Below are 67,535 nucleotides of genomic sequence, written 5' to 3'. Positions count from 1 at the left end.
CTCAACTTCACAGTCACAGACGTTACCACTAAGCTATTCGAACCGCCTTCATTTGATCCATTTCAATCAAACTCTTAATGATAACTCAATTTCATTCTAGTTCACCCTTGATCTTTACATGTAAACAATGAACCATTTGTGTAATCATTATTCACATACACACACACTAACACACACACACACTTGTCAAGTGATACACACATATGATATTAGATAGATCAATCAACATTATTGAATCAATTGAGATCAATATTACTCTCTTTATCATCATTCATCAAATGGAATCATATACATGTTACTTAATCAATTCACATGAAAAACATCATTACAATTAGTTACTAAGTCAACTAAATTTACATAGCAACCAATTACACACCTATTCATCTATCTATCTATACATGTACATGTAGATAAAGTAAATGGATTACACTTACATCATATTGATCATCATTATAATTATGGATTAAAGTGTATTACATTTATCATTCATCTTATCTATCTATCTATGTATCTATCTATTACTGATCTGATGTGACTTATCTCTCTCTAGATTTTATATAGTCATGAGTCAATCATGAGTCCATTGAAGCTAGACCACAATGGAAAACCTGGAAGCACTGCATGGCCGTTTCGTCTTATTGTGAGACTCCTCTGCAGTGAGAATCCACGATCCCGAATCACGAGATTCTAACCCAGGACCTACTTGTCTTGAGTGCGAGCGCTTAACCACTAGATCATTGAACTTGCCGGCATCCAACAGTGTTGATATCTAACTTCAACCAATCTACAAAATTGAGCAATCATTCGCCAATTGTCTTCAGTCAGTTGATATCTCACAACAGACTTGGTTGAACTCAACTGGTCACTGCTTCTCACTAGAACTGCAGGAAATACCTCATCTATTACTGATCTGATGTTAATTATCTCTCTCTCTCTCTCTCTCTCTCTCTGTAGATTACTTCATTAACAATCTTACATATTTGAATAGATTGAATAATATTACTTAAAAGGTGTTAAAGTATCTGTTATATCTCGAACTTGGATTCTTAGTATGTCGTGTAACACTTGAGTACTCTAATGCTAGAACCATCCCAAGTCGCAAAAACAGAACATAGAAGACTAGTAAGTAGGAATGTAGTTCCCAACACAGTATCAAATATAGTACAAAAATCTCATATATTTAGAGTTTTTGGCTAAAAGTAAATCATCATTTCGGACAGTCAATAGACACATAGTGGATCCTTCTTATTCATTCAATAGGGAAGCTATACGTCGACATTCTAGAATATTCCGCTAGCGGTGATTGGCTGGAATGTCTTCGTCTCTTTCTGGGCTTCTTGAGACTTCCTTGAGTTTGCCAATGAGCCATCCTCACAGTATCCAATAGATTAATAATGAAAAATCTTTATAAAAATGAGTTTGAATTGAAAATTAGTTTTTATTCATGAATTAACATCAATTGATTTCATATTAAAAGATTAGTGATCAATGGTGTCTATATTATATCAGTTTTTTATTTTAGTAATACCATCAAGACTGATTAGCTAAGTAGATAATGCGATGACGTTTGAAGTGAACGATACTGGGTTCAAGTTCCAGAGTGAACATCAACTCTGATATGTAGGTATATTCAGCTGACGAGTCCCAAATAGGACGAAGTGTCGCGCGTCCTGGATCTTCAAATACAATACAGAGAACACTAACCAAATCAAACTTGATGGAGAAACTCTGGAAGAGGTGGAAAGACTTACCTATATGGTCAGCATCATTAATAAACAAGTAGGATCTGATACAGATGTGAGGATACTGATTAGCAATGCAAGGACAGCATTCCTGCAACTGAACAACATATGGAACTCAAATCAACTGTCAGTCAATATCAAAGTCAAAATATTCAATTACGAACATCAACACATTTAGTTCTATTGTACGGCGGTGAAATGTATAGAACTACCACAAACATCATCAATAATGTTCAGGTATTTATAAGCAGTTGTGTATACGAGATGTTCCATATGCACTATTGAAAGACCATGAGAAACAATTGGATGTGGTAGATAACAAAACATGTATCTGTAGAAGAGGAAGTTATGCAAAGATATTGGAGGTGGGTAGAATACATATTGAGGAAATGATTCGACTATATCACAAGGACAACTATAATTTGTAGATTGGGTTCGAGTCCCAGAGTGAACATCAACAAGTCTGAGATGCAGGTACATCCAGCTGACGAGTCCCAAATAGGACGAAACGCGCGTCCTGGATTCCACTGCTAGCCACTGTCCATCTCTGCTTACAATGCTTGTGAATTAAGGCTATATCGAGGCTATACGCACAGTATGCACATATGCCAATTAGAGACTGACCAGTTGCAGTCCTAACACATCGATGGGAAGATTCAAACAAACAATACTGAATGAATTTAAACTTCACCCTATCGCACAAGCAAGTGGCTATCAGGACTCAGTGGCCAAGTGGATAATACGATGGCGTTTGAAGCGAGGGTACTGGGTTCGAGTCGCAGAGTGAACATCAACAAGTCTGAGATGCAGGTACATCCAGCTGACGAGTCCTGGATTCCACTGCTAGCCACTATCCATCTCTGCTTACTATAATTTGTCATGTTCAAATTAAAATCGGTAGAAACCGACAGAAGAAAATATCGTATCTGAAAGTGTCTCAAAACAAAGGTCATCTAGAAATCTCTCATTACATTAACATTCTATTGACTTCTGTAGATATAATGATGTAACATTTTATTTTGTTATTTATTACTCTTAAAGATAAATTTGTAAACAATTTTTAGATACTAAATAAAGATGGATAGTAGTTAGCAATGGGATCCAGGACTTGTGTCACTTCGTCGTATTTGAGACTCGTCATCTGGATGTACCTACATATCCGAGTTGATGTTCACTCTGGAACTTGAACCCAGTACTGTCCATTTCAAACGTCAACATATTATTCACTTAGCTAATCAGTCTTGATGGTATTACTAAAATAAAAAAAACTGATATAATATAGACACCATTGATCATTAGTGTTTGAATATGAAATCAATTGATGTTAATTCTGTTATATCCCGTGGAGAATTATGAATGGTAACTATTGAGAACTATCTATGCAACAATATGATATGTATATTTCCTATTGTGTAATTGTTAAGTAACTAAACTACTTATATTCATGTTCCTTTCATTGTGAGCTTCATTTTGACCTATAGACTATTATTATACGATTTACCATTCTTGAGTTATCCCCAGTCTATTAATCACTGTTCCCCCTATTCACAGCCATATTTGGCTAAATGTTGTACAAATGTTATTTTCTATTTTATGGTATGATGTGGTCAGTTTATTTGGTAATATAAACCCAATATGTTTGTGAATAATGATTCATATTGCAGAGGCTATTATTGGTATTCTGGACTTAACTGGCTGAACTAGGAGAGAAGCAGAACCGATAAGTACTCAAGACTGTTCATACGGTTTTCGTTTATCATCGGATCCGATCGATAAAATCACTGCTCTCTGATAGGTGGTCTCATCACATCATATATTAAACAGAGCACTTATTCAATCGATATAACAAATTCATCATTATTAATCTATTGAATACTTTAACACATCTTTTAAGTAATATTATTCAATCTATTCAAATATGTAAGATTGTTAATGAAGTAATCTACAGAGAGAGAGAGAGAGATAATTAACATCAGATCAGTAATAGATGAGGTATTTCCTGCAGTTCTAGTGAGAAGCAGTGACCAGTTGAGTTCAACCAAGTCTGTTGTGAGATATCAACTGACTGAAGACAATTGGCGAATGATTGCTCAATTTTGTAGATTGGTTGAAGTTAGATATCAACACTGTTGGATGCCGGCAAGTTCAATGATCTAGTGGTTAAGCGCTCGCACTCAAGACAAGTAGGTCCTGGGTTAGAATCTCGTGATTCGGGATCGTGGATTCTCACTGCAGAGGAGTCTCACAATAAGACGAAACGGCCATGCAGTGCTTCCAGGTTTTCCATTGTGGTCTAGCTTCAATGGACTCATGATTGACTCATGACTATATAAAATCTAGAGAGAGATAAGTCACATCAGATCAGTAATAGATAGATACATAGATAGATAGATAAGATGAATGATAAATGTAATACACTTTAATCCATAATTATAATGATGATCAATATGATGTAAGTGTAATCCATTTACTTTATCTACATGTACATGTATAGATAGATAGATGAATAGGTGTGTAATTGGTTGCTATGTAAATTTAGTTGACTTAGTAACTAATTGTAATGATGTTTTTCATGTGAATTGATTAAGTAACATGTATATGATTCCATTTGATGAATGATGATAAAGAGAGTAATATTGATCTCAATTGATTCAATAATGTTGATTGATCTATCTAATATCATATGTGTGTATCACTTGACAAGTGTGTGTGTGTGTTAGTGTGTGTGTATGTGAATAATGATTACACAAATGGTTCATTGTTTACATGTAAAGATCAAGGGTGAACTAGAATGAAATTGAGTTATCATTAAGAGTTTGATTGAAATGGATCAAATGAAGGCGGTTCGAATAGCTTAGTGGTAACGTCTGTGACTGTGAAGTTGAGTGACACGGGATCGAATCTGTCAGGGAGCATCGGTTCCCTCAAGATTGCAGGTACACCTTGCTGACGAGTTCCAAGTAACACGAAACTCCGGTCCAGGGTTTCCTGTTGACCACCTCCAACCACCATGTTAAAGGTGTTGTGTTGTTTAATATGAAACTATTAAGCTAATAAAGAATAATAATACTACTGATAATCTGAAAACCATCTAACAACTGAACATTGATTTAGTTGAATGTGGGATTCGATCGTTGGATTTACTTGTTTATCCAGGTTGTTGTTCATCCTTAGAATTGTTTTGATTACCCGATTGATAGATAGATTGATTAGAACACTATGGAGTTATTATTTCGGTTATTGAATTATGTTGGGTATAGAATGATCCGACTATTGTGATCATTATGCAAGTAGTGAAAACATGGATGCATTGGTTACACGTTTTATATCTTAGTGTATTAGAGCACATTTACGATCTCCAGAGAGAGAGATTGATGGAAGTGTGAGTGTTTAATCTACATACTCCCTTCACATTGGCGTTGACTATGTGAGTTTGTGTATTGTAGTGAGAAGTAGAGTGTAATTACATTATGAAGGAGACACTTATCCACTTACATCATCGCATGGTAATCACCGGATATTGTGGCTGACTGATGTTGTAAATGTGATTCATTGAGTGTTAACTCAGTGATTTGAGGTGTGATTGATCTGAGTGAGGAATGAAGTGAATGTCGTGATTTTGATGTGTGTTTATGACGTGTGTGTGTGTGTGTGAATGTTTAATGAATTTCATAGAATGACGAAATAGCTGTATGATGATTTGTATTTTCACATGTTTGTGTGAGATCACTTCATGATGTGAAGTATTGAAGTTGAGAATCTGTGGAAGTACTTGTATCTCCTTGATGTTGATATTCATCGTTGAATTGAAGTAGTCTGTAAATGAGAACATAGGTTGTTCAAATTGATATTTGAACAGTGTTTGGATTATCGAGTTTTTCAAGACTAATCAAGACTGATCCACTTTTCTTGAAGTGCGTACGATGCCAATGAATATGAAATCGCATAGAGAAGTAGATTATGCTTTATTATGTGTGGATATTTGTTGACTATGTGGACTTTCGGAAATGGTTTCTATTTGGAGATTAACATTAACTGAATATTCATTGAATAGAATGAATGATTAGAGATGTAGTTTGGAAATTCACGTTGGCTTCTGTTGGATACTTTATATACCAAGCTTTTGGTTGTTGTGAATCTATCGTTCAACTCACAGTATTCTACTCTTCATCAGATTATCGAGTATAATTTGTTTGGAGCATCAATGTAAATGGCTTCCTAGTTGTAATGAGGAACACTGTGTCATCATCCAGTCAGTAGGTGATTCGGTCTATATGGCAAAACAATAGTTTAAGCAATAGTGTTATAAACGATTGAAATTTTGTGAAATTGCGATTAGTGAGATAATGGTAAACAGTTTATGAGGAATCCCTCTATGTTCGATATTCATATTGAAGATACCATCAGTATTGCAGTTTGACAACTCTTTACTGGTAACACCTTCGATAATCGAATCACGTCCACCCAGCTAAAATCTGAATTCAGAAGTAAGGAGGTTGGAAGATATATTTGATGGGTTATTATTATATCGAGAAGTGACTGATCTAATCTGGATAATGATCATAGGAGATGTTCTCCATGCCGTTCTTTAACGTGATCTGTTAGAGATGGATGACCGAGCGTCTTCAGCTAAACGAGTTCACTTAAACGAATGTGGTCATCATCCAATGTTGAACACTTACAGAGCTATTGATTTTAGGGAATTATTTACAGCTACAATATAAACTACTTAATAATAATAGTGAGTAGATTATTCTCTCAACAGAAAAATCTAATGTGTTGTGTGTAAGTCAGTATCCTATTTTGTAGTTAGGAAACATTGTTGATGAAAATCACTCTACATTTCATTGATTCAATGATTCAATGAATCGTTTGATGTGTGGCATTTGAACGAAATGATTTCATTGATAAATGAATAAATGGAAGTAATCATGAGAAGCTGGTGTATGAATGAGTGTTTAATGGGAGAGAAATAATCTGTCGACTGGTAAGTTAATTGAAATGTTTTGAGTTATAGATGAAGTCAGGTGTATAAGTTGAACAGGAACAACCTACTGTTGGAGAGTTAAGAAGCTTCTAGTTCAATAGTACATTTGGAAATAACTATGGAAATATACAGAGCACACAGTGAGGTGATTGTTAAACTGCATCATGAATCAATCGCTGATTTGTAATGCTGAATTGAAACGGAAAAGTGGAAGATCGAGGAACACATTGGGTTGAGAATTGGAAGTATACATGAAAACGATGAATTGCAAGTGTCAACAACTGTAAATCACTGTTTAGAACAGAATTGTATGTAAAGTGCTTTTGGATGTCCTATGTTCTTCCACTATGTTTAACATTAATTATATAATTGACTGAAGTTAAAATATTAACCATTGAATCCCAGCTCAGTGATCTGAAGGTTGAGTATCTGACTGCAAGACCTAAAATTTCTGCATTCCAACGCTAGTGTTTTCGTTACTCCCCATTGCTGAGGAATCTTATTCCGTTAATAAATATTTTATTCCATGCTCCATGGTTTTCAACGGCTCCCGTATTACAATCAATTCGTAATGTGAACTACGAAATCCCATAACTGGGCACTTCACTTAAATACTCGTTAAACCCGACTGTATTAACCATAGAATAAACTAACGAACAGTCATAAACCACAGACTTTTTATATTTTATATTTTGATATTCTAATTATTGTTGTTCAGGTCTTAATGGAGAGTAACCTACCATTTAGAGACTAGATTAAAACATTTTTTAATATTAGTAACACATTTTAATCTTGTTAGAAGTCTCTAAACTAAAGGTCATTCTTATTTCATATGTGTTTTCCAGGCAAAATTACTTCAGAATAGAAATAAAAGCTGATTGTATGTATTATGTATAATGAACCTAGGAGCTTCGGTTCGAATCCCGTGAATAGGATTATGGATGCGCACTGCAAAGGAGTCCCATGCTAGGACAAAAACGGCTGTCCAGTGCCTTCAGACTTTCTATAGTGGTCTAGCTTTAACTGACTCATGAACTCAACTATTAAATTACTACAATCTTCACATAACTTCTTTCTGATAAACATTTCTAGTTAATTCTCAAAATATGCTATACTACTGATACTTTATTAAGTAATATTCAAGTATTCGAAGAATATATTCCATGTCACTATAACTCCACCACCAGATTCCAATTCATAGCGAAGTTTCATGAAAGAATAATAAAAAGTCTCCTAAAGTTTGTGATATCACTAGATGTAATTTAGACAGTCTGAACTAAAAATTGATTTCTCCTATATATAAATCTGTATAGTATTTGATAAATCATTGGCTAAAAATAAACGCTTTATGGATGTTCCTTAATTAATATAATTCAAAGGAAGGGGTTGCCAAATAGAAATCAGTCAGTCAATACGATCAATCTTCTTATCCTTCTTGGGACATGGGTCGGTAACTAAGAATTTCCAAACAACTGTATGATGTATTAACAGTTGATTGATCATTAGTTAGTGTCAGGTCCATTTTTAGTGTAGATCGAATGTTATTGATCAAGTTCTAATGTAGCTACTGATCTAAGCAACTTGATATAGCATGCACCACGTTTAGACATAAGGTGGTGGTTGGAGGTAGTCTACAGAGACTCCTAGACCTAGGTCTCGTGTTATTTGGCACTTGTCACCCAGGTGTATCGTTGGTCTACTTTACTACTTTTGACCTGAACATTACAAATTACAGTTGTTCTTGTGATGTGGTCTGATAAGTTCCTCAATATGTGTTCTACCCACCTCCAATAACTTTTCGTAACTTCTTCCTCAACAAATACCTGATTTGTTATTTAATATAGTCTATTAATCGTCATGGTCTTTCAACAGTGCATGTGGAACATCTCGTGATGTTTGTGATAGTTCTACACATTTCACTACCTTACAATAGAACTAACTATGTTGACATTCGTATTGAATATTGTGACTTTGATGTTGACTGACAGTTGATTTGAGTTCCATATGTTGTACAATTGTAGAAATACTGTCCTTGCATTGCTAATCAGTGTCCTCACATCTTCATCAGATCCTTCTTATTTATCAATGATGGTGACCATGTAGGTAAGTCTTTCCACCATTTCCATAGTTTATCCAAGAAGTGTGATGTTTTTGGTTTCATCCGTGTTGTATTTCAGGGTCTTACCTTTTCCTCGTGTATGTTGGGGGCTACTGCTTCAGAAGCTGTTGCTACACTGACTATCTTCACTTGAGTTTGTTCATGTGTATAAGATAAAAGAACTGGTTCATCTGCAATGGCGAAATTGTCTAGTTTCATTTAAGCTGTCCATTGTATTCCGTGACATGATATCTCTGATTGAGCCTTTTTTAACTTGTACAACGAAAGGTTGCACACTTTTGTGAAACGCACCTAAATCGTTTGTGAGATTAATAGCCATAATGATGTAATAAAACAAACAAAGAGCAGGTATGTTGTTGAAATATCTAGATGTCAGGAACAGGTAACCCAGATGTTCAAGCAGGCTGCCTGTTAGACTTCAGTTTGTCAAAATCTTCATAATAATAATAGTTGACAGTGTGGACCGGAGAACATTATGGAAACTTCTTCGACACTATGGTGTACCTGAGAAGATTGTCAACATTATCCGGAATTCATCCGACGGACTACATTACAGAGTCGTGCATGGAGGACAGCTGACAGATGCATTTCCAGTAGGGACCGGAGTTTAGAAAGACTTTCTACTCTCCCCCTTCCTCTTTCTTCTGGTGATCGACTGGATTATGAAGACTTCGACATCTGAGGGGAATCACGGAATACAATGGACATCTCAGAACCAATGAGACGATCTAGACTTCGCAGATGACCTAGCCCTCCTATCTAATACACACGAACAAATACAGACGAAGACAGCAAATGTAGCAGTAGTCTCCGCATCAATAGGCCTCAACATACACAAAGGGAAAAGCAAGATTCTCAAATACAACACTGAGGACATCAACCCAGTCACACTTGATGGAGAAACTGTGGAAGAGGTAGAAACATTCACCTAACTGGAAAGCATCATTGATGAGCAAGGAGGATCTGATGCAGGTGTAAAGGCGAGGATTGGCAAAGCAACGAAAGCATTACTACAATTGGAGAACATATGGAAATCAAAACAATTCTCAACCGACATCAAAGTCACAATCCTCAATAAGAACGTTAAGACAGTTAGTCCTATAGTAGGGACCTGAAACGTGGAGAACTACTACAACCATCATCAAGAAGGTACAAGTATTTATAAACAGTTGTTTACGCAAAATACTCAACATTCATTGACCAGATACTATCAGCAACAGCGTTTTATGGGAGAGAACAAACAAGCTTCCAGCTGAGAAGGAAATTAGGAAAAGATGTTGGAAGTGGATCGGACATACATTGAGGAAATCACCAAACTGCATCACTAGGCAATCCCTAACTTGGAATCCTGAAGAGAAACAGAAAAGAGGAAGGTCAAAGAACACATTACGTCGGAAAATAGAAGCATATATGAAAAAGATGGATAGTAACTGAAAAGAACTGGAACGTATTGGCCAGGATGGAGTTGGATGAAGAGTTCTGGTTGGTGGTCTATGCTCCTCCACGAGGGGTAACAGGCGTAAGTAACTCAGCAATTCATATTGAAAATTAAGTAGTAAAGATCCTTCAACATATTAATATACACTAATTTTGGCGGTATTCAATTTTCATATAAAGAACTTAATTAAAACAAAAGCAAAATTAAGTTTCAATATTTAGAAATTATTGAATAAAGATTACTTATTGAAAATCTATTTGAGTAGTATATAATACACAAGTCAATGATTTTCATGGTTGAAATCATCAGTCAATTGAAGCTAGACCACCATCGAAAACCTGGAAGCACTGGACGGTCATTTCGTCCTATTGTGGGACTCCTCAGCAGTACACATCCACGACCTCGCCTCGCGAGATTCGAACCCAGGACCTATGAGTCTCGCGCCAGAGCACTTAACCGATAGACCACTGAACTTGCCGGCATCCAGTGGTGTTTATGTCTAACTTCAACCAATCCACGATGTTTGAACAACCGTTCACCAATTGTCTTCAGTGAGTTGATATCTATACAACAGATGTGGTTTGAACTCCACTGGTCACTGCTTCTCACTAGAACTCAAAGAAACATCCCTTGGAGTCAGTCACTAGTGAGCAAATGATTATAGATCAGAAGGGGTTTTTGTGAAAATTTCAGTATTTTCATAGTTGAAATCATGAATTAATTGAAGCTAGACCACCATGGAAAACCTGGAAGCATTGGACGGCCGTTTCGTCCTATTATGGAACTTCTCAACAATGTGCATCTTAAATCTCGAGATTGCGGTATCGTCCAGTACTTCCAGGTTTTCTATGATGGTCTAGCTTTAATGAATTCATGATTTCAACTATGAAAAATACTGAAATTTCTACAAAAACCCTTTCTAATCTTTAATGATTTTCATTATAAACACTTGAACAATATTGTTCAATATTCAATAAATGAATGAATGAATCACTATGTGTATACACCACAGTAAAGAAAGTATATCAGTTTAGAATGCTTTCAGGACAATTAACCTAAAGATTAGGTGTGGTATAATTATGTATATCATGTGTGCTCTTTCTTTCTTTCTTTTCTTTGGATATGATTGTTTAAAGTAAGAAATGATTGATTTTTTAAAATTTATTTTAAAGAGTGACACCAATGAGAATTGTATTGATTTAAAACAAGATAGAGATATATAGGTATACCGCCAATTAATGATTAAATGGAAATGTTCATGATTAAAAACAAACAAACAAAGATGGATAGTAACTAGGAGTAGAATTCAGGATGAGCGTCACTTCGTCTCATTTGGGACTCGTCAGCTGGATGTATCTACATTCAAGAGTTGATAATCACCCTAGGACACGAACCCAGTACAGTTCGCTTCAGGACACAGTAGCTAATTGGATAAAGCAATGGAGTTTGAAGAGAATGGTACTGGGTTCAAGTCCTAGAGTTCGCTTCAAACGCTATCACTTTATCCACTTAGCTATTGAGTCCTGATAGTCACTTGCATGTGCAATGGGGTAAAGTTTAAATTCACACATAGATCGAATGATTTGTGTAGGGCATATGTATTCGGTGCCCTTTTGTACCAATATTTTTGTGTTCAAATAAATAAATAAATTGTCAATTAGAACAAAATATATAAGCGAACAATATTGTTTAAGGTTAGATCCTCTTAAGGTCAATGTAGAGGCAGTGAAATTTCACTGAGCCCTAGCCAAATCATCCAGGAGTTGGGTCACTGAATATTGAACAGATCATCGGTCCCTGTTAAAGTCAAGGACAAAAAACGCACATCAGTTAATCATACGCCATGGATTTGCCCATGCGGTGGTGATTTCTCTACTCATTCTTACAAATGTATTTACGTAATCAAGCTCTTTGTGTTATACAGTCTTCAAAGCAGACATAGTACTTTAATACGTCGAATGAGATAATCCACGTTAGATGCTGACCGCGAGGTGTGACTTCGAAGTTAGCGCGTTCGTTACACCGTTCCCGTTTAACTCAAATAGGCGTCCAATCATTCGACATACATCATCAACGTTGATGGTCTACAACAATAATATTTGTATGCATATGTGAAATTATTTATAAACAAAGGGAAAAGCAAGACTCTCCGATACAATACAACAGACACCAATAGAATTACACTTGACGGAGAAGCTTTGGAGGATGTGGAAACCTTTACATATTTTGGGAGCATCATTGATGAACATGGTGGATCTGATGCAGATGTGAGGGCCAGGATCAGCAAAGGAAGAGCAGCATATTTACAAATGAAGAACATCTGGAACTCAAAATAATTGTCAACCAACACCATGATCAGAATTTTCAATACAAATGTCAAGACAGTTCTACTGTATGGAGCGGAAACTTGGAGAACTACGAAAGCCGTTGTCCAGAAGATACAAGTGTTTATCAACAGTTGTCTTCGCAAAATACTTCGGATGTGTTAGCCGGACACTATCAGTAACAACCTACTGTGGGAGGGAACAAATCAGATTAATGTGGAGGAATAAATCAGGAAGAAGCGCTGGAAGTGGATAGGACACACATTGAGGAAATCACCCAACTGAGTCACAAGATAAGCCCTCACATGGAATCCTGAAGGCCAAAGAAGAAGAGGAAGACCAACGAACACATTACACCGAGAAATGGAGACAGACATGAGAAGAATGAACAAAAACTGGATGGAACTAGAAAAGAAGGCCCAGGACAGAGTGGGTTGGAGAATGTTGGTCGGCGGCCTATGCTCCACTGGGAGTAACAGGCGAAAGTAAGTAAGTAAAATAATTTAATCAATCAAGGCAGTTTACGAGTAAGTGATAACAGTGGAACAGATTACATAATCGAACGAAGTATAAAGTACAAACCGACATTGTAACATAGATGTACTAGTTGTGATGAGAACAATGAAAGCTTGAATCCTCATGTTTTATAAAAGGACGTAGCTTAATGAATTGGAAAGATAGACAATGAACGTAACATCCATGAAAGAGTTATTGGTTTGAATTTTTCTGGTTAGCGTTTTTTTAGCGAGTTGGTTTTCTACGGGATGGGGTCGCTAACCCCATGCCTAACCCTCCTCCTTTACCCGGGCTTGTGACCGGCAGTAGTCTCCGGAGGAGCTACAGGCGGAATTAAGAAAGAGTTATTAGCTACGTGATAAGAAGTGTTCTTATAACTGGACAGTGAAGTGCATATTAAAAAAAAATGGGATGAAGAAAAATAAATGAACAAAGAGTATGGAAAATAATAATCAATAAAATCTTTTGTTAAGGCTAATTCGGTCAATGGAGAGATAAGGGTCTTACAAATTTCTTATGAACATAAAGACGTTAGTTGTTAGCTCGAATCGCTATGGTTTCTAGTATATATAAGAGATGAAATCGTACCCATAAGGAAAGGTAGTAGGTGTACGATAAATTACTCCAGATAGTTTATTTCTATCTACTACATGGCCATTATTAGTCAGTTGTGATAGAACGGAACTGAGTTTTGTTTTGATCATACCGTTTCCTAACCATTAAGGGAGGTTTCCACTAACTCATTGAGTCAGTCATCTGATTGTACACCCAATTTAGCTTTCAGTGCAAGGAAGGTGAATTTGTAGATATACATAGATGTGCCGAAACCGGATAACTTGGCATTCAGTTGAGGAACCGCCGCAGGTCAGCTAGAAAACGATAGAATGCGGTTAAATTCATTAAAGGTCCTCTTCACTGCTTTATTCTATCTCGTAGTAAGTCAATAGCTCTATCTACGTTAAAATTTAGCTTCAGGATGAGGAGTTCCGTACAAAGCGTCTATGTCATTACTTTCTTGTTCATTATATGCCAGTATTTCTTCAGAAAACGTTGTAACTCATTAAAAGCAGTGAATTATAAGCATAATCTAGTTGCTTATTCATGGTGTTATTTGAGCATATCTTCCTAGCTCTACTTGAAAGGTATCTACCTAGGTTTCTTTTGTAATGAATGGGTAAAAAGCTCAAAAAATATGTGTATTGGTTTGTCAAACAACTTATTCTATACACATTTCTAGTGTCGAGCCACCTAGACTAGTGGTCACATTGCAACTTGATCGATAGCGTTCGATCAGTACTAAGAAGGACTTGACACGCATGGCATTGATCCCCACCCAGTGATCAATCAATTGTAATTAAATCTCAGTCCTACAGAGGGTCGGTCGCGGCCCGAATAGCTCAGTGGTAACGTCTCTGACTGTGAAGCTGAGTTACACGGGATCGAATCCATCAGGGAGCACCAGTTCCCTCAGGATTACAGGTACACCTTGTTGACGAGTGCCAAGTAGCACGAAACCCGGCTTCAGGGTCGAAGAAATGCGATTTGTTATCAAGTCCCTCCACATATCTGAATCTAATTACTGAGTCTATATTGTTAATTCACCCTAAGAGTACTTATTCAATTTTCTTATCGATCATAATGAAATTATGTTCATTCTGACGGTAATGAAAGTTAAGGTTAACAATAACCTACTTGAGAAGTCTGTTTTCTACATTTGTAAGGACAAAGTCAGTTCGGATAGGACCTAGAGGTGAAGTCATCAATTTGTCTTTAATTTGTTATTAAAGACTAAAGAAATTCTAATGCAGATTTAGTTTTCAAGTAGTTGTTGACACATAGCCAATTATCTCAGTTAACGGTACATTCATAGACAAGAAAGCAGCACCTAGAAATATAACTTGCTTTTCATCAAAATTGCTATGTCGCACCTCGGAGATGAAGTCGTAAACGTCTATGACGCTTTTATCAACGACTAGTTCATGTGGAAGACTCAGGGTTCGAACTAGCCACTTTGCGGTTCTATGGTGTGGAGAGTTATGAATATTTAAAACTTCATAAAGGGGAAGTCCTGACTTATGAGCTTTGGCTAAACCATAAAGTCGTGGTGTGTCTGATACCATAGGTTAAAATGAATCATGATCGGTTGGAGTAGTTATCCTCCTGTTTCCAATTTCTTGAGTAAATTCGTCAGTAGTTTCCGTTCTCATATTCGCACTTAAAGTAGTTGACTTTGTGAAATTTGGTTAGATCATTCAAAACTGAGTTCATTTTGTCATCATAATCAGTTTTATGAATTAGAACTAGCACTCCGATACAAATTATTTATTTATTTAAATACATAAATATTGGTACAAAGGGGTACCAAATATATATGCGCCACACAAATCTCATTTGATTTGTGTGAGGGCTGTAATACTGCACAGGTGCCCAAACCGAAGCAGGTGGTTTTATTAGGGGGCTACACTCGAAGCCTTTGACCTAAGGATCTGATCTACAAGGCAGTGGAGCATCGTGAGGAGATGCAGTCCCATGGTAGCCGGTCACCAACGATTGATTCATATGCCATTTGTTCACTCAGGATACTGGAGCCTATGTGCACCATTGATTTGGAACCAGGGTTTTCCAACTCCCCTATGTGGACTTTCCGTGTCCACCAACCCGGTTGAAGAGCCGGGTATTCGCTTTTCGTCCTCTCAATTTCGTAGACAACACCGGTGGTGCGAGAAAGCAGTGAGTAGGACTTCCTTGACAGAGGCTATATACGCGTGGCCATATGAGAGCATTTGGAGAGGGAAAGCGTACTCTCCCCACTCTCGGCCATACCAGGGCATTTGGGGGCCCCAAAATGCCCTATACAAATTATTCTTTAACAGAAGCGTTAAAGACGCTTTCGATTTATCTCCATGGTAAAACAAGAATTTATACGAGGAGCGAATGATATCTGTAGGTGTTGGTTCCTTGTTTATTAGAATTTGTTCACGTTTAAACAAAATTATCAGAGATCCAGCATCGAAACTTACATTTGACACTGTATTCTTACATACTATCACTGAACAAATGATTTGAAGGTATGTTGATTCCAAATGAAAATGTTAGTATAACAGTATTCACTGAACGTATAAACGTCTAGGAAAGTGCAACTTATTGATACATAATTGGTTAAACAATCAACAATTTTATCTATTATCAGAATGGGTTTTTTGTGGAGATTTTAGTAGTTTTATAGTTGTATTCATTAGTCAATTGAAGCTGTTGTGAGATAGTCACTCACTGAAGACAATGGTGAATGTGCCGCGCAATTTTGTGCATCGGTTGAAGTTAGACATTAACATCATTGGATGCCGGTCGGCCCAGTGGTCTAGAGGTTAGGCATTCGTACGCTAGACTTACAGGTCCTTGGTTCGAATCCCGTGGGCGGGATCTTGGATGAGCACTGCTGAGGAGTCCCACGGTAGGACAAAACGGACACCCAGTGCTTCTAGGTTTTTGATGGTGGTCTAGCTTTACTTGACTCATGAATTCAACTATAAAATTTTATCTATAATCTAGGAGTTTCGACCAGTAATGAGTATAGTTAAGAATAATGAGTGCAGATCATATAAAAACGTATGGAGGTAGTTCTACAGTAACTACATTAATCGATAGAATTCATTCAGAACTAAATTAAAGAATTAGAAAAACATGACATTAATAATCAGGAAATTGTATACACCTCAGTCCTATAGGAAGTCAGCCGTGGTCAAAATAACTTAGTTATAAAATCTAATTGTGAAACTGAGAGATGCGGGTTCAAAATCCCTAGGGAACACAAGTTTCCTCAAGATTACAAGTATACTTTACTAGTATACGACCTAGATTCAGGGTTTCCTATCAACCACCCAATATATCAGTATAGTACATGCAATGTCGAGTCATTTAGATTAATGACCTTATTATAACTCAATCGATAGGATTCAATAAGCACCAATACACTAGACACTTTATCATCTAATGATTAACCAATGTTAGTACATTAATTTTAATTTCGATAGTGTAGTAATAAGAAGACGAAGATTATCAGAACTATGTGATAAGATATGAGCGCAATACATTTCGAACAATCTGATCACACCTATACGTGTTAAGAGCATTTATATCTGAAGAATAAACGGTCAACTAGACTGGAAATAGGGGAGGGGATAAAGGAGACCTGTACCATGAACTTTCCATCTATTTATAAGTTGAAGTAGATAACCATTCCCCATTTATGTCTTGTTTAACAACTTAACATCATCATCAATAGTATCATTTGTGCAAATACGATCAAGCCTGTTAAATAGGCGCCTTATCAAACCCCGTTTATATTGTACAGGACAATAACTATAATAACTAATATATTGGCCTGTCCACATTGGTTTCCTAAAAGTAGATCGTTTGATTGATGCATCTTATAGTCTACTTATAAGTATATCCAAGATGGGAAGGTGATCGTTCTTCTCCTCTTCACATGAGAGACTGATGTAGTTTTAAATAGTGGTAAGTTTATTCAATAAACAATTCATATCATCCTTTCTTTCACAGACAACTAAGATATCGTCCACATATCTCTTATAAAGTGACATGTTTTCGATTAGATGAAATAAAATCTGCTCTCACATGGCCACATGTATATAGCCTCTGTCATGGAAATCCTACTCACTGCCTTCTCGTACCACAGGTGTTGTTTACGAAATTGAGCGAATGTCTGGCGCTTTAACCGGGTTGGTGGACACGGAAAGTTCACCTAGGGGAGTTAGAAAACCATCGATGACATTCTGCAAACAGCTCTGATGGATGTAAGTAATGGCGGTGTGGATCTGTTGCCTGGAGAAAGACTTCTCGACCTTGAGTATGCAAATGATATTGTCTTACTATGCGATAATGCCCAAGTCATGCAATCCGCACTTAATCAGTTGGCAATCAGTGTCCGCAGGTGGTGCTTTGCACCTTCAAAGTGTAAAGTACTCCTACAAGACTAGTAGTATTCTAATCCTGTACTCACCCTGGATGGTGTACAGACTGAAGTAGTTGAGAAGTTCGTGTATCTAGGTAGCTACATAAGTGCTGATGGTAGCGTGAGTGATAAGATCGATGCATGTATAGTGAAAGCCAGAGCGGTTTATGCCAATCTGGACCATCTTTGGCGCCTTCGTGATGTTAGTCTGGCTGTAAAAGGTCGGATCTACAACGCGTCGGTGAGAGCAGTTTTACTCTATGCTTGTGAAACCTGGCTTCTCCGAGTTGAGGATGTTAGACGACTCTCTGTGTTCGATCATCGTTGTCTCCGAAGGATTGCTGACATCCAGTGGCAACACCATGTTAGTAATGCAGAGGTTCGGCATCGTGTGTTCGGGCGCCGAGACGACAATTCAATTGGTGTCACCATCTTAAAATATCGACTTCGGTGGCTTGGACATGTTCTACGAATGTCGTTCCAGCGAATTCCATGTCGTGCATTATTTGCCGACTCTGGGACTGGTTGGAAAAAGCGGAGAGGAGGTCAGTGTATGACATGGTGTCGTGGTATGAAAGAAAGCTGCAAAGGGATAGCTTCTGTTGGTCCTTCACAATTCCCTGGCTGGGGTTCGAGAGATCGATGCACGTATAGTGAAAGCCAGAGCAGCTTATGCCAACCTCCCTATCCTTTCTTCAAAACGTCAAATGAACACAATATCAGTTACTCATTAAACCATATATATATATTTTATTACATTGACAACTTATATTAATAAAATGTAATGAGAATATACTTAAAGGGAAACTGTTTGTGTTTGTTTTTTTGCTTGTTTGTTTTCGACATTAACACAGATATGTAATGATCAGATCATTATTATATAATAATGAATATACAGATTAGAATTATTGAATCAAATTAACTGACGAAATTCATTTGTTACTATGGTGGAAACAAAAAAACAACCCAGAAGAAGAACAGAAGAGGATAAACAAGGGGATAACATAACACCGGAGAATATATATATATATATCTATATACTTCCATTCAAACGTTCATAAATAGAGAGAGCGAGGAAAAAAAAGAGAAAAAAGAAAAATTGAAAAAGAGAAAAAAGTAAAGAAAAATTAGAGAGAAAAAGAAAAAATTAAGAGAGAGAAAAATTTTAAAGAGAAAGGAAAAATTAAAAAAGAAAAGGAAAATTAAAGATAGAAAAAAGAAAAATTAAAAGGAGAAAAAATCTAGAAACAGAAAAAAGAAAAGAAGAAAAATAAAAATCTAAAAACAGGAAAAAGAAAAATTAAAGAGAAAAAAAGAAAAGAAAAATTTAAAAAAGAAAAATTAAAAAAAAGAGAAAAACAACCATCTGAATAATGAAGTAAGTGAATAATTGAACCAATAACCATAAAAGAATAAACATTTAAAAAATGGAATGAAACTTTTTTAAAATTTTTTTTATGGAATTAAAAAATTTTTTTCTTTCATACATGAAAAAAAAATCAATTTTATAGCATAGAAACAAAAACCAAAAAAAAATTATAGATTTTCTATGGGAAAAAAAAGAAAACTAACCCGTAGAACAGAACATAAAGAAAAAGAAGAAGAAGACAGGGGTGAGTAGAGTGTTTTTTTGTTTGTTTTTTCTTTCTTTCTCTCTGTTGTAGTTGTCCTTTTAAGGAAAACCAAAAAAAATTACTGAACGAACTAATAGAGAAAACCAGTATAGAAAAACAAAACGACAAGGGAACCCGATGGATGAAGATATTCCTTATCTTATTCCTTGAAATGGAAGCACATATAAAGAGTAGTTAAGGAAAGCAGCAACAAAAACCAATGTGGTATTCATGATTTTTTTTTTTAGTGTAAAACTCCGATATCACTTCAAAACAAACCAACACAAACACACACACAAACAAACAACTAAGTATCATTATAATGATGATAAATAGGGTTATTGTAAAGTAGATAGGTCAAAATAAGCAAGACTATATGTTGGTGTGTGTGTGTGTGTGAGCGTGTGCTTAAAATGAAAATACAGATCCTATATTAATGAATATACACAACACATACAACTCTTTCTTTCTTTTTTTTACCGATTGAGATGACCAACTTGAAATGAAGAAATCAATAATTGTTTCCATAGATTTTTAAAGAAGTTTACGATGTAGAACACGTGCACCTTCACTATCATATTCTCTTTTAGATATCCACATACGTTTAAATGTATCTAATGAAGCTAGAATAGAACCACCAATCCATGTAGAATATAAACGTTCTTGTGGTGCAGATATACGTAAATGTGCATCTTTTGGTGCTAAACGTTTTAATTCTAAAACAAGACGATCACCAAAACCTAAAATAAAGGAAATATATAGAGAAGATTATGATAATGTAACAATTTCAAGTCATTGAACTGGATCATGTTCATAAGTGTAGACTACCTGTTTGAGGTCTGTGTGATTATCGCAACTAGTGATTAAAGACTCTAAATGACATGTGTTGTATCCCGTGGAGAATTATGAATGGTAACTTTTGAGGACTGTTTATGAACCAATATGATATGTATATTTCATATTGTATAACCTTAACCTGTCTAGTTGACCTTTTAATTTTCATATAAAAAATGTCTTAACAAGTATATGTGTGATCAGATTGTTCGAAATGTATTGCGCTAATATATCAATTTAAACCCCCTTTATGTGTTCAAAAACAATTTATTGTATAATTGTTAAGTAACTAACCTAATCATATTCGTCTTCCTCTTATCATGAGCTTTATTTTGATCTATAGACTATCGTTATACAATTTACCATTCTTGAGTTATTCCTAGTCTATTAATCGCTGCCTCCCACATTCACAGCCGTATTTGGCTGAATATTGTACACATGCTATTTCCTATTTTATGGTACGATGTGGTCTGTTTGATTGGTATATAAACCCAGGATGTTTGAGAATAATGATTCATATCACAGAGGCTGTTATTGGTGTTTTGGACTTAACTGGTTGGGTTAAGAAGAAGCAGGATCGATAAACACTCTAGACTGCTCGTACGGTTTTCGTGTGCCACTGTTTCAATCGATAATTTGCTGCTCTCCAATTGGCGGACTTATCACGTCATACATTAACTAGGCATCCACTCGGCCACAAGATATAACACATGACTCAAAATTATTTGCAATAGCCCAAGTGCATCTATTCTCTGTCATCTTTCAAATTCTAAGCCTTTGAATCGCATCTTCGATGGTTAATTTTTTTTCTACCACCATTCATACTGTTATAATCGCTACTATTTTGAGATTTGACCTGAAAACATCTCGTTGTGCTGATGGGGTATGGCAACTTGGACTGATGTACATACTTACCAGGTCCAACGTTACGACTAACTGACTGAGTGAGAAGTGATGGTGCCTAAAACACTAGACTTGAAACCATCAGGTTATTTATTTCTGTCTCGGATTGGAGTTTATATATTTATTTAAACACATAAATATTAGTACAAGGAGGCACCAAATATATATGCGCCACACAAATCTCATTTGATTTGTGTAAGGGCTGTGATACTGCCCAGGTGGTTTTATTAGGGGGCCACACCTGGAGCCTTTGACCTAAAGGTCTGATCTACAAGGCAGTGGAGCACTGTGAGGAAATGCAGTCACATGGTAACTGGTGACCAACAATTGATTCATACACCATTTCTTCCCTCAGGATACTGGAGCCCATGTGCACCATTGATTTGAAATCAGGGTTTTCCAACTCCCCTAGGTGGACCCTCCGTGTCCACCAACCTGGTTAAAGAGCCGGACATTCGCTTTTCGTCCTCTCAATTTCGTAAACAACACCCATGGTGCGAGAAGGCAGTGAGTAGGACTTCCCTGGCAGAGGCTATATACGCGTGGCCATGTGAGAGCATTTGGAGAGGGAGAGCGGACATTGTAGTTTTTATTTCTTGTTCTTTAAGTTGTTCACAAATATATTCTAGTCTCTCTAAGTGGGACATTTGTGAACAATGACGTTACGTCAAAGGACATTATCATTTGACCTTTCGTGTTTATGTTTTTGATCTTGTTGACGAACTGGAATACATTCTTAACACTATGCTTCACTAGGTGTTTGTGGAGTGGTTTTAAAACGGTTACTAACCACTTTGCTACAGTATGATGGGGGAGGCGTACATGTCCAAAATTGGTCCTAATGGGATATCCGGTTTGTGTATCTTCGGTAGTCCGTACAACCTAGGTAAATGGATATCTATCGGCCTAACTATTTCGTATGTTTGTAGGAATCATCCCTATGGAGATCATCAAAGAATTATTACTAAAATGCACTATGGATGTACATTTCAAATTCAATGGCGAAATGTATAGATAAATAGATGGTGTCGCAAAGGGTTCACCCCTAGGTCCCATATTGGCTGATATTTTTCTCTCTAAACTAGAAAACGGCCCACTGGCACAACAGATTGACAAATTTTCATTTTACTGACGATATATGGACGATACGTTTATCCTTTGTAATGATCATACTGACTTGACAGAAACACTTGAACGATTCAATACAATTCATCCATCCATGAAATTCACATGTGAGGAGGAAAATGGAGGTAGAATAGCCTTTGTAGATGCTCTACTTACAAGGAGAAAAGACGAGTCATTAAGAAGAAACATAAACAAGAAAACTACTTGGACGGGCCAATATACAAATTTTCTTAGTTTTGTTCCTCTACAATACAAAAGGAACCTAATCAAGACCATATGCTCTCTAGATGTGGTTGAAGAGGAAACAAAGGCATTGTACATGACTCTGAAAGAAAACGGATATCCGGAGAAATTTATAAATGAAAATATAACCAATAAAAGAGAGCATAAGGAATCCCTAACTGTGAACAATGTTTAGTGGATTTAATACGAAGAAACACATCACGGATACACCCGTTTAGTGTTATATAACCTCAACTCAGTAACCAATTATACAGTTTCCTCTACCTGATTTCCAACTACACGTTTTACGTGAAGCCTAGTAGTACAATCCTGGACTCGAACTTTCAACTAAACAGTTAAATATCTCCTGATACTGAATGAGATGTATCAAACTACGTTTTTGTTTTACGAAGAATATCCAAACTAAATATGCTGAAATTTGGTACTGCACAACATATTAAAAGCAATGCCTGCTCTACACACACGGTATGAAACATGAAAAAATCACTCACCTTTGAAAAGCGTCGAACCGCCTGAAAGTACAATATTCTCATACAACATACGTCTTAAATCCATATCGGATTTTTGAATGGCATAAGCTAATACCTGAAAGCAGAACATTATAGATTCATATATGTGCACATTGATACATTCATATAATATATTTCCAATAAATGAGCAACCTTATTGCAACCATGAACCGGTCTGGGTCAGACCGCCATTAAAAACTTGGAGGACTATCTCGTCCTAGTATTGGACCCCTTAGCGATGGGTATCCCCAGGGTGCGGGAATCAAAATCAGGACCTTTGGCTTCACGCGTGAACGCTTAACCTCTACACATTAGACATTAACACCGTTGGATGCCAACTCAGTGGTCTAGAGGTGAAGAATTCGCCCGTGAGACCGAAGGTCTTAGGTTCGAATCCATCCAATGGGGGGGACTGTAGACGTACACCGCTAAGGAGTCCCATACTGGGGCAAAACGGTCATCCAATGCTTCTAGGTTCCACCTGCTGGTCCAACATAGATCGTTTCATGATTTTAATGAAATCCAAGTTTCCACAACCCCTTACTGACATTTGAACAATCAATCATAATACTGATGAAATGAAACGATGTTCAGCTGAATAGTTGGTGCAACGAAGGTTGAAGATATGAAGAAATTAATGGAACTTGGTAGTAAAGTATAAGGTTTTTAATAATAATTACTGTATGAGACATAGCGATACTATCTGACTTTATGAACGGAATCAATATTCAGACCCATAACTTATAGATTGATTGCAAAGTGAACACAACGATTTCGCTTTTTTTTCGTTCGATAGATATTGTAATGTCAATTAATAACTTGGGTGTGAAAATCAGAAGTTAAGACAGAGAATAGTTGTTTGGGTGTTTAAAGAGAACGAATAACGGAGGATATTTTTGACCAGTTTTTCTTCAGTACAAACTTTATTGACGGCTATTGTTAATGTGTTTTTAAAGTCCTCCCTCTGAAACTTAAGCATAGGTTTAGATTGATCATATTGTAATGAATGCCTTCGAATGCCCTGGTACGGCCGAGAGTGGGAAGAGTACGCTCTCCCTCTCCAAATGCTCTCACATGGTCACGCGAATATATAGCCTCTGCCACACAAGTCCTACTCACTGCCTTCTCGCTTCAAGGGTGTTCTTTACGAAATTGAGAGGACGAAAAGTGAATGTCCGGCAATTTAACCAGGATGGTGGACACAGAAAGTTCACCTAGGGGAGTTGGAGAAGCCTTCATTCCAAACCAATGGTGTACATGGGCTCCATTATCCTGAGTGAACAAATGGCGTATGAATCAATCGTTGGTCACCGGCTACCATGTGACTGCATCTCCTCACGATGCTCCACTGCCTTGTGGATCAGATCTTCAGGTCAAAGGCTCTGGGTGTGGCTCCGTAAGCAAACCACCTGCTTCAGTTTGGGCACCTGTGCAGTATTACAGCCCTTACACAAATCAAATGAGATTTGTGAGGTGCATATTTATCTGGTGCTTCCTTGTACCAATATTTATATGTTTAAATAAATAAATAAATTGTAATGAATCACTGATGAGGTGAATGGGAACAGAACCACAGCTCTTTTTAAAATACCTATTGAAATTTCGATGAAGCCTTGGAATGTGCCAAACTCATACTACATTTCCATAGTCAGTAAATGAACATCGGTTACATTTGCAAAAAGCCATGAAAGTAGAGAGTGAAGTCTCATGTAGCTTCATGAAAACATTCAGCTCATAATCACTATAAATCTGTCAGCTTGAGAAAATACTTATGCCCTGGTACGGCCGAGAGTGGGAAGAGTACGCTCTCCCTTTCCAAATGCTCTCACATGGTCACGCGAATATATAGCCCCTGCCAGGGAAGTCCTACTCACTGCTTTCTCGCACCACCGGTGTTGTTCACAAAAGTGAGAGGACGAAAAGCGAATGTCCGGCGCTTTAACCGGGTTGGTGGACACGGAAAGTCCACATAGGGGAGTTGGGAAACCCTGATTCCAAATCAATAGTGAACATGGGCTCCATTATCCTGAGTGAACAAATGGCGTATGAATCAATCGTTGGTCACCGGCTACCATGTGACTGCATCTCCTCACAATGCTCTACTGACTTGTGGATCAGACCTTTATGTCAAAGGCTCCAGGTGAGGCCCCCTAAGAAAACTACCTGCTTCAGTTTGGGCATTTGGGCAGTATCACAGCCCTCACACAAATCAAATGAGATTCGTGTGGCTCATATGTATCTGGTGCTTCCTTGTACCAATATTTATGTGTTTAAATAAATAAAAAATAAATAAATAAAACACTTCAATAATATACACACCAACTAAACCATACTTTAGATTGATTTAGTATTGTTTGTTTGAATCTTCCCATCGATGTGTTAGGATTGCAACTGGCCAGTCTCTAATCGGCATATGTGCATACTGTGCGTATTGCCTCGATATAGCCTTAATTCACAAGCATGGTAAGCAAAGATGGATAGTGGCTAGCAGTGGAATAAAGGACGCGCGTTTCGTCCTATTTGGGGATCGTCAGCTGGATGTACCTGCATCTCAGAGTTGATGTTCGCTCTGGGATTAGAACCCAGTACCGTTCGCTTCAAACGCCATCGCTTTATCCACTCGGCCACTGAGTCCTGATAGCCACTTGTGAATTAAGGCTATATCGAGGCTATACGCACAGTATGCACATATGCCTATTAGAGACTGACCAGTTGCAGTCCTAACACATCGATGGGAAGATTCAAACAAACAATACCAAATGAATTCAAACTTCACCCCATCGCACAAGCAAGTGGCTATCAGGACTCAGTGGCCGAGTGGAAGAGACGCGCGTCCTGGATTCCATTGCTAGCCACTATCCATCTTTGCCTAAACTATACTTTAGGATATCAAAGTGCAAATCAGTTTTATACGACTGACTGGAAGATGTACCTGCATTTACTATTAGGGGTAAATCTTTAAAGATAGTTGACGTTTATATATTTATGTAAATCCTATGACAGATGAGATAATTCTATGTGTATCGTGAAAGTCATAGTTGTCATTCTGAAGTTAGTCTGGTTGTAAAAGATTTAAAGTACAATACATTAGTGAGAGCAGTTTCGTCATTAATGAATCAAATCTGGCTACATTGAGAAGAGAATATGAGGAGAGTTTCTGTGTTCAGTCAGTCACAACGTAGAACTTCGTATGTACGTACATCAGTTCGAGTTGCCATACCACATTAGCACAGAGATCCAGTTGTCGATTCAAATCCCATGGTGGTAGAAGTAGTAAGAGTATAAGCAGTAATCCGAAAGATTAGGGTTTGAAGATGTTATTGAAGGAGTATAATCCAATGAAATAAATTTGGAAAGAGAAAAAAGATAGGGACATGAAGAATTCAGAAGATTAGAATTTGACCACAGCCTAGTCTGGTCTAGATGACTTGATTGAGATGCTGCGGTGGGTTGTGCTCTAGTCGTGGCTTAATGACGATAGTTAATGACCTCTGTTATGAAGTATAGTGTTCAAGATCTGATACTAATGCACCATGTCATACGTGTTAACCTCCACCTCCTGACTGACTATTGAGCACGAAGACAAAAGTGGAGGGGAAAGTCTATCGTGGTACCAAATTATATATATACATTTCTCAAACAATGGAGTGTATTTGTTATTGAGGGAAAGTGACTTTTTTATTCTGCTACTTCTGATTGGTTCACTATATCAACCTCCTGAATGGAGACATCATTTAAATTGTTCGTAACACATAATCTAAATTTTACATCACGGAAGGTATTGAAACCATACATACCGATAAGAGTTTATACAATTAATCAATCATAACACTAAAATTATTATTATCAGGAGTTTTTGTGGAGATTTAGTATTTTCATAGTTGAAAGCGTGAGTCAATTGAAGAGATAGACCACTAGGGGGATAGGAATTCACTGAAGACAATTGGTGAACGGTTGCTCAACTTTGTGGATTGGTTGGAGTTAGACATAAAAATCATCGGATGCCGGCTCAGTGGTCTAGAGGTTAAGTGACCTGGCGCGAGACTGATAGGTCCTGGGTTCGAATCTCATGAGGCGAGGTCGTGGATACGCACTGCTGAGGAACCCTACAATAGGACGAAACGGCCGCCCGGTGCTTCCAGGTTTTCCTTGGTGGTCTAGCTTCAATTGACTCACTCTTGCAACTATAATAATACTCATACAAATTCTAAGTAAGAAACATGAAATGTTCGTGAAGAGTTAATTAAACTGATACCACCACCGATTATTTATTTATTTAAACACATAAATATTGGTACAAGGAAGCACCAGATATATATGCGCCACACAAATCATTTGATTTGTGTGAGGGCTGGAATACTGTCAGAGTGCTCAAACCGAAGCAGACGGTTTTCTTAGGGGGCCATACCCTGAGCCTTTGACCTAAAGGTCTGATCCACAAGGTAGTGGAGCATCGTGAGGAAATGCAGTCACATGGTAGACGGTGACCAACGATCGATTCATACGCCATTTGTCTCCTCAGGATACTGGAGCCCATGTGCACCATTGGTTTGGTGGACTTTCCGTGTCCACCAACCCGGTTAAAGCTCTGGACATTCGCTTTCCGTTCTCTCAATTTTGTAAACAACACCCCCGCCACTGTGTGAAGGTAGTTAGTAGAACTTCCCTGGCAGAGGCTATATACACGTGGCCATGTGAGAGCATTTGGAGAGGGAGAGCGGACTCTCCCCACTCTCGGCTGTACCAGGGCATTTGGGGGCACCACCACTGATAGTGTAACATACTTTTAAAAAGTAAAAAGGAAAACAATAAAAAGAATTTATAAAATTATGAATCAATTTACTTGATGAATACCAAAATATTCTTGACCCATTAAATCTGGTCGAAATAATAATTCTGGTGCACGAAAACGTGCTGGACCAATTTCTAATGTAGAACCATCTGGTAATGGATATGAAGCTAAAGCTTCCATTGCTTCAACTTTACTTGGATTTAAACTAATGAAACATGCACGTTCCTAATTATTATTATTATTATCAAAAATGAAGAAAAGGGAAGAAAAAAAATAATTAAATAAACTATGTAGGTATATATTGTAAGCAAAGATGGATAGTGGCTAACAGTGGAATCCAGGATGCGCGTTACTTTATCCTATTTGGGACTCGTCAACTGGATGTACTTGCATCTCAGAGTTAATGTTCACTCTGGGACTCGAACCACCAGTACCTTTCGCTTCAAAAAACAATACTAAATGAATATGTAGGTGTATATGTTCGTATTCTTGACTATGAACTACATTCAATGTATGAAGGTTTAGCGATACTACTATGTTTACCTTAAACCGAAGTAAATGCATAGCAACTTGAATGTACAACTTATTGGTTGGAATTAGTGTAAATTGATTCAAATGCTTTATTAAAATACTTCATATCATGAAACTTATATCAACTGGGAAGAATCAATGAAACTTAAGAATTTTTGTTATTGTCCTAGACTAGATCTGTTCATAACACTGAACATAATTATAAGCAAATACAGATGGTGGCTAGCAGTAGGATTCAGGACGCGCGTTTCGTCCTGTTTGGGACTCATCAACTGGATGTAACTGCATCCCATAGTTGATGTTCCCCCCGGAACTCCAAACTAGTACCATTCGCTTCAAACGCCATCGCGTTATCCACTTAGCTACTGAGTCCGGACCAGAATTACTTTAGGAAATATCTAACGTCAACTGGGGATCAACAAACGTTTAAATCACCCTATGAATAAATTATCCAGAATTCTACTGATATGGATTTCTCTTTTTACACATAAAACATTTTTGCTATCTCCATGCTCTAGTCTTGGTAAATTAATCGCAGTAATTACATATCCTGTAAAATATCATAATCATACAGATTAGTTGTTGTCTATCAATTCTTCGTGTACAACTTTAATTACTTACGCCTGTTAACCCTCGTGGAGGAGCATAGGTCGCCCACCACCATTCTCCATCCAACTATGTCATGGACAATCTCCTTTACAGTTGCTATTCATCCCTTTCACGTCGACCTCGATGCAGTATGTTCCTTGCTCGTTCTCTTTTCCGTTTCCCTTCAGGATTACAAGTTACCACTTGCTTCGTGATACAGTTTGGTGATTTTCGAAATGTGTATCCTATCAACTTACATTGTCGTTTCCTAACGTTTTCTTAATTTGGAAGCTGGTTTGTTCTTTCCCACAGTAGGCTGTCGGTGATGGTATCCGGTCAATGGACATTGAGTATCTTGTGTAGACAATTCTTTATAAATACTTTTGCACTTTTGATGATGGTTGTAGCAGTTCTCCAGAATTGACTGTTTTGGTGTTCGTATTAAAGATTCTGACTTTGATATTGTTTGTCTTGAATTCCATATGTTTCTCAACTGTAGGAGTGCCGCCCTTGATTACCAGTCTTTGCCTTTATATCTGCATCAGACCCTCCCTGTTCATTGATGATGCTGACCAGATACGTGAAGGATTCCACATCTTCCAGAGTTTCTCCATCAAGTGTGATTAAGTTGGTGTTCTCCGTGTTGTAGTTGAGGATCTTGGTTTTGCCCTTGTGTATGTTGAGGCCTCTGCTACACTAGTTGTCTTCATCTGCATTTGTTCGTGTGTATAGGATAGAAGAGCTAGTTCATCTGCAAAGTCCAAACCGTCTAGTTGCATCCAACCTGTCCATTGTATTCCGTGTTTCTCCTCGAGATATGGATATCTTCATAATCCAGTCAACCAGTAGAAGAAAGAGAAGGAGAGAGAGAGTAAACAACCTTGTCTGACACTAGTTTTTCATGGAAGACACTTTTGATTAATTGTTCAAATATTATAACACATTTCTCTATTGAACCACATACAACACTCATAGAATTTTGAGATGGTGGAGAAGATTTGTAGTTCAGTTGGATGATTTTGATGGAGTTTTGTTCTATGAGCTGGATAATTTAGTCGTGGAGCTTTCATCGTCCTTCTGAACGATATCATCAGCATAAACTTCGGGTAGAAGTGAAGTGTTTGAATTTCTCCACATGTGATTCACAGCTTATCCTGTGCACCTCGATGTGGATTCATGATCTCAACTATATAAAATTACTAAAATCTCCACAAAACCCTCTTCTTGTATCTCGTATTGGTTTGATTTTTGTTCCTAAGTTTGTGCTGATGATGTCGTTCAGAAGGACGATGAAAGCTCCATGACCAAACCATCCAGCTAAGAGAACAAAACTTCATCAAACTCATAGAATTATTTGTCAGAATAAGAAATTAATTTTCTACAATTAAACTTCTATTCATTTATTTACCTTAATTTGGCGAACAATTTCAAATTCTGATGTTGTATGAAAATCAGCACCTTCTTTACGTAATAATAAACGTAAAAAACGTGTTACATCTCGACCAGCTAAATCTGTACGTTCAATAGCATGTGGAAGAGCATAACCTTCGTAGATAGGTACAGCATGAGTTACACCATCGCCTGAATCTAATACAACACCTGTAGTTCGTCCAGTGGAATATCTGATTTTTATTTTTTTTTTAAGACAGGAAAGAAAAGATAAGTTAATCTATACCTCACTTCTATTAATCGTAAAGGATCTAATTAATTTAAACAAGACATTAGTCATGTATTTATTACAGACAAGTAGTCGATAAAAACCAGGGTATGCCAAATAGGCGTTGTGGTATTTAGTATGGTTAGTGTAATGAATCTACAACCCAGTGATTTTAAATTACGTGCTTTAAAAGTTTGGTTGAAAGTCAAGTGGCATATTAATTTGGTTACTGAGTTGGATTGATAAATACATTCAGTACTGATTAAGGCCCCCAAATGCCCTGGTACAACCGAGAGTGGGGAGAGTCCGCTTTCCCTCTCGCAATGCTCTCACATGGCCACGCGTATATAGCCTCTTCCAGGGAAGTCCTACTCAATGCCTTCTCGCACCACAGGTGTTGTTTACGAAATTGAGAGGACGGAAATCGAATTTACAGCACTTTAACCAGGTTGGTGGACACGGAGGGTTCACCTAGGGAAGTTGGAAAACCCTGGTTCCAAACCAATGGCTCACATGGGTTCCAGGCTCGTGAGGGAACAAATGGCGTATGAAAAAGTTGTTGGTCACCGGTTATCATAGGACTGTATCTCCTTACGTTGCTCTACTGTCTTGTGGATTAGACCCTTAGGTCAAAGGTTCGCAGAGTGGCCTCCTAAGAAAACCGTCTGCTTCGGTTTGGACACTCTGACAGTATTCCAGCCCTCACGCAAACTGAATGATTTTGTGTGGCGCATATGTATTTGGTGCTTCCTTGTACCAATATTTATGTTTGAATAAATAAATATACATTCAAACACCAGATCTGGATATTCAAGTCTGCAACTGAAGCCACGATATTTTTCGGATGAGCTTTGTGGTGAAAATCACTTTATTGGGGATAAAATTCGTTCTTTACTGCATCAGAACTGTAATTCTTCGAAGAGTGAGAATAAACAATGAACATACGTCTCCAAATAAGAAATCTGAATTTCCTAACTCCGTTAAATCAGACAGTTAATGAATTCCCAGTCAGTCAGTCAGCTACAACGTAGGACCAGGCACACTTATGCATCGGTCCAAGCTGCCATACCTCGTTAGCACAACAAGATGAACGCCGAATTCATAGAAATAGTTAATTTAGTGGTGGTAGTATATAAAGAAAGGTTGTATATAAGGATATAGCATAGGAAGGAAAAAAGTTATGAAGCAATTGTAATCTTAAGGTTTAAGGGAAGATAAAGAGTGTATACACTTACGCCATTGTGATCGATTCTGAGACATGTCACCTAGAGTCTCCAACCATTGGTTACGATGATCACGCGGACCCCAACCAAGTAGTCTGTACCTACCAACATGACTCAGACTAGAAGTTAGTGACTTAATGCTCTGATACCACGTTTTGGTTTGGCCGTCCCCAACTTTCTTCCAACCATCCCCATGAATTCCCAGACGGATGCAGTTGTCCTCAATCTTTAAAAGTCATGTTTCATAGCCACAACGTAATGAAGAACTGTATAGTACACTTGCCCTTTGATAGACAAACGAACAGCTTATCAAGAGCATAGGTGGGACATGTTAGGAGTTGGGAAAAGCCAAGTCAGCTTTTTTCGAGATTTTGTTTATTTAATCTCTATATTGATGAAAATTCAAAGGTAATCGAAGTGGCCAATTTACTCAACTATTACATCCTCTACGGTTAGGCTGGGCATAGACGCAGATTGTCCTTGAAGAGAAATTTTACATTCAGAGGGAGAGAAACGTATCCTAAACGCCTTTACTGTGGTTTCTGAAAACAACTGCATCTTTTGTCTTTACCTAACAAAATTAATCGTCTGCGTACACCAAGTTTATCCTACTTACCAAGTACAAGCCCATGTACTCGCCTTTGAACCATACTATGGGTAAGGGTTAGTGGTACCATTTGTCTGTCCAAACTGGAGTGGGTAGGGGGAGTTGAACATGCAAATTAACGATTAAAAATATACGTGCTGCTGATTCACATCAAGTTATTGGGGGTATATTTAGGTAAGAAACCAGGTGTTGAGGTTAGATGAAGAAAGTTATTTATAAAAGTACATCAGCGAAAAAACTAGACAAATCTGAGAAAGGTAGATTATCGTGGTGAGCACTACTTGATATAGTTTATTTGGATGGTCGTTCGTCATGAATTCTAACCGAATAATAGTGCTCGAGTAAAGTCTTTAATAAATTGATGTGGTTTTTGGGTGACAAACGATATCAGACTTGTCGATCGCGAAATAGTCACTGTTGGTATAAACTAGCAACATGTACACGTAACCAGCACAAAACTCAAATTGTAACTATCGTTTGAGTTTATCATTTGCCAATCAGATTAACGTAAGTAAAAAGAAAGTCAAGTTTAGAGACTTCTATTTAATATTTTCATAGTTGAGATCATGGGTCAATTGAAACTAGACCACCATCGAAAACCTGGAAGCACTGGACGGCCGTTTCGTCCTATTATGGGACTTCTCAGCAGTGTGCATCCACATTAACACCGTTGGATGCCAACTCAGTGGTCTATCGGTTAAGGGTTCCGGCTCGAGACCGGTAGGTCCTGGGTTCGAATCTCGCGAGTGTGGGATCGTGAATGCGCACTGCCGAGGAGTCCCATGACAAGACGAAACGGCCGTCCAGTGCTTTCAGGTTTTCGATGGTGGTCTAGCTTCAATTGACCCATGATTTCAACTATGAAAATACTAAATTCTCCACAAAACCCCCTCTGACTTCTATTTAAATTTGATATTGTTGGTAGTTATTTTGAATAAAACTCTTATAGTGAAGCAACAATGTATCATATAATCATCCATGTAAAATTGAAAACTTACAAACTTAATACCGCTTGCATTGAAATATAAAGCGCAGGGACACTAAAAGTTTCAAAGAATATTTCTGCCATTTTTTCTCTATTTCTTTTTGGATTATGTGGAGCTTCTGTCAATAAAACTGGATGTTCTTCACTATTGACCATCAATTGATCTTTGCCGTAAATATAAGCCCAAATACGTTCCATATCATTCCAATCACGAATAATACCATGTTCAATAGGATATCGTATACTTAATAAACCACGATGTTCTTCTGCTTTAGGACCAATAAAATCATCACCTTCAAGAGCACCTGCCATAACTCGAACATGTTTTGGACGGCCAATGCTTTAAAGAGAGAAGGAGGGGGACATCAGAGGTAAACTAATCAATTAACTTACTAATTTGGAAATCGGTACTTTGGTACTTGATCACCTGCGAAGCCTGCTTTCAATATACCTGTACCCTATAAGTAGAGAAATAATAAAAGTTCAATATGAACTTTTAGATAATATGAAATACATACAGGTGGTGGTCAGTTACTGAAATATGTGATACTGATTAAAGAAGATGGTTTTATGAATTATGATGCACATTAACGTGTTAATCAGAGTAATAGATAATAATATGTAGGTCTTCTATTTAACGGCTTCAATTAAGAGAGCAATAATGTTCTCACTGGTAAAATTTACAGAAAAGTGAATTTTTAGTTTGTTATTGATCAAATGCCTTCTCGTGGCGGGGGTGTTGTTTACGAAATTGAGAGGACGGAAAGCGAATGTCCGGAGCTTTAACCGGGCTGGTGGACACGGAAAGTTCACCTAGGGGAGATGGAAAACCCTGATTCAAAACCATTGGTGCACATGGGCTCCATTATCCTGAGGGAACAAATGGCGTATGAATCAATCGTTGGTCACCGGCTACCATGTGACTGCATCTCTTTACGATGCTCCACTGCCTAGTGGATCAGACCTTTATGTCAAAGGCTCGGGGTGTGGCCCCCTAAGAAAACCACCTGTTACGGTTTGGGCATCTGGGCAGTATCACAGCCCCCACACAAATCAAATGAGATTTGTGTGGCGCATATATATCTGGTGCCCCTTTGTACTAATATCTATGTGTTCAAGTAAGTAGTGCTTTTTATGACGATGGAGGTCAATTATTCGACTTCATTGAAATGGAAAATACAGAGCTGTGTAAACTATTGGTTTTTAATCCAAGGATAAGAATATAGTGCAGTTCAATGCTTATTTTTGTCGTATGGCTGTAAGATAGGCATTCTGAGTTGAAAATGATGTTATTTGAACAAGACTGCTTTCGGATATTTTTTCTTACTCGGACAATGTGTGATGAGTCGAATTGCTACACAACTGAAAACCACACATAAAAATGGCGACACAAAATAAGTTAAAGTATGTTAGGAAGAGTTGGAGAGTGAATAACGTTAGGAGTGAGTAGGTATAAGCTAATTAATAATTCTCATTCCTCTAAAAGCTTTAATAGATAGCCTTCACGTTTCCTGATACAATGTTTACATCGAAAGATTTCATTTCTTAATGTTTTCTTCTGGTTATTTTGGCCTTTTTTCCAACCAAGCCGGGATTTACGCCAAAAACTGGTACATGTCCAACGATACAACTACATTTTGAATTGATAGGTGGAATTCAGTTTGGTAAACGAAAAAGGGTGAAAAATCATGGTGGTCTACTTCTGTTATTGACTTGGATTTAGCGTCCTTTTGTTTATTGATACAGTGTATGCAGTAACCAATGGGGGATTAGTCTACCTTCGATTGCATCTGAACTGTTGGAACCTGCTATGCATCGTAAATTGTGCAAAACCTGACTTAGGGGGAGCAGGTTAGGTAGTGGATTTACTGATTACATCTTTACTGTTCAAGGGGTGTCACATTAATGTCGCACCTATTACAAACTCACGATCATTGTTTCTTGACAACAAGGCCTCCTCCGATTTATTGAACAAGATTATGTTCTACGATTTTCCGTTGGAGGGTGTACCTGGGGAGTTTACCATCATCATGAAGGCTTCGAACACAAATAAAACAAAGAGAGCGAGGGCATACAACCGCCTATTCCCACTATTCCAGTCCAGGAGTGGGGTTAGAGAGGTCTATCCAACCTCACCATTCAACTAGACAATAGACATTATGGAGACAATTCTTAAGGAAGTACGTGGTTATGGTATGGATCTGTTTTATGGAGAATTTTCTACCTTGAGTATGAGGATGATATTCTTATTGTGTGATGGCACCTAACCTATCCTAATCTCAGTTAATTAGTGTCCGTAAAAGTGGAATGTGCTTTGTGCCTAAGTGTGAAGTAATTTTGTAAGACTAGAGGGGACCAGTACCTGCACTCACTTTATGCCGTGATCTGTTAGAACTGGTTGAAAAGTTCGTGTATTTGGGTAGCTATATGAATGTTGGTGGTGGCGTGACAGATCAGATGAATCTGTGTGGTGAAAACAGAGCGGCTTGGATCATTCTACGTTACTTTTGGTGTCGTCATGATGTTATTCTCAAGAAGGATCGGACGCAGACGTAAAGGCAAGGATTGGCACAATATTCTTGTTCACTTTTTTGATTTAGCTACCATTTCTTACCTTATTTTCCCCCAATGTTATATATATATATATATGCTGCATATACTTTTGGGTGCTTAGTTATAACAATGTGTATTGAATAAAAAATGAGTCGAGCAAATACACACTTCCCAAGTTTAAATTTTTAACCACTAATCTCCGTAGTTCAGAAGGGTAGGCTACATTTATTGACCGCAGAATCATATATAAAAGAAATACTAAACATTGTCCACTGAAAATAATATAACCTTAGCATAGCGATTCATTAAAGTGAAAAGCAGACAGAACAACATTAATGACGTCACCAATAACAGGTTCTATTCCATGATGCATTCATTTATTTTACGTCTAAACGGAGGTAGACGGAAAGCAGTGTGAATCAAAAATGAAGATGTTAAGGTTTAGGTTGATCTTCAAGCGAATCAGTAAAATTTTAATTTTAACGATTATTATGGTTACTATTCCACATCCGGTTAACAATATTGCCAATATTTTTAAGGGAAAACTGAATAAAACGATGATTTGCGCTGATCTATGTCGACTGTACATAGTAAACAGTTTTACTTCTTGGTCGCTATTATATTTGGAGTTTTGACACTTTAAATGTATTTACATTTTTATTAAGTTAGAAATCCTCTGGATTGAGATATGGCAAATTGTTGACAATAAAGTACAGAGTGCAATCATGTATTATAGTCTACTTATGATGCTGTATATAGGCCTGATGTCAAGGATAATATCTCTACAACTAAATGTATCACACACAACATAGTGAAAATGCATTGAATACTTTGTTATGTATGGTACGTAAACCGATGGATTTAAAGTTCATAAATATTTGAGAATAGGGCAAATCTACAATAACTTACCTTTTTACGAATGTTTTCATCAATATACTGAACTATTTAAAAACTAGATTCGAACACCAAACACCTACTTTATTCCGAGCAACGGGATATTATCCTTGGTTCTCAGAAGAATTGTGGGAAGTTTAAGAAAAGCTCTTATGACTGGTTAAGTACTTCTAACATCATGCATTTTAAGAGAATAAAAACTAATCATGTGGTTTCTATCTTCATTTGAATAAGTAAAAACACCTTTTCGAAGTATTTTTAACCTTATAGAAAGAATGGAATTATCAATGAGTCCCTTAGTTTGACATATGAAATGCTAAGACGACATTACTTCAGCCACTTTAAAAACGACTCGGAGGATTTTCTGCTCGAGCATAGTCAACGAAAACAGATTATAAGTAAGGAGTCGGCCGTTACGAATTAATCAAACCAAAAAGTGTAAGTATTCGTAAGGTGGCTTATGAATTGTTTAAAATTTTCAATCGGTCATTTGTTATCAAAACTAAAGACTAAATAACTTGAGATTAAACCCTTTTGGGGCAGAGACACGAATAATCCCTGAAATAACTCTACATAGCTTCTGCGTTATCGATACTTGTTGACTACCAAACGAGCTAGCCTTGGTGGACAACGACTTAGTAATCAAAAATAAACTTCATGGACATTTGAACACCATAAAAATACCTATAATTCTTTACTATTCTGGGATCCGGTTTGAAAATTTCATCTTGCTATGCTAAAAGATATGGTAGCTTGAGCCGATGTACATACATACCAGGTTCTACGTTGTGACTTACTGGCTATAATCCATTGCAATTATAATGGCATAATTTTCCCGGAAGTTAATTCCCAACGAATTAAAGGGAATGATTCCTTACTAAATTACGGTGTAAACATAGTTAATACAATTAAGTATTGTGCATGCAAATTAACATTAGGTCATTTCTATCCTATGAAGACACAATAAACTCGTCCTCTTATTAGCTAAACGCACGATTTATAATGATGTCTTTGAAATGGGTCATTAGAAGATTAGTATTTAGTGGTATATATTGAATCTTGATTCAATGCTTAGAGGTAACCATCTGAAACTAAATGTAAGTCATAGCTTTACTTGTTAAAGAACCATGGTCTTATTCAGACTACATCTACTTAATTATGTTGACACAACAAGTATCTAAATTTCGACTTTTCAGTATCTAGTCCCTAAGCACGGGTTTATGAAATAAAACGGTACAGGTCAGAAATTAGAATGGAAGTTATACTTTGAGGTCTAGAGACTTATAAGGTGTCAAGTTTTCACGTATTTCTGATTCCTTACATGTATATCGATGACACTGTTCGCTAGATTGGTGATGCATGTCTGGTTTGTCTTTACTTGTGACATGAAAGTGGAAACAATTTATGGTTCATTGATGTTTAGTTAAATAAGTGATTTTAACAGTCTGGATATTAACAGGGACTTGTGAAGACATCTACATGCTTATTACTCTTTACAAAGTATCAGTACGATGACATCTACAAAACGTGGAAGTTGTAAGTTCAAGTTTAGAGGACTCATTGACCAGAAGTTCAGAACTGCTTTAGATGGTTATATTTTTGCTTTAGTTCTGCTGTAAATTCGTATTACATGAAGCACAAGCTGAAAATATTTTGGGGAGAATGATAAGCTTGAAAATATGGTTGCCTCTTCCACTCGTGAAAGTTATGGGGGAGGATATAAAGCGGCTTTACGTAACTTTGGATTTTGTATATTAGCAACCGTCGTTATAGCTGCGTGTAGCTTATTCACTGGTATATTTCACATTAAACTAATCGCTAAGTTTGATAGCTACTTCAAATATTATGGATCAAATTTTGCTGGCGAAATCTGTTGCTTGTAATGGTGATTTGGCTAAGAAGGCTATACGTTTTTTTTTACCTTAAATGTAAATTCTACTTAGTAGAACTGAAATTAACTTCACTTTGACTACCAACAAGATGTCCATCAGGTCAAAATTAGTAAATAAATGGGGAGGAGAGAATTGAGCATAAAAATTGGTTTGACTCACTATATCTATAACGACAGGTTGGTTTGTTATAACATCATAGGAATCCATAACACAACAAGGTAGCGCACACAACCCAAAGTTAGCACTGTAATTTTTCAATATACAGATATCACAGTCAATAATTTTTATATAAGTAGTATGAATAGTAGATTTTCTGACAAGTCTTAAATCTCTAACTTAGTATCTATGAAAATACTAAGTTTCCTCCAAGAAGATCCATTGATTAGGTCAATGCTACTTGCTCCGGTGGCACATGTCAGTACCTAATATCGTTGTAATGAGCTGGTATAAACTGTTTAATTTCCCTGAACCAGATTCTCGTTGTTGCAGTACGGTTTTAGGTCTCTGGGTTGACCGCTTAGTGGAGAAAATGGTATTACTAGCTGAATCAACTCGATAGTGGTCCTTACACCCTTCTTATTTAGGAGACCATCGGTCTGTTGCGGTAGATTATCCCCCAATATAAATAGTCATGTAAGTCTTCGAAATCGATTCTGACCTCATTAGTTTTACTGGACACAACTATCTGAAAACACTCGATCACGCATCCACACCAGGCTAGGAGTGGGCACTGAGTGCGACGCATCCATTGCAACTGTTAACCAGCTTAGATCAAACGCTTCCCGACATATGGATAGCCTTCCAAATATATCGTGAATCCCCTCGATTTTAACTTTTGACTTGATTGGATTGGTATCTTTCGATTATAATGATGTTAAGTACAAAGGCTTCGTCAAACTTCGAATACCTGTAGCATCTTTAGGTCGTAGAGGAACAAACGTATTATGCTATTGAGATGTGGAATGCCAGTATAACCATAATTAACTTACTAAAGTACATGGTCTTGTAAATATTATATGTATGGGGGCGGATTTATATTAGTTTGTGAATTATGGCGTTCCGTCACGGCTTCATCATCTTTTAAACTCACAAAGAGTAAATGTTCTTCAGATACGCTGAAGATTTGTGTTTGAATCGAAAGTCATTTTCTTGTGGACCAATAGGAATCTACTGGTGACAGCAGTTCACATACAAATACTGAACACGCGTATTGGTCTGCTGATATTTCTTAGGGATGAAATTGTCGTTGTTTACGATTTATACTGCTGACGAATCATACCGTTGCCTGTATTAAGTGGAGACACTGGTATCTAGTAGGAAGAAATTAGTGGTGGTTCCCCAAATATACGCTCGAAGCACGCTACGGTTCCCTCAAGGGCTAACTTCCTGAGTTCCTTGGGAGAAAGAAACTGATGAGTATCGTGTCCCGTGACTTCAAGTGTCTGAGGTGACAATCTTGTTTTGGGTTTTTGTTTGACTTTGCGATTACTAGCAAATAAGTCCCTACTGGACCTAAGTTATACCTCCAAGGTAATTCCACTTTCCATATCAAGTGTTTGTTCACTTATTCAATCATCGGTAGTATCAAAAATCCTTTTACAGTTACAGAAGCAATTTATGATCGTCCATTTTATTGACTAAAAATCCACTTCAACAAGATGCGTAGCATTAGGTTCGTTGTGAACATCACAGCCATCACTGTTTTTGTTAGATGTCCCCTGGGACACTGATATGACTGTTTTACGCATGGGATTGTCACACACTATTATACAATTGACTAGTGACTTATATATCACTTCTTAAGCATTCATGGATTGAGAACTTAATACGATGATGATCAGCATGTAAATTAGTTAGTTAATAACCATTTCAAATGTCTAGGAACGATGAAGCTTATGACACTCTATAATCTTCAGAATGTGGATTATTTTGAAGAGAACACAATTGTTGGAATGGCGTGTAACGACTCGACTTCAAGCACTTGGTGTAAACGAGGAGAACGACTAAATTAAACGGATATTTAATCGGTAAAGCCAAACTGTTGTTTTTTTTGTGTCGACCACGAAGCTCTTTTGGGCTGCTTTCACCGATTATATCAGAATACATTTTGTAAGTAATCTACGAGGTACTGTTGCGGCTTCTAAAGCAAAGCGGTTTGGAGTGAAGAATAACTGTTTAAGTTACACGATATCGGTCAGTCGAGAACAAAATAAATTAATTGAGTAAATGACAGTTCCAAAAAAATTATTACCGCATAGTTATTCAACCAACAATTGTTCAATCAGTATTCGAATCAAGTGCAAAAAACGAATGTTCCTATCATAATCCTTACATGTAAAACAGGCCACTTGGAAACCTTCAATCATGGTTAGTCCTACCATATAATAGACACTACAGGAAAAAGTAGGACTTACAGGAGTACGTTTACCCCGTCCTATCTGCACTTATATAAGAGGAAACTACCAAACCTTTAAAGGAGGCATATCTCACATATCTCTTCTAACTGCTCAATTCTTCGAACGAATTTTTGCTGTCCTAACTACTCCGTCGCCATCTCCTTCACAACTTTCTGTCACTCCTAAGGGCAACCTTACACACGTCGAAACATCTAAAGCCCCTATCGTTACATCTCCTTTCCGGAGACAGAGATGTTCAGTCGGCCATTTCTGACATGTCTGTAGCACATCATCTAAATAATTAACTTCTTTCCAACGCCTGTCATACTTATTTATGATGTCACCCTTTTCGACCATACCTTCACTATCCTTAATAACAGCGAACTATTTGGGGATGAAGCTAGTTTATCATCAGTGTTCTGGATAACCGTGGTTAAGGGTAGATTGTTTAATATCCTATTAAATTCAATTAAATAAGCGACCAAGGTCCCCTGTTCCCTGGTGATCAATATTAACAGCCAGAATACAGATCTAACCATCCTTTCCCATACTTCACTCCTGTGGCTGGATGAGGGCGGGTTGAAATGTTATTGGACCTGCTTCATTGCTATTTCGATTTGTGCTATTCTAGACGCGTTAGATAAGAAAAACAAGACATGGCGATCTCTGTAAGTAGATAACCCGAGGGTAGGTAACTGCTCCTTAACCGATCTTCAATGCATCACTGGATACATTTAGTCATACCTTATCGTTGGTTCAGTGATATCTATTCCTGATCCATGGAGACGCTGTACCATGATTCGTCTGACTCAAAGTTTACCCAATTCACTCAGGTGGACACATATAACTCTCTGAGAGGTTGATCCCAATTTATCTAAGCTTTGAATAATTTGCGCAAGAGAAGCTCAGCCGTAAGGTTGTTTGAGGCAACTAGACCCGGGGGTTCAAACAGAGAAGAAACAAGGGATAGAATCCTTCGTCTAGTCAAAGACTTCTCCGAAGCACCAAAGTGAAACCTAAATACATATTGTTTGAAATCCTATTCTAAACCTGGAGCTCGTTGAGTGGTATCATGACTCATTCACATGTCTATCGAAGACTTGTGATTTACGACCCAGTTCAGTATCAGTACATCTATCCTTGTTATTACAATAGTAGACCTAATCCCAGAATTGTAGATTTGTCACTATGTGATTACCTAATTCACAAGATCTTACATGGAAGTTTTATCATTGTCTAAACTGACTCGTCCTACGTGATCATCAGCAATATGATGTTTAGCGCCTCTTAAGAACACGACTGGACTGGAGATAGGATGATTTACCTAGTGTGAACCAGGATGAGTTACGCAAAATTACCACGCCTGCAAAGGTGAGCCGTGACATACTGACCAATTATTGCCGCCTTCACCATTACTGATATTCCCTCAGTGTTGAACTTTAAATGTGGATTTTCCCAGTTATCTTATGTTCAGTTTCGAGGAACCTGTGGTCAAGACCAACACCATTATAGACTCTTCCTTAAACACATCGGAAAAAAGTTCTTCATTTCTCCTGGGTTGGTTATCTATTTGTTCAATTTGAAACCTCCTCTAGATGATAATTCATTTGTCTGTATCACAAACTTCTTTGCCTGTTCATGGGCAGAAAAGGATATCAAGCAGTCACTCATATAGAGACTATTCTTGATAGAATCTACGATGAAACACTCGTAACCGGAAGAGAACTTTGGGGTTGTCTTCATAGCAAAGTTGGCACGAAATGACAATGACGTAACCCCGATCGGGTGAGAGATCGTGTGAAGTTTACTTGATGTATCAACTATCACCCATCATAGAAACCCAAGGCACCACAATCAGACTCAGGCACTTTCAGTTTCGTAAACATTTTCTCAAAATATGCAGAGGTTGCAAATTATTCCTTGAGTAAAAGTAACAATATCCACACTAGTTCGGCGATGGTGTCTGACCTTTTATGAATCACATCGTTCGGGGCAACCTGTGCAAACCTAGCGACACAATCAAAAACCACTCTCAGTTTTCCGCTGCTTTTTTGGCTTATCACTCCATGATTGCTTGATTTTACAGTTGCATGTTACCGGGTCACTGACAATAAGATCGTCTTTGACTAAACTCAAGGTGACAGCGTGATTCAGCGCATGATTGTTAATGCTTGACTGTTTACTTGGAAAGGTTGCTGGAATCCTTGTTGGAAATATATTTTAACTCTCATACATTGAACTCTTGTTTATCAACTATTCTTTTGCTGCTTTAGCACTTTACATTGTGCTAGAGGAGCCTTTGACTGTATAGTAAAGGCTGTACCGTTTGAGATATTTTGTACTTTTGATATAATTCACTTTTCTCAGATTAGAACCGTCTAAAATGAATACTGGTTTGTGTTTTGATACAATTTAATAGGAGTCACTCAAAGACACTTCATACGCTATACAGGAGAACGTAATCTGGTCTAATCGAATAAATTTTGGTTCGTTAGTTCTGCATTCAGTCCTAAATTCTGGAGCTGAATGGGACCAAAGTTCTGTCGTCAGGGTTCATTTCATTCAATAAACACTTCCAATAAACAATCAAAAAGCAGCTTTTAGCAACTGCTCGACGTCACTACATTAGTTTTGCTTGTCAAGAGCTTATTACTCGGCACAACATAATAACTAGATAAAATGATCAAAGCATTTCTTAACCTGAATCAAGTAACAAAAATCTAACCAATGAAGATTGACAGATAACAAAATATGATTTCAGAAGTTATGGGCGAATATTAATGTATGCAAGAATGACAGGAAAATTCATGAAAGAATAGCAATACTGAGATATAATAAATAGCTAAACAAGACACAATAATTTAATGACTAGCAGCCTATGATAACTAGGAATTTACGAAATGGTACGGTTTAAGGCAGGTAGAACTAGATGAGGACAACTGAACGTATTATATTTTAGATTTGTATTAAACGCTCATCTAAGTACAAAGGAATTGTAGTGACCGGCCAGTCTCGATAAGAACACGATTGGAATAACAGAAACAATTATTATTATTGTAACCAATTGTACCAGTGAATGTTTTACTGTATTTGTTTAACTGTATCACTTTCACTTCTTGTTTCGCCATCCGCCTTGTTTGGTTCGAACTTGCTCACACACTGCCCATTTCGCCTGTACCCTTTGGCACGTCTTGGTATTATTCCGATACCACGAGATCGCCAATAAATATACTTGATCTGGATTAATAAAGCCTTCTGATTTACGAGTTATCAAAGGAACCAAGTCGTTTTTGGGCGTGTAATCGAATGGTAGTGGTGATCATAGTCCGTTCTCGACTCGACATCCACTACAGAATCATCATTTAGTACAAATACCATACAGCAACAGAAGGATAATTATCAACAGGTGTTGTTAAGCCAAAATAACATGCACTGTCACCAGTATTTGAATGTTGTAAGATGTAGTTCTTGGCAAATAATTATCAGAACATTTACCTTATCTCTGTCGCACACCGTATTCGTATTCAACTACGGCTAACATATGAGCACAGAACCGACGCGATTTCTACATGATCAAAAAATTATCTAGAGTGAAGTTAACCCCACTCTATCGGCGATAATGCTCTTGAAGTTTTCCATTCTGCCACGTCATTCTGGAGACTTACAAACGTGTGCCCCAACCCGAGAATATGGTGGCACCTATTTGCTGATGGAGACTTGGGGTTTCCGAGTTTTGTCGACGTTGCCGACCTTTTCTTTATCTAGAAATTCTTTCATACACTCGATAACTTCATTAAACGATGATGGCTGTTCCAGTACGGACCCGAAATTTCTCTTCTCAACTAAAAGTTTCCTGATGCATAGACCTTTAACCATCCACAAACCAATATAAATATGAAGAATCCTGAAGGATTTATTGGGGTATTTATCTGACTAAGAAGTGCCAGGAGATTTGCTCATAATCAGGGAACTTTGAGCTGAAATATAAATTAAAATTTGGAATTCCAACTATTCCCAGTGAAACTCCTATCTAATGACGTTTTTAGTTCCCTCTAAATGCACGTTTGAAAATCAAAACACACAATTCTATACTACCTTATGCTTTCCATGACTTTGAAAAGGGATATAGTGGGGACTGGTCATTTATATTTAGGCTTGGCTTACGTATCGGAGTATCATCATAACTCTCTCAAATTCTTCTCTACTGGACAACTTTTGACCATGCATTATCCTAAAAAATGAAACCGCAACTCAGAATAATACTGTTTGTAAAACAAAGGCTCCACAGATGATAGTCGGTATGATAAAACTGAACATATGAATCATTTCATAGTAGTCATAAAATAATATGGGTAAGGCGAAGATTAAGTAATCACACTTGGTGACCCATAAATACTTTTGAGTGCAAAACAAGGGTATGCCAAAATAGTTTTCGAGAATACAGGCAAACATATTATTTATTAGTTTATCTAGTTGAAATCATGAGTCAATTGAAGCTAGACTACGATGAAAAACTTGGAAGCACTGGATGGCTATTTCGTCCTATCGCGGGACTCCTCAGCAGTGTTCATCCCGCTTCGCGAGGTTCGAACACAGGACCTATCAGTTTTGCGCCCGAACGCTTAACCTCTAGACCACTGATCTGGCCGGCATCCAACGGTGTTAATGTCTAACTCCAACCGATCCATTAATTGAGCAACACATCCACCATTGTCTTCAATGAGTTGATATCTCACAACAGACCTGGTTGAACTCCAATGGTCACTATGGGATTACTCGCGAGGCGGGATCGTGGATACACAGTGTTGAGGAGCCCCACAATCGGATGAAACGGCCGTCCAGTGCTTCCAGGCTTTCCATACTGGTCTAGTTTCAAGTGACTCATGATTTTAACTAGATAAAATTACTAAAATCTCCACAAAACCCTCTTCTGTTAAACATATTTCATTGATAAATAAGAAAAAGTTACATTAATATTGACAAATGGCAATAATAGGAAGTCTTTTCATAACTTGCAATGAACCAGATTCTAGTTGTTTTATTATATCCGTATATAATAGAACCCATTCAAGTTGATTAGATAACCATTGTGCTATTCTAATTCGATTCACCTCTTGATCATTTATAGCATATTTTATAATATCCACAACAAAGTCTAAACAATCATAATCCTGATTCATACTACTGTGAATAGATCCATTTGGATCATTGACATAACTGTGAATAGATCCATTTGGATCATTGACATAACTGTGAATAGATCCATTTAGATTATTAACATAACTGTGAATAGATCCATTTGGATCATTGACATAACTGTAAATAGATCCATTTAGATTATTAATATAACTGTGAATAGTTTCATTCCATTTGGACGACGTCAGATTCTTACATCCAGTTACTTCGGATACACTGATAATAATTGATTGTTCCCAACCCATAGAATCAATAGATATACCATATTGTTTAGTAAAATGATAAACTTTACCTTCCGAGTCAATGACACCACAATGTAAATTTGAATTAGACTGACAATTTAAAATACTATTACTACTATCCGATAGAATAAATGCAATTCTAGCTATAGGATATGAAGGAAATAGAATGGAAACATGAGCATTAGAGAATGGTAACATGAGCTTGACAACTATTTCATCTTTTAATATGGTACCACATTGTAAACATTTTTCAGGAGATTTATTAAGGGCACACAAGTAGTTCTCATCATTGTCTTCCTTATTGAAACAAGAGTGTTTCACTGCTAATATCTTACTATGGATCATATCATTCAATGAATGGGTGTTATAGGGTTACTCAATGGTAAACTATATTTGTAACTATGCCAAATATTTATATAAACAACAATAACAAACATCTCAAGGTTGTATGTAGGTGGATTACTTTCAGGAAAGATCGATCAGTCATATGACTTGTAATTATTGAACCAATGGATGTCAATGTACATCATACAGTACATTTTTTTGTTAGAAGGGGGGTTTTATGAAGATTTTAGTAGTTTTGTATAGTTGAAATCATGAGTCAATTGAAGATAGACTATGATGGAAAACCTGGAAGTATGGGATGGCCGTTTCGTCCTATTGTGGGACTCCTCAGTAGTATGCATCCACGATCCCCGCCTCGGGAGATTCGAAAACAAGATCTATCAGTTTCGCGCTCGAGCACTTAAAAACTAGACCACTGAACTTGCCGGCATCGAACGGTGTTAATGTCTAACTTCAACCAATCCATGAAGTTGGGCAACCATTCACCAATGTCTTCAGCGAGTTGATATCTCACACCAGACCTGGTTGAACTACACTGGTCACTGCTTCTTACTAGAACTCCAGTGAGCATATGATTTTTTGTTGTTGAATGGATATACAAACAGTTTACTAGACGGTGAAGGTAGTCTAACTGTTCTTTTTAAAGGAAAATATAATACAATTACTTATTGAAGTGAGCTCATAATAAATATGTTAAGTTACCTGATAGTATTAATTAACTTCGTTAGTTGGTGAGTCTGGAATCCACAGTTCAGCCGACAGGACAATCCTAACTCTAATAGGACAGGCCAGTATAAACTTCGTGCTTCGATCTTTATCATAAGGGCCTCTGTATCTATGACTAACAAACATTGTTGTAATTATAGGTATTTGATTTTTATTATTATTATTTAAACACATAAATATTGGTACAAGGAAGCACCAGATAAATATGCGCCGCACAAATCTCATTTGATTTGTGTGAGGACTGTGATACTGCCCAAGTGTCCAGACTGAAACAGGTGGTTTTCTTAGGGGACCACACCCAGAGCCTTTGACTTAAAGACCTGATCCACAAGGCAGTGAAGCATCGTAAGGAGATGCACTCCCATAGTAGCCGGTGACCAACGGTTGATTCATACGCCATTTGTCTCAAGATGCTGGAGCCCATACGCACCATTGGTTTGAAATGAGGGTTTTCCAACTGTCCTCGGTGGACTTTCCATGTCCACTGGTGCGGTTAAATCGTCGGACATTCACTTTTCGTCCTCTCAATTTCGTAAACAACACCTGTGGTACGAGAAGGCAGTGAGTAGGACTTCCCTGGCAGAGGATGTATACGCGTGGTCATGTGAGAGCATTTGGAGAGGGAGAGCGGACTCTCTCCACTCTCAGCCGTACGAGGGCATTTGGGGGCAGGTAGTTGATTAAAATAGCTAATAATTTATCTTGCAGACTGAATAGTGTCTCCACTAAAAGAATAAAAGCTCGTGTAAAACTTAATTAGATTGCTTCTCATGAACAGTGACAATTTATTTCAATGATTGGATTAGATTACATTATAGTGATCGAAATTTCGTCATCAAAGTGTATGGATTGAGGGGTTATGAAAAGGGATCTTTTGTTCAGTGTTTGTATTAAGTCTGCGAATTAGAAATCCTTGTTCATATGCCTACAGTTCACAAGTGATGCAGCCAGTGAAATACTAATCTAGAGATTACATAGAACATTTAATGCCGTAAAACTAAGAACGGTGTTCTTTTATGGCCCCAATAGTGACACTAGGGCTAAAAGATGAATGGCCTAAGAGGGACACCTCGTTTTGTATCTATCAATTTGACAAATCTACTGAAGCAAGTTATATTAGAATTTACATTTTTGTGCTCATGAATAACTTCCAGGCTGGCTAAGCAAAAGTGTGGTCAAGACAGCAAAAACAACTTAATACTAACTCATTTGGAGCAAAGTGATCATCGCACAAGGACTAGTCAGTCATTCTCATTTAAGAGTAAAGTGCTTTTTAGACAGAAACTCATTTGATCAGGTTGTGTCCCATTTAAAAAATAGCAGAGATTATGCTGTGGAATGGCTGTTAGAAAATACACGACGTCAAACTTCAATATCTATATTAAAGAAACACAAAAGTTTCAAAAGAATCCTTCATTTCTAAGGTAACAACTACCCAAATTTCAGTATGAGATTATAGAAATCTAAGCAAATATTGAAAATTTGGAAACACTGAACAGCCAATTCATCCCACCATGGGACTCCTCAACTATGCACACTCATGACCCTGAAACCGGGAATCGAACCCAAGTCATTTAGTCTTTACTGAACTTAATTAACTAGTCAGATAAACAACATTATTTGAAGAAAGATTGATGAGCTTATTTCAAAGATAGCAGAAGATAAATACTTCATTTCTATCTATACGTTATATCTCATGTCTCCATAGACACAGATTGTGCTAATTAGATGTTTCCGGAATTTTCATCGCTTCATGTATTGTAGAATGACACCTTCAGTTTGGAAGCAAACTATGGAATTCGTTCTTTGATTCTAACTTGATAATACAGTTGTATACAAATCTCTAAAACTAAATGGTGAGATTTGTTTGACAGTACAACTCATTCAAGATAAGTGACATATAAGCGAAGTATTTTAAAGTATCTTAGTGTTAGGTGTCTGGGTGATATTCCCGCCATACAAAGCTGTAGTATAAATAGAAAAGAGGAGAATGGGTTTATCTTACAGGAATATCAGGAATTTACGCTAACGGCTGAGCCACTGAAATAGGATATTAAGCAGGCGTTTTCAAAGGATGTGGCGGAATAGAATGAATCGGGGTTGAATTGGGAGAATTTGCTATTAGACTATAGAAATAAGTAAAAACATATAAGTGAGACGACAAATGGATGGGATAAGTAGGCCATTTCAATGAAGTAATAATACGTATTGAAACCAATGAGGCACATAAGTTTGGTATAATCAAACTACTGCTTATTAGTCAGTAGTATAAATTAGTAGAGTAGTAGCTTCAATTGACTCATGATTTCAACTGTGAAAATACTAAATTCTCCGCAAAACCCCCTCTGATCTATAATCATATGCTCACTAGTGACTGACTTCAAGAGATATTTCCTTGAGTTCTAGTGGGAAGCAGTGGCCAGTGGAGTTCTACCAGGTCTGTTGTAGAGATATCAGCTCACTGAAGACAATTGGTGAACGGTCGCTCAAAATCGTGGATTGGTTGAAGTTAGACATTAACACCGTTGGAGGCCGGCCGGATCAGTGGTCTATCGGTTAAGAGCTTCGGCTCGAGACTGGTAGGTCCTGGGTTCGAATATCGCTCGCGAGAGCGGGTTCATGGATGGGCACTGCTGAGGAGTCCCATAATAGGGTGAAATGGCCGTCCAATGCTTCCAGGTTTTCGATGGTCGTCTAGCTTCAATTGACTCATGATTTCAACTGTGAAAATACTAAATTAGTATTCACAAAATTACAGAAAAGGAAATATTCAAAATGAAATATGAAAAAATTTAAAATTTCGAATCAGAGAGAATTATCCTAATTTTGTTTCAGGTTTGAATGTGTTCATGAGAAATATTCAACAATGAAGTTAGTTTGTCACTCGTTCAATCATTGTGATAAGAAGTATGGAAACTATTGTTCGTAAGTGGTTACCATGAGAACCAGACAAAACATATACATCTTAGAGTTGATGTTCATTCGGGTACTCTAACCGATTACCATTAGCTTCAAATGCTATCTCATTATCCATTTTCCTAATGAGTCCAGATAGTAACTAGCTTGTACAATGGAGGTGAAGTTTAAATTTACTTGGTATTGTTTACTTGAATCTTCCTATTGATGTTTTAGGACTACAATTGATCAATCTCTTATTGGCATATGTACATATTGTGCGTATTGCTTCCTTATTACCCTAATTTACAAGCATTCTAAACAAAGATACATATTGGCTAGCAGTGAAATTCAAAGCATGCGTTTCATCTTATTTTGAGACTACCCAACTGAAAGTACCAGGATCTCAGAGTTGATATTCACTCCAAGAGTCTAACCTAGTACCGTTCTCTTCAAACTTTATTACTTTGTCCACTTAACTACAGAGTCCATTTAGTAACTAGGTTGTAAAATAGGGGAAGTTTTAATTCATCTTTTTATTGTTTGTTTGTTTGTTTACTTTAAGGAAAATTTATGATTAAAGTTAAATTTTTCAACATAGAAAATCATTGAGTATTGTTTGTTTGAATCTTCCTATTGATGTTTTTAGGACTACAACTGGTCAGTCTCTAATCGGCATATGTGCATACCGTGCTTATTGTCTGGATATAGCCTAAATTCACAAGAATGGTAAGCAAAGATGGATATTGGAATCCAGGACATGCTTTTCGTCCTATTCGGGACTCGTCAGCTGAATGTACCTACATCTCAGTGTTAATATTCACTCCAAGACTGTAACCTAGTACCGTTCTCTTTAAACTCTATCACTTTATCTACTTAGCTATTGAGTCCATATAGTAACTAGGTTGTACAATGAGGGGGGAGGGAGAAGTTTTAATTCATTTTTTTTATTATTTGTTTGTTTACTTGAAGGAAAATTTATGTTTATTCCCAACAAAACTATTAATTGAAGTCTATTTATGGTTTGTCATTAAAAATGTGTCGGACACTTTTAAATTTCGCAGAAAAAAAAAGTGAAAATATTTAACTTACAATATCAAAAGGAGCAATAAAAACACCGTTGAGGGAATGAATGAATGAAGGAAGATAGAAGTCATGACAACCTAATGTTTATGGATGAATATCAAGAAGGATATAAGTAGAAAGAACAAAGAAGTCGATAGTAATAACAATCTATTAAAAAAGTGATGATAATCATGATTGGATTATAAATTGAATGTTGAACCAATTAGTATGATATGTGTTACTTATATCCACATAAGTAGTATATTAATGATGATGATGATGATCGGGTATTGAATGTATTTTAGTAGAAGATCAATAAAGAGAGAATGGGAAAGAAGTGCAATCAGTATGAAAATGAATAAACTGTATGGTTGTCAGATTTTAATGAGATAGTCTGTAATTTTGTGATCAGGTACATTTGATTATCCTCACTAGTGTTCTTGTTCACTACAATACGATAGGCTTGAAATAAAATGATTTGTTTTTATGATTCATGTTCATTTTTTAGTTGTTTAATGAGATTTAATAGACAACCATTGAAAATCAATTCTAGCAAAGGTGGAACTCGAACCCATGATCAAGAAAATTTAGCAAACTACTTTATTAATTTTTATAAAGTTGAGATCATCAGTCAATTGAAGCTAGATCACCATAGAAAACCTGGAAGCAATGGACGGCCATTTTTTCCTATTATGGGACTCCTCAGCAGTACACATCCACGATCCAATATTGCAAGATTCGAACCAAGGACCGATCAGTCTCGTACGCGTGCACCTAACCACTAGACCACTGAGCCGGTTGGAATCAAACGGTGTTAATAATTAACTTCAACCAGTTCACGAATTCTTACTATTTTATATTGATTTCTTATCGTTGCTTTTCTTATTTCATTTTCATTGCTTATAAATACTTTGGTTGATTATTTGTGATTTTCAACGATTATTATTTTTTGAATGAGTGTTTATGGAAATCGTAGTAATCTTAACAGTTGAATTCATGAGTCAATGAAAGCTAAACTACTATGGAAAACCTGGAAGTACTGAATGGCTGTTTCATCCTAATATGGAACTATTCAGAAATGCACATCTATAATTCCACCCGCGAGATCTGAACCCAAGATCTTCGCTTTTGCGTGTGAACGCTTAACTGATTCAAAGAGAAATCAACCATTCAGTATTTCCACGTTTTCCAGGGTGGTCTAACTTAAATCGACTCATGAATTCAACCATTAGATTATTTTATAGTTGAAATCATGAGTTAATTGAAGCTAGACCATTATGGAAAACCTCGAAGCACTAGACGGCCGTTTCTTCCTAGTATAGGACTCCTCAGCTGTGCTCATCCATGATCTCACCTTGCGAGATTTCAACCCAGGATCTATCGGTCTCGTGCGCGAGCACTTAACCACTAACCTACTGAGTCGGCCAACATCTAACGGTGTTAATGTTTAACTAGCTTTGATGGAAATTCATTTTGTTCATTATTTGTATACCTGTTATCTTACTATCAGTTTATACATTCTACATGTTATGTTATTCTAAATTGTTTTGATTAGTTATGTAATCTATTTCATAAATACAAATGTATATCATTGTGTGTTAAAGCGATGGATTACACTGTAAAGTAGTGCATGCAGGACAACTGATACATTCATTCCAAGTAATGACTGGAGTCAGACATGACTGTTTACTCTGCCCCTCCATCTTTCTTCTGATGATCGACTAGATCATGAAGACCTCAACATCTTGGAAGAAGCAAAGAATACAATAGAAAGCTCAAAATCAATGGGATGATTTGTTATACTTATAACCCATATTTAGTCATCATTAGTAGGTGCCTATTCTCAAGGTCACTTTGGCGTCACTCGAAGGTCATCCATAGATTATACTCTCACCATATTTCCTTATTTCTGTCACTAAACAAATCTTTTGTTGTATTTCTGTCTTCTGGTTTAGCGATTGTATATTAAAAAAGAGACTAAAATACAATTTGATCTCATATGTTTGATCTATCAAAGTTATTAGCAGTTTCGTCAACATTCGATGAATATCAGAATGCACCTTCGGGGGAACTTCTGGATTTGACTTCGTATTGAAAATTTTCATTTATGTATTTAAATATATAAATATTGGTACAAGGAGGCGCCAAATACATATACGCCAAGCAAATCATTCAATTTGTTTGAGGACTGGAATACTTTCTATGCGCTCAAACCGAAGCAGATGGTTTTCTTAAAAGGCCACTATCCGAACCTTTGACCTAAAGGTCTAATACATTAGGCAGTGGAGCAACATCAGGAGATTGAGCTCCATGGTAGCCGATCACCAAGAATTGGTTCATACGCCATTTGTTCCCTTAGGATATTATAGCCTATGTGAACCATTGGTTTGGAATCAGGGTTTTCCAACTCCCCTAAATGGATTATCCATATCCACCAACCCGGTTAAAGCGTCGGATATTCGCTTATTGTCCTCTGAATTTCGTAAACAATAACCCCTCCACGAGAAGACAGTGAATAGAACCTCCTTGTCAGTGTGTGTATTCACGTATCCATTTGAGAGCCTTTCGGGATAGAGAGCTGACTCTCCCTACCTTCGATTGTATCAGGACATTTAGGGGGTATTGAAAATCCCTTTTTTTGTCATTAAAAAACAATTATTAACCTGGTAAACTTAATCATTTATCAACCACACTATATAATTAAACCATAGTTAAGTTATAAACATTCCATAACTATAGTTAACATGAATGTCATAACAACAATAACAGGAACTAAAAAAAAAAATGACCTTTTCAATTAGACAAACATCAAAGGGTAAATTTTAAGAAAAAAAATGTATCAGATAAGGAGAGTAGCAACAAAATAGATTAGTTACATTTACAATGTAAACATTCCCATAAGACACTGATCAATTGTAGTCCTAAATAACAATGTGAAGATTCAAACAAACAATACCAAGTGAATTTAAACTTCACCCTCATTGCACAAGCAATTGGCTATCAGGACTCAGTAGCCATGTGGATAATGCGATGACGTTTGAAGAGAACAGTGTTGGGTCCGAGTCCCAGAGTGAACATCAACTCTGAAATGCAGGTACATCCAGCTGACGTGTCCGCAATAGGACGAAACGCGCGTCCTAGATTCCACTACTAGCCTCTATCCATATTTGATTACAATGCTTGTGAATAAAGGCTGAATCAATGCAATACACACAGTATGCACATATGCCAACAACAGACTGACCAGTTGCAGTCCTAAAACATCAATGGGGAGATTTTAACCGAACAATATCAAGTGAATTCCCATACTTTATTGTAAAGCATAATGCTTATCGTTTAATATACTTCCTGATTATTTCATGTACTGATTTATGTACTCTTACTTACTTACTTACTTACTTGCTTACTTAGGCTTGTTACCCCTCATGAAAGAGCATAGAACGTTTTCCATCAAACTCTGTCATGGGAAATCTCTTCCAGTTGATCCCAGTTACTATTCATTCTTCTCATGTCTGTTTCCAATTCTCAGTAAAGTGTGTTCTATGGTCATCAAATTTCCCGTTTCTATTCAGGATAATAAGTTAGTGATCTCTTCACGATTCAGTTTGATGACTTCTGAAATCTATATCCTATCCACTTCCAACATATTTTACTAATTTCCTCTTCAGTTGGATGCTGATTCATTCTCTCCTACAGTAAGCTGTTGTAGATGGTATCCGATCAATGGATATTGATTATTTTGTGTAGACAATTGTTTAGAAATACTTGTATCTTTTTGATGATGTTTGTAATAGTTCTCAAAGTATCAAATCCGTATAGTAGAACTAACTGTCTTGGTGTTCATATTGAAGATTCTGAATTTGATATTGTTTGACAGTTGTTGTGAGTTCCATATGTCACTCAACTGTAGGAATGCTGTCCTTACTTTGACAGTCATTACCTTCAAATCTATCTATCTATCTATCTATCTATCTATCTATCTATCTATCCATCTATCTATCTATCTATCCACACTATCTATCTATCTATCTATCTATCTATCTATCTATCTATCTATCTATCTATCTATCTATCCACACTATCTATCTATCTATCTATCTATCTATCTATCTATCTATCTATCTATCCATCTATCTATCTATCTATCTATCTATATATTTGTCTATCCATCTACCTATCTATCTATCTATCTATCTATCTATCCACACATCTAACTATCTATCTATCTATCTATCTATCTATCTATCTAACCACACTATCTATCTATCTATCTATCTATCTATCTATCTATCTATCCATGCATCTATCTATCTATCTATCCACACTATCTATCTATCTATCTATCTATCTATTTGTCTATCCATCTACCTATCTATCTATCTATCTATCTATCTATCTATCCACACATCTAACTATCTATCTATCTATCCATGCATCTATCTATCTATCTATCTATCTATCTATCTATCTATCTATTTGTCTATCCATCTACCTATCTATCTATCTATCTATCTATCTATCCATCTATCTATCTATCTATCCACACATCTAACTATCTATCTATCTATCCATGCATCTATCTATCTATCTATCCATGCATCTATCTATCTATCTATCTATACTGCAGTATTCAAGTTCAATATTCAATCCTCTTTTCTTTTCCCTACAGCGTTCATTACTACTTATATACTTATTTATATTATCTATTCATTGTTCATCTAACATCACTATTCTAATTTAATAGTGTCATTAATTAGGGAATAGAAATAAAAATTTCTGTTATCCTCTTATTGTTTTGATGATTAACTATAATTAGACATTTTAAAGAGGGGGAGAGAGAGAGAGAGGAACAAAACACAACAACCATCCAATTAATTAATTTAATGAATATTAGAAATTTTATTACAAAATCTTGTTAATTACATTTTAATGATCCAATTTTAATGATGTAGTATGGTATGTGAACTACTGATATCGGCAGATATAAGTAGTATGTATCATTAATCACAAATGAAATACCTGGAGGTAGAAGGTTAAGAAGATCGTACAGAAGAGAACGAGTACATAAAATGATCGGTGTGGTATGTACTACCGATATCGGCAGATATAAGTAGTATGCATAACTCCACCTGTAGCTTCTCCAGGGGCTACTGCCGGTCCCAGGCCCGGGTAAAGGAGGAGGTTTGGGCATGGGGTTAGCGACCCCGTCCCGTAGAAAACCAACTCGCTAAAAAAACGCTAAGCAGAAAAAAACTATTATGCTGGTGAACGACCTATGCTCCTCGACGAGTGGTAACAGGCGTAAGTAAGTAAGTAAGTAGTATGTATCATTAATCAAAAATGAAATACCTGGAGGTAGAAGGTTAAGAAGATCGAAGAGAAGAGAATGAGAGCACAAAATGATTGGTGTGGTATGTGCTACTGATATAGGCAGATATAAGTAGTATGTATCATCAATCAAAAATGAAATACCTGGAGGTAGAAGGTTAAGAAGATCGAAGAGAAGAGAATGAGAGCACAAAATGATTGGTGTGTGTAAGGATGGCTCGTTGGCAAACTCAAAGAAGCCTCAAGAAACCCCAGAAAGAACCGAAGACATTCCATCCAATCACTGCTAGGGGAATATTCTAGAATGTCAACGTGTAGCTTCCCTATTGGATGAATAAGAATGACTCCTTATGTGCCTATTGGCTGTCCGAAATGATGATTTACTTTCAGCCAAAAAACTATAAATACATGAGATTTCTATACTATATTTTGGCACAGATTTAGGGAATAAAATTCCTACTTACTAGTCTTCTGTCTTCTTTCTTGCAACGTTGTGCGTTCGATCGTTCAAGTAGTCTACTAGTACGCGGCATAGCAAGAATCAAAGTTTTAGATATAACAATGTGGAAATGAAAGAACAATGAAATTTCGAGACACTTGTTTAACATTTTGTTAATGAAGTATTTACTGCATGGTTCTAAGATTTCACTAAGGAATTCTTTTATGTTGTAATCAAATATATTCCATTGTCTGGACTTGTGTTCCCATTCATTATAGTAGTAATTAGATAGAATAACTGACATGAGCTGCTTGACGATTATTGAAGAATAGCCTTGAGTGAAGAATTCTAAGTAAACTGATGTTTAATATCAGAAGGGGTTTTTTGGATATTATAGTAATCTCAATAGTTGAGATCATGAGTCAATTGCCATTCTGGTGTTAATCAATATATGCTCACTAATGACTGACTTCAAGAGGTATCTCCTGGAGTTATAGTGAGAAGCAATGACCAGTTGAGTTCAACCAGGTCTGTTGGGAGATGGTAACTCACTGAAGATAATGGTGGATGTGTCGCTCAATTTTGTGGATTGGTTGAAATTAGACATTAACACCGTTGGATACCGGCCAGCTCAGTGGTCTAATGGTTAAGCGCTCTCACGCGAGACTGATAGGTCCTGGGTTCGAATCTCGCAAGGAGGGATCGTGGTTGGGCACTACTGAGGTGTCCCACAATAGGACGAGAAGGCCGTACAGTGCTTCCAGGTTTTCCATGGTAGTCTAGCTTCAATTAACTCATGATCTCAACAATTGAAAGAAACTGATGTTTACCTATTCCTTCTAACTGCCCAATAGGTTTGAAAGGTTCGATATCTATATACATCTAAGTTGCTTAAAGTCATGTTTACATCATATTTGTTTTAAAGACAGGATGTTTTCAGTTTACAAGTCAAATCGGTAAACTTATCCTTATTCTTGTTTATAAATTCCAATCTCTTTTATAGCAACTAGGTGAAAACATTTAAAATGAATGTGGGGGGGGGAGGGGAAATACACTAAAAAATGTAAACAACAAACAAATCTTTGTTATTATTTTTGAAATTCCTCACTTTGTTTGACCATTTTTTTCCTAAATAATAAATAATAAAGGAATTTAGGAATTTTTTAATATATAATTGAAATCATTAGTCAAATGAAGCTAGACCACTATGGAAAACCTGGAAGTACTGGACGGCTGTTTCGTTCCATTGTGAGACTCCTCAGCAGTGCGCATCCGCGAGATTCGAATTCAGGACCTATCAGTCTCGCGCGCAAGCGCTTAACCTCTAGACCACTGATCTGGCCGGCCTCCAACGGTGTTAATGTTTAATTTCAACCAATCCACTAAATTGAGCCACCATTCACCAATGTCTTCAGTGAGTTGACATCTCACAACAAACTCAGTTGAACTCCACTAGTGACTGCTTCTCACTAGAACTCCAGGTAGTAGCTCATGGAGCCAGTCACTAGTGAGTACATGATAAGAGGGTTTCTTTGTGGAGATTTTTAGTAATTTTTTATATATAGTTGAAATCATGAGTCAATTAAAGGTTGACCATCATGGAAAACTTGGAAGCGCTGGAAGGCTGTTTCGTCTTATTGTGGGACTCCTCAGCTGTGCGCATCCACGATCCCGCCTCGCGAGAATTGTATTTGTTCCAAGGAGTTGATATTTAAATAGTGACTAAATAAATCTACCACTGAATATCAACACTTCTAACAACTTACTTACTTACGCCTGTTACTCCTCGTGGAGGAGCATAGGCCGCAACACCAGTATTCGCCATTCAATTATGTCTTGGGCAGTGTTTTTCAGTTATTTCCAGTCAACATTCATCCTTTTCATATCTGTTTCTATATCCCGACGTAATGTGTTCTTTGACCTTCCTCTTTTCAATTTCCCCTCACCATCCAAGTTAGCACTTGCCTCGTGATGCAGTTTGGTGATTTCCTTAATGTATGTCTTATCCACTTCCAATGTCTTTTCCTGATTTCCTCTTCAGCTGGAAGCTGGTTTGTCCTCTCCCATAAAACGCTGTTGCTGATAGTATTCGGTCAGTAAATATTGATTATTTGGCATAGACAACTATTTATAAATACCTGTAGCTTCTTGAAGATGGTTGTAGTAGTTCTCCATGTTTTATCTCCGTACAGTAGGACTATCTTAACGTTCATATTGAAGATTCTCACTTTGAAATTAGTTGAGAGTTGTTTTGAGTTCCATATGTTCTTCAATTGTAGAAATGCGGTCCTTGCTTTGCCAATCCTTGCCTTTACATCTGCATCAGATCCTCCAACACTTCTAACAAGATTATTCATAAACATTATATGCTGTTAAAAATTTTGATCCTTAGTCTATCAGATACCTCACTTCTGTATGAGATGTTGATTGTTGTATTTGATTATTCGTGTAAAACCCCAATATGTGTCATTGTTGATTTAATAGTTGGATTCATGAGTTGATTAAAGCTAGACTACCATCGGGAACTTGGAAACACTACAGAGCTGTTTCGTCCTAGTATGGGACTTCTCAGCAGTGAACATCCACAATATCGCCCATGCTATTCGAACCTGGAATCTTCGAAATAGCGTGCGAACGCTTAACCTCTAGACCATAGAACTTCCCGACATCCAACGGTGGTAATAATAATCATCAGGTGCTCACTAATAACTGGCTTCATGAGCTATTTCTTGGAGTTCATCCGTGAAACTGTGACAAGTGGAATTCAACCGTGTCTATTATAGAGGCAGTGACTCACTCTAGACAATAATGGATGGTGGCTCAATTTCGTAGATTGTACGAAGTTAGACATTAACACCATTGGATACCGGCAAGTTTAGTGATCTTAAAGGTTAAGCGTTTAGATATAAGACCGAAGGTCCTGGTTTCGAACTCCGTGAGCGAAAATACTGATGCTCTCTGCTAAGGAGTCCCATACTAGGACAAAAACAGCCATCCATTACTTCTAGGTTTCCCATGATAGTCTACCTTTAATCAAATCATGAATTCAATTATTAAATTACTACAATCATCACAAAACACCCCCCCCTTTCTAAAAATTATCGATTTACTATTTATCGTGACTAAATGAAAAATTTAATGGTCATTAGTCTATTTCTTTTCGGTTTTTCATCTCAGTTACAAAACCCCCCCAAAATTTTTTTTGTTTTTTTTAAAATTAACAAATATTTTAAAAGAGATCACATTTTTTTGGTGTCGTTGTTGCCAACCGACATTTTCACATATATGAATAAATAATATTATCATAGCAACTATTTAAAATAAGCTTTTTTTTTTCTCTTCTTCTTCTTCTATATTACTGTTTTTTCTTTTGGTATTCATATGACATTTATGATAGAGAAGGTTTTCAATACAGTGTTTATAAGGTAGGTAGATATATAGATTGGATGAAAGTATATTTCGGGAGGGGGCATTCTGATTATCTCTTAACTAATCAATACTGGCGGATTGTTGAAGGTGTAGTGCCGTGCTTCGTTAATCTCGTTCACCCTAATAACCGTCAGAATACTAATGTTAACGGTGCATATAAAATCAGAAGGTAAAGAGGGAAGCGGCAACCACAGTTTTATTGTCAAATGACGCAGGTCCGAAAGTTATAAGCATATGAGTAAATATCAGCGAGCGAAAGAAAAATGACGCCTATTCGAGATGACGGGTAAGCCAACTCACTTTAATCAAACGTCAGTCAATATTTATAGTCAGACAAGAATAAATGACAGACATTCTGGTAAATAGGATAAGAAGGGTACACACACCTACGGTCATATAAAAATTGGTCAGGGTTAATAAGTGAATAATTAACAAGGTGAAAACATGACTTATGATGGATAAGCAAATTGACTTGTTCAGAAGTTAGAATAAGGTATATATGGGTTTAACATATCAACTGACACTACAATTCCTCCCTATCTCCTACATTTTTCTAACATTGCATGTGCGTATATTAATTGTCACTCTGTTTGTTGGAAGGGGCATCAATTTTGTGACTTCCAAAGAATCTCGGTTTTCACCATAATGGGTCATAATTCTTCTGAAGGACGATCCTTCAACTCTGAGGTCCGATTTTAAGTGTTTTAAATTGTTTATTCGTGTTGGCGTGAAAACATGACTCATGATGGATAAGTGAACTGACTTGTCTAGAAGTTAGAATAAGGTGGTATATGAGCTTAACATAGCCAGCGATACTACAAAGGAAAAAATATAAATATACTAACGGTTTTTTTTCTTATTGTTGATACCTACCTACTTTCATTTAACTTTGATTATTTGGAATTGCTATGTTTGATGCGATTACGAGTTCATCTAGTTTAAGAATAGAACAATGGCTTGTAACCAAAGGCTAATAAGCTAGCTATTCTGATGCTTCCAAGCTCCGGTAACTAGAGTGAGAGAGAGAGAGAGAGAGAAGACGAAGTTTGAACGGGCAATAAATGTATTCCTGCAAGCAGACAGAAGCACAAGCGATCACAACATAAAACTGTCCTTGGGAAGTGTTACAAAATAGTATACTAAAAGAAACTACGGACCAATAGTGTTTAAGATTTTTCCAAGTGGGAAATGTGACATGAAGGTGAAAAGAGCGCTTTTGACGCGAAAACAAAGAAATTCAAAATACAATTACAAAAATAAAGTATTTACCAAGTGAGTTTTGGGGATCTAATATCCCCAACAAGAATATAATTATGTTACTGTTCAATTGTGTTCTGATCTGGGTACTTGTCAAATGAAATAATGTCCAAGACTACTAACCAATAGATGTAGCTGGGCTGTAATAAGAGAAATCATAACACAAATGGAAAAAATTTTTTATGTTGCTTGGTATAAATAAGTCAGTAATACTGTTTATGAGATTATTATCAGAAAGGGTTTTGTAGATATTATAGTAATTTCAATAGTTGAGGTCATGATTCAATTGAAGATAGACCACTACGGAAAACCTAGAAGCACTAGACGGTCGTTTCGTTCCACTGTGGGACTCCTCAGCAGTGCGCATCCACGATCACGCCTCATGAGATTCGAACCCAGGACATTTTGGTCTCGCGCGCGAGCGCTTAACTCATGATGTCGACTATTGAAATTACTATAATATCCACAAAACCCCTTCTGATACTAATCAACATGTGCTCACTAGTAACTGATAAATCTTCTTTTTGAATTCTTGAATTAGTTTCCTTAGCTCTTTTAATAACACAAGGCTAAATCAACACGATAATGTGAATACAAGAGAAAAGGTGTGAGATATGAAGGAAAAAGGCTTCACTCCAAGATTACTTTATGTACAGAAAATTAAGGGTATTTATCAAACTCCAGATGGCTTTGGGCTTCAGGAAGGTTCTGCAACCCTATTAAACATAGTAACATGATAAATAATCATTCAATCAGAAATGTGATACGTCATTCTTCACTTTTTAGATGTTTCTTAGAAACCTCTATTAGATGTTAATTGGATAAAATGTCTCCAAGGGTTTTTTGGGCCCCTTTGAGCTTTATTCGTACATCGTTTCTTTTTCATGTTAAAACTAGCATTGTAAGTAAAGCATCTTTTAATGTTTCTCTCTTGTCGTTTTGTTCAAGGTTCAAATATTAAAGATTGTTAGGGTCTAAAAAATCAACTAGAAAGTTAGTGTCTCAAACTTTGATTATACTGGATACATTATCAACTTCATTGATTATGAGAAGACGTTTGACAGTGTGGATATGAGGATCTTATGAAAAATTCTTCGATATTACGGTGTACATGAAAAGATCGTCAACATCATACGGAATTCATACGACGAATTACACTGCAAAATGGTTCATGGAGGATGAATGACAGATGCATTCTAAATGAGGACAGGAAATAGACAAGGCTACTTACTCTCTCCTTTCCTCTTTCTTATGGCGGTCGACTGGATTATGAAGATCTCGAAGTCTGAGTGAAAGTATGGAACTGGACGACCTGAACTTCGCACATAACCTAACTCTTCTATCCTACACACACGAACAAATGCAGATGAAGACAACTAGTGTAGCAGTAGACTCTGGAATAGTAGACCTCAACATACAAAAGGGAAAGACCAACATCTTCAAATACAACATAGAGAAAACTAACGCTCGCGCGCGAGACCAAAGGTCCTGAGTTCGAATCCCGCGAGGAGTCATCGAGAATGCGCACTGCTTAGGAGTCGCACAATAGGACGAAACGGCCATCCAGTACTTCCAGGTTATCCATGGTGATCTAGCTTCAATTGACTCATGAATTCAACCATTAAAAAAATATTTCTAGGAAATAATATTTCACTTGACCAAAGAACACATTACGCCGAGAAATAGAGACAGACAAGAGAAGAATGAACAAAAATGGATAGAAGTAGAAAAGAAGGCCCAGGACAGAGTGGGTTGGAGAAAGCTGATCGGCGGCCTATGCTCCATTGGGGGTAACAGGCGTAAGTAAGTAAGTAGTCATGATACAATTGAACATTGAATAGAAACTATTTAGAATGACTATCCGAAAGGGGATTTTATGGATATTATAGTAATTTTATAGTAGAGATCATGAGTCGATTGAAGCAAGACTACCATGGAAAACCTAGAAGTAATGGATGATCTTTTCCTTCTAGTGTGGGACTCCTCACTCGTGCGCATTCACGATCCCACATGCGGGACTCGAACCTTAGAACCTTCGGTCTTGCGTGCGAACGCTTCGACTCTAGACCACTGAAATTGCCGACATCCAACGGTATTATTGTCTAACTCCAACCAATTCACGAAACTGCACCACTATCCACCATTATCTTCAGTAAGTTACTTCCTCACAACAAACCCAGTTGAACTCCACTGATCATAGCTTCTCAGATGTACTCCAGGAAATACTTCATGAAGCCAATCATTAGTTTGAATTAGATATTCATAGTATTGATTCAATTGAAATGTATTTTAATTAATTATAAAAAAACCATAGTCATTTTGAAATAGTTTTGCATTTGAATAATTAGGTTAAGCAGAATTAGAATCGAAAAAAGAAAAGTGATTAATGACTTTATGTTAATTAAAACTTCCCATCTAAATGGGATTAGAAACAATCAGAAGTAAGTTTTTAAGTAAATTTAATATTTGGATATAAGCAAAGATGGATAGTGGCTAGTAGTGGGATCCAAAGGCTCGCTTCGTCCTATTTGGGACTCATCAGATAGATGTACTTGTATCTCAGAGTTGATGTTCACTCTGGGACTACGAACCCAGTACCGTTCGCTTCAAACACCATCGCGTTATCTATCCATTCAGCTACTGAGTCCTGATATCTACCTGCTTGTGCAATGAGGATAAAGTTTGAATTCACTCGGTATTGTTTGGTTGAATCTTCTCATTGATAACTGGTCAGTCTCTTGTTGGTACATGTGCACCATGTGAGCACTACCTCGATATTGTTTTAAGTCACAAGCTTTATAAGCAAAGATGGATAGTCGTTAACCGTAGAATCCAGGATACATGTTTAAAGCCGACGGTACTGGGTTCGAGTATCGATGTGAACATCAACTCTGAGATATAGCTAAATCCAACTGACGAGTCTTAAATAGAACGAAGTGACGTATGTCAAACTGGATTCCACTACTAGTTACTATCCTGTAGCCTCTCTTGAGGCTACTGCCGGTCCCAAACTCAGATAAAGGAGGAGGTTTAGGCATCAGGTTAACGATCCCATCCCATAGAAAACTAACTCGCTAACCAGGAAAAAAACGTTAACTATGAATAAAAGTTAAAGTTTCACAAGACATTTTACAGTTTTCAATTGAAATTGGTGTTTAGAAAAGAAAGAAAAAAACTTCATCAATGACATTTCTTATGTCTAATCATTCAAAAACAAGAACTGACAAATATGACAATGACATTTGTAAACTATTCTGTACGTTACGTTTATGATCATCTATTTTTTGTTCTTGTTCTTGTTCTTCTTCTTCATTACATAATACCTTTCAATTATGGTTAAATTTTAATGAAAGTAAAATCAGTTTTCTAATGATAATCATTGAAAAATTGGAAGTATTGGATGATTGTTTCATCTTAGTATATGGGACTATTCAGAAGTGAATGGCGGTGATTCCATATCTAAAGGAGTGGGACCTAAGACCTTCAGTTCGGCGTGTTAATACTTCATCTCTATACCGTTGAACCTGTCGATATCTAATGGTGTTAATGTTTAACTTTAATCGATTTAATGATTATTGCGCAACTCTTCACCTCAGACAATAGATGAATAGTTGTCCAATAATCACGGATCGATTGAAGTTAAGCATTAACACCGTTGGATGCTGAGTCATTGGTCTGAAAGCTGAGAGTTCGCTCACGAGATCGAAGAGCATGGATTTGATTCCGTTTTGGCATGGGATCATGGATGGTCACTGCTGATAAGGCATGTACTAGGACGAAACGGCCGTCTAGTACTTCCAGGCACACAATGGTGGTCTTGCATAGATTGTTTCATGAATTCAACTACGAAAATTACTACAATCTCCACAAATCCACATTCTGATAATAAATATTCATTAAATATGACAATATGATATGATATTTTAAACTGATGAATATCCTCTAAAATAGGTCTGCTTAATTGTTATCATCAATACAAGACTTTATTTTGATGATGATGATTACGCTTGTTACTCCTAATGGAGCATAGGCCACTGACGAACATTCTCCAACACACTCTGTCCTGGGCCTTCCTTTCTAGTCCTATCCAATTTTTGTTCATTCTTCTCATGTCTATCTTCATTTTTCTGCGCGATGTGTTCTTTGTTCTTCCTCTTCTCCTTTGACTTTCAGGATTCCATGTTAGGGCTTGCCTTGTGATGCAGTTGCGTAATTTCCTCAATGTGTGTCCTATCCACTTCCAGCGAAGACTATATTTTGATGGTGTAAGATTGAAATACAGATTTGTGAACGAAGGAATATTCTTTTCAGTATGTGGTCATGGATCTTTTTGAACATGAATCGAAACTACCCGTATGAATGATATCATACTTAGAAATCTTATTCAATTGCTAAGTATGAAGCTCTGTTAGAAAGCTTTGATGGTATTGTCACTTCATGCTTACCCATGGTGTGGAAGGATATTTCTCCTTGAGTGGTTTGAAAAGGAAACTGAGTTACGACTGACCTTGATAACCTGGGATCGTGATCATAACGCCGATGAGACAACTGCTTGGATATGGTTACACATAGTTGTTTTGTGATTAGTTTTAGACGTGTTAGCTTCGTACTGACGAGGCTCTACTGCTGGAGACAGGAGTCCATGCAAAACAGTGATTTGTGTTATTTTTATGCCTTGTCTTTCCTAACCCTCCACGTTGTGGGGATACAGCATAATTACCGACCAGTTGCCTGAGAGAAACATCTTACTGCTGCTACATCTCTGTATAGTCGATAGTATGACGTGAACCTTTAAATTTTCTGTTAGTTTCATCACTCTTTAATAAACCTTTCTGGTATAGTAAGACCTGTGAAATCGAAGAATCCTTCACTCAGTATAATCCACTTATGTCATCACGATATTGATGTCTGACCTCCACGCCAAGGTAGCAGCTACGGTCAGATATGAACTTAAACATTAAGGTATGAAGTCTTCCTCGTAGCTACTTCTCTTGCGTAACCGTAGTTTCTCCAACTTCACAAAAAGGGAGACGACGGTTCTTGAATAACGAACTTTTCTGTTCTCAAAAGTCAGTAACATGATACAACAACCTTACTTTGTGTGACAACAGCAACGACCTTTGGACTATATGACAAAACTTCAAACTGCTCAGACAGAGAATAACATAAG

The 67,535-nt window shown here is 37.0% G+C and overlaps 3 protein-coding genes and 1 non-coding gene across 4 annotated transcripts; 1 reads left to right on the top strand and 3 right to left on the bottom strand.

The window, feature by feature from the left end:
• Nucleotides 1-20,048: 20,048 nt before the first annotated feature.
• On the bottom strand, nucleotides 20,049-39,286 carry Smp_072870 (actin, putative). The gene is made up of 7 exons (XM_018791398.1): nucleotides 39,207-39,286; nucleotides 34,102-34,166; nucleotides 33,722-34,048; nucleotides 30,645-30,858; nucleotides 28,169-28,342; nucleotides 23,308-23,401; nucleotides 20,049-20,451 (listed from the first exon to the last, which is right to left on the bottom strand). Exons 1-7 carry the CDS (start codon nucleotides 39,252-39,254, stop codon nucleotides 20,246-20,248), a joined length of 1,128 nt encoding a protein of 375 aa, XP_018645455.1. The 5' UTR covers nucleotides 39,255-39,286; the 3' UTR covers nucleotides 20,049-20,245.
• On the top strand, nucleotides 33,404-33,471 carry Smp_tRNA_01892_Pseudo_CGA.1.1. Its single transcript has one exon. It is a non-coding gene (tRNA).
• Nucleotides 39,287-40,971: 1,685 nt separating the features above from the next.
• Nucleotides 40,972-43,186, bottom strand: Smp_161660 (hypothetical protein; the record flags this gene model as incomplete). Its single annotated transcript, XM_018791397.1, has 2 exons — nucleotides 40,972-41,050; nucleotides 43,068-43,186. The coding sequence occupies 2 exons, from the start codon at nucleotides 43,184-43,186 to the stop codon at nucleotides 40,972-40,974; spliced, it is 198 nt and encodes a 65-aa protein (XP_018645454.1).
• Nucleotides 43,187-46,413: 3,227 nt separating this feature from the next.
• Nucleotides 46,414-47,226, bottom strand: Smp_161650 (hypothetical protein; the record flags this gene model as incomplete). Its single annotated transcript, XM_018791396.1, has 1 exon — nucleotides 46,414-47,226. One exon carries the CDS (start codon nucleotides 47,224-47,226, stop codon nucleotides 46,414-46,416), a length of 813 nt encoding a protein of 270 aa, XP_018645453.1.
• Between the last annotated feature and the right edge of the window lie 20,309 nt (nucleotides 47,227-67,535).

This window comes from Schistosoma mansoni, assembly GCF_000237925.1.
Source record: "Schistosoma mansoni, WGS project CABG00000000 data, chromosome 3 unplaced supercontig 0077, strain Puerto Rico, whole genome shotgun sequence".
NCBI lineage: Eukaryota > Metazoa > Platyhelminthes > Trematoda > Strigeidida > Schistosomatidae > Schistosoma > Schistosoma mansoni.
Note: the sequence above shows the minus strand (reverse complement) of the source record. Positions and strands in the feature narration are given on the sequence as shown.

Excerpts from the sequence above, each read along its gene's own strand:
- Smp_072870 (XM_018791398.1), bottom strand. The coding sequence starts at position 39,254 with ATGGATTCCTATGATGTTATAACAAACCAACCTGTCGTTATAGATATA. Across the intron at positions 30,859-33,721 it reads ATGCAAGCGGTATTAAGTTT|ATATTCCACTGGACGAACTA; the intron begins GTAAGTTTTCAA and ends AATAAAAATCAG. Across the intron at positions 23,402-28,168 it reads AATATTTTGGTATTCATCAA|GTATTAGCTTATGCCATTCA; the intron begins GTAAATTGATTC and ends TTCTGCTTTCAG.